This window comes from Neopelma chrysocephalum, unplaced genomic scaffold, assembly GCF_003984885.1.
Source record: "Neopelma chrysocephalum unplaced genomic scaffold, ASM398488v2 Primary Assembly neopelma1_77, whole genome shotgun sequence".
NCBI classification, from domain to species: domain Eukaryota; kingdom Metazoa; phylum Chordata; class Aves; order Passeriformes; family Pipridae; genus Neopelma; species Neopelma chrysocephalum.
The window spans coordinates 7,850,005-7,921,440 of record NW_020897738.1 but is presented as its reverse complement, the minus strand read 5'-3'; the positions used below and the strand labels follow the sequence as shown (position 1 = coordinate 7,921,440).

General features: G+C 43.4%; 2 protein-coding genes across 2 annotated transcripts; one reads left to right on the top strand and one right to left on the bottom strand.

Annotated features, from left to right (window-relative positions):
- Window positions 1-21,001: 21,001 nt before the first annotated feature.
- Window positions 21,002-36,990, top strand: LOC113970455. Its single transcript, XM_027689404.1, has 6 exons — window positions 21,002-21,957; window positions 27,708-27,759; window positions 27,860-27,962; window positions 29,185-29,348; window positions 33,133-33,369; window positions 33,946-36,990. Exons 1-6 carry the CDS (start codon window positions 21,077-21,079, stop codon window positions 34,672-34,674), a joined length of 2,166 nt encoding a protein of 721 aa, XP_027545205.1. The 5' UTR covers window positions 21,002-21,076; the 3' UTR covers window positions 34,675-36,990.
- A 2,445-nt stretch (window positions 36,991-39,435) lies between these two features.
- CHFR (checkpoint with forkhead and ring finger domains) lies at window positions 39,436-62,019 on the bottom strand. The gene is made up of 18 exons (XM_027689405.1): window positions 61,943-62,019; window positions 61,408-61,552; window positions 59,286-59,385; window positions 54,054-54,163; window positions 52,437-52,496; window positions 52,071-52,283; window positions 51,375-51,590; window positions 50,921-51,077; window positions 50,537-50,691; window positions 49,874-50,036; window positions 48,852-48,994; window positions 48,384-48,503; window positions 47,993-48,076; window positions 47,201-47,271; window positions 46,212-46,299; window positions 45,926-46,033; window positions 44,792-44,864; window positions 39,436-42,612 (listed from the first exon to the last, which is right to left on the bottom strand). Exons 2-18 carry the CDS (start codon window positions 61,538-61,540, stop codon window positions 42,570-42,572), a joined length of 2,037 nt encoding a protein of 678 aa, XP_027545206.1. The 5' UTR covers window positions 61,541-61,552; window positions 61,943-62,019; the 3' UTR covers window positions 39,436-42,569.
- Window positions 62,020-71,436: the final 9,417 nt, after the last annotated feature.

Genomic DNA, 71,436 nt, shown 5'->3' with positions numbered 1-71,436 from the left:
ATGGAACTAGAATTCAAGTCTTCAGAAATGGGCTTTGTTAAAGACTGCCTTAATATTTTATTTGCCTATAAATTTTATTTATATGTGTGAAACATTTTTACAGCATTCTACCTAAGCAATTTTTAGCATGTCTGTTCTAGCATGGAAAAGTATTTAAAGTGTTACTTTCCTGACTCATTTCTATAAACAGGGGAGACAGATCCAACTCTGGTGTATCTGATATAACAACATAGCTCAGAATGGATTTAAGCAACCTCTACTCTACCTAAGAGAAGGCTGGGAAAGCATAAAACGCCACATTGTGTAACCATAAGGTCTGCAGATGAGAGCTCTTGTGTACAGAGAGTAAACTAAGATTTAAGGCCTTGTAACTGAAAGTATCTTGCCAATGCCCTCCTCCTGTTTAAATCTGGATTCAGTTTGGTCACACCAGCTGTTTTGAAAAACAGAAACTGCTAAGAGCTGAATTAGTTTCTGTGGGACATTCCACAACAGTCTCCATGGGCAAGGAGGGTTACTTTTGGTATCAGGATGCCTTGCATATTTAGGGAAATTAATTCAGAAAGTTCTCTTCCCGTGTATCTGTGTGTGTTTGTGTCTTCCCATGTATCTGTGTATGTGTGTGTGTGTGTGGTAGAGAGAGAGTTGATGGAAATGACTGGGTTTTAGTGGTTTCAAGCTTAGCTTTCCCACAATAAATGATTTTTACTGCCAGTCTGGAAGCAGTAGGTTTCTGAATCTTTTTTTTTTTCCTGGAATTCCTCTCCCAGCCTGGGGCTACTGGTTAAGAAAGTGTTGCCATTACACACACAAGTCCTATCCACTAACTTCATAAATGTCACTATTTCACTGATATTTGGTGCTTTCTTCAGCATTTCAAGAGCCCTCAAAATGGCACAGTACAGTAGGTAACACTGGCCAGTCCTTGGAGTGACTTGCTAAAAGAACATGGAAACCTTGAATTTTTCAACAGGGAGCCCAACACAGAGAATGGGGTATTTACTTTCTTCAAGATGTCTCAATGACTGTGGAAGAGTCTTGGCCTTGTCTGTTCAGGGATGTGCACAGTTGTTGCACCTGCATCTCCCCTTCCTGACACGTGGTGGGAATGGGGTACAACTCTGATCTGGGCTGTGTGGCAACTCTGTGAGAGGTGGAGCTGTAGAGGGTGTAAGAGAGGGAATAAAGATTAGGCAGGAAGCAAAGTTCCTTTTGCCCTTCTGTCCTTTCTCGATCCTTCCAGTAATTCTATCACTGGTCTGCCTCCAGCTGCCTGGCATGGCTGTCTGATGGGCAAGGCACTGGGGGAAGACAGCTCACAGGCAAGATGTTCCCTGGGAGAGGCAGGAGAAGCCCTGGTTGCAGGCACCACTCACAAGCCTGGCTTTATACTATTACCTTCAGTGGGCAGTCAGACACTTTTTGGACCTAGTCTTCCACGCTGCCTGGTGTGGGAAGTTGTTCTAGCCCATACAGGGTCCTGCTGCCTGCTCACAGAGCGAGATCATACATATAATCCTCGCAAAATATATGGTTTGAAAGGGTCGTCAGCCTGAGCTGAAAATACTTATGAGCAGACTACTGTATGTCTGATCCTTAATTCTAGATGCTAAGTCATTGCTAATCCATAGTGATGAAGTGTGGTGTGGACAGGTCCTGCCAGCAAAGGGATGCTGGGATAAGGGATCAAAGACATACTGACAGAATTTGCTGGGCCAAGAACAGAGCAAACACAAACATGAGAAGTCAGCATACATTTGCATCTGTACCTCATGCTCAAGGTCTACAGCTTGGAATGGCAGCAGAGCCCTCACAGCAGCCTCTTTGCCTCCAAAGGATTACAGGTGCCTGCGCTCAGATGACCCTGGAAAGGAATCCAAATGACAGGGGTGTAAGATCCTTAAAAAGAGAGTTGCATTGCTAGACTTGGACTTGTTCTCTCTCATTCAGATATTCTTATATTATTATTCCAGTGCTGTCCAAGCAAAGATAAAAAAAACACTTTTTGAATACCCTTTTCTGCCAGCTAGTCCTTGACTTATGTCCTCAACAACTGTGCATCAACATAAGGAAACAGCAGATGGAATCTGATCGTTTACTTCTGTCACACTGAGCCTCATGTAGAAAAAAGTAGATTTCTTGTTTCAGGGATTTTTCAAAGCTTACCATACATTTATGGTGACATCGCCCTGAGATTTAACTGTGAGTGTTAAGAAAAGCAATGTGCCACAGTGCTGTGCTACAGAGACCAGACTGCCCTTCAGGCAGAAGTGTTCTGCTTAGAAAAACCCTCCTGCCAAAGATGCCAAGCGTCTTGGGTTTTGTGTTTATTCAGAACGGATATAATGTAGTTATATATTCTATGATATATGCTTTTTCTGTTGACAGCTAACTCAAAGAAATATTACCCAGGAGGAGTGAAATGTAAATTTGAACATGAGCAGTCACAGTAAATAACTGACAAGGTCAGAGCCCAGGAACACCATTTACACAGAATTAGCCCTGAAAAAAAGAAGGGTGAAATAAGAAGTGGCCACACAAAGAATTATTTGCATCTTCTGCTTTCAGTGCAAGAAGTATAAACAACCCAATTAAGCTATTGAGACATTCCTTCCGTGCCCTTCCACGGAAGGGCTATTTCTACATTAGCAGATGCAGATTTCCCAGGGAGCCAGTGAGGTCCCAGTGGGCAGAGAGCAGTCCTGGCCCTTCAGTCTCCCTCAGCCTTAGGCTAATCCTGTTGTTATGTTTTGTAGGTGTCCTACAAAGGAAAACAGGCACCTTCATCTCAGGAGCACTGCAAGGATTAGGTGGAGATGAGTTTCGCCTCTCTGGGAGTCAACCATGACTTCCTATAGACAGGACATCAAACCCATGGAGTAGGTGAATGGCCCTGGATTACACATGAGTGCCAGGGTACCTTCAACACAAAACTGCTGCCTCGGTGCCTGTGCCCAGCCTCTCCCACCTTCATTACAAAGTGTAAAATCAAGACGTTACTTCTGATTTACACAATGAAACGACAGTATGGAACGTCAAATACAAAGTACATCCATGCACTTATGAAAAAGAAAATTGTTTTCTTTGATGCCAGTTCTCCAACTTCATGTTTACTATATGCACCCACTTGGACACCACTGAAGGTGTTAGCCACTGTTTCCCATTGATTACGTTGTTGCCTGGCACTCACGGCAGGATGAGGTGTGAGTGGATGGGGTACAGGAGAGTGTCTCACCTGGAAAACCAGAAAGCTGCCTCAGAAATGAATGTTCCTTGCCCTCCCATGTTCTCTGGAGAGGTTAAATGCCTGCTGTACCCTTACTGCTAGTTTTTTGTGCAGCTCTTGCTCTTTGGGGTCCCGAGGATGCCCGGGAATGCTCCTTTTCTGTCCTTTGCTTCGTGCTCAGATGTAGCTGGGGTGATTTTTCCTCCTTGGAAAGACCCGAGCCGTTTTCCTATTTCGCATTCCTCTGACAGTTCACTCCCCTGACCGTGCTGCGGGGTCTGGCAGGTGACCGGAGCATCGGCTGGGTGCGCTGTCCAGGGCAGCTGCCCCCGCCGGTGCCGACACACCGGCCCCTCCATCTCCCACCGCACCGCAGGAGACGCTTCCCCCGCAGGAGCCCGCTCCCGACGGCTGCTCGGAGAGGCTGGGCTGCCTCCAGCCCGGCGCTTCCCGAGCCCGGAGAGGATGCACCCCGGGGCATCCCCACGGGGGGGGGCTCGGACCGGGCACCCCCCGCTCCCCTCCGGCCCCCGCCGAGCTCCGCGCCGCAGGTGACCCCCCGGGGGAGGGCAGGGGCCGGGGGAGGGGGCGAGGGGCGGGGAGGCCGCGCTCGGGGGGTCGTTGTCAGCGGCGCCCGCTCGGGGCACGGCTCGGCGCGGCAGCTCCGCTCGCTCGGCGCGGCGGCGGCGCGGCTCGGCTTGGCACGGCACGGCTCGGCTGGGCTTGGCACGGCACGGCTCGGCTTGGCACGGCACGGCTCGGGCACGGCCCGGCACGGCTCGGCACGGCTCGGCACGGCTCGCCATGCAACGGAGCGGCCCCGGCGCGGGGCTCGTCCTGGCGGCGGCCGCCGCGCTCTGCCTCGGCGGGGCGGGAGCCAAGGTAACCCCGCGGCACCGCCGGCACCGGCACCGGGCAGGGCAGGGCGGCCCCGGGAGCCCCGCCGGGAGGAGGGAAGGGACCGCGAGTCCCCGGGGGAGAGGGCTGCGGCGGAGCTGCCGGGAGTCGCGGGTGTGGGGGTGCTCCCGGGACGAAGGATGCGCCGCGGCCGCCGGGAGCGGGGATGCAGCGGGGCGGCCGGGCCGGGGGCGGCTGCGGGTCCCCCTGGGCCCCTGCCCCTCGGCGGCGGGGTTTGGGGTGTCGGGCTGGCCGGTGACTCGCCTCGGAGCCCGAAAGGCACCGGGAGACAGGATGCTCCGGGAGTGGGACTCCGGGTCGCCCTCCCCGCATCGATACAGCCGGACCCGAAATCCGCTGCAAGCCCCGTGGAAAGCGATAGAGCAGCGCCTACAGCCGAAATGAGAGCATCCCCCAAGGCACCCCGACCACGGCAGTGCCTGGCATGAGGAGTCCAAACAAACCACCTCGTGCTGTATTAGAGTCCCGCGCCCTCCGCTCTTGAGCACCTGGGCTGCAGTTCGGGGAGCAGGCAAACAGTGCCAGTGCCAGGTACAGCTCCCAGGGCAGGGATCCTGGCAGAGCTGGGTGAGCAGCGATGGAAAGGCAGACGAGGAAGCACAGAGCACCCCAAAAATAGGGGCAGCTACAGAGCAGATAGTCACTGAGCTTTAGGAAGGGTGAGCAGTCCTGGTCCTGCTGAAGTGAACTTTTCCTATGGACCCTGATAAGACCAAGGTTTGACGCTTGATTCTTATCAGATCTATAAAACACGAGCCACTACAGTATAAGAAAATTATACTCCATACATTTATGTCTTTTGTTACACATATATATATATATGCATATACATATATATATAAAGGCGTGGGGTTGCTTTCCCTGCTGAGAAACAGCATTATAATTCTGCCTGATAAACCAAATCCCTGCCACAGCACATACACACAGCAATGGCTGTGGTTGAAATGAAGATGTTTTATCTCACTCTGGTATCCTGGTGAAGACAGCTAATGATGAGAACTTAATTAAGCCACATTTCTGGCACTGAAATTCTAAGTATTAACTTTACCAAGATCTTTTGAATTGTATGGTTCTGGGGTTTTGTCTTTGGTTTCTCTTTTAAGTCAGAATTCAAATGCAGAACCTGCAAGCTTACCCTCATCCAGCTGCATACCTCTCTTATTAAACTACATAACTTCCTTGCTTCCCTGAATTATTGCATCCTTCCTGTGCTGTTTCTGTTCTAACTTTGCTTGTACAGTCATGAGGAGCAAGTACTGGCTGTGTGCTGTGCCTTTGGGCATGAGAGGCAATGGTGGGACACTGAATGCATCAGCAAGCTTGATTTTTCTTTTTTTTTTCCTGTGTTTTCTAGTCAACTTCTGCTTTTCTCTAACTCTGAAATCAAGAGTGTTTGATTTCCCACCAGGCAGTATCTGAACTAAAGTATTGACCAACAGCACTACAGAAAAGAAACTGCCTCCTTAATGAAGAAGCAGCAGCCTCCTGCCTGGTTTCCTGACTTGACTTCTTGCTGTGTCAATTATTCTTTTGATCACATGTTGTTTATAGGCTCTTAACACACGGGACAATTTCTTTGGCAGAATGAAACAAGCATTTTCTATTGCTTTTCTTCCTAAATGCGACAGTGAACTCTGTCTGTCCAAACAGACGTGTGTGTGCATCTCTTGCTCCCTGTTTTTGTTATTTTTTGGAGTAAGTTGCACTTGCTTTTCACTCATCAAGGACTGCACTATGCTGTGTAGGCTTCACTATTTTTATCTCTTTTGGCTACACTGATAGTGTTGCTATGCTAGTAAAAAAATACACATCCCACTCTAAGCTACTTGCTCAAATGTAGTTCAATTTAGCAGCTGAACAAAGGTATTCAAAGATTTATGAGAAATTATTTGTCTCCTGGCTTAGAGTGAACAATATAAAAACATAACAGAAACTCCCTTGGCAAGGGCAAAGTCTGCATGAGGTACAGGGAACTGATCTTTTCATCCAGGGAGGTGGTCTCTGCCAGTGGGAGCTGAGAAACTTTGGGATGCTGTGAGGCAGCGTGGATGTTTGAAACATGTTTTGTGGCAAACTAGAGCTCTGCCTGGAATCCTTCACCCAGCACTACAGCAATTTAAAAATAGGAGTTAGATCAAATGAAAGAAAATTTGAGGATAAGGTGAACGATGTTTCCTCCCGCGTGTCTGTATCAGATGATGGAACAAGATGTGCAGATAAGTGGCTTGTTTGTCCTGAAGGAAGAATGTAAGCCTGATGAAAGAGTAACACAGTCGAAATTATGTCTCTGTATGTCCATAAAATATTATCTGTTTAATCAAATCCCTGTGGAGGAGGTCGCTATGCCAGTGCCATCCTTCATCTGGTATTCTTCTGTTCACTTGCTGGCTTGAAGAAAAAAACAAGCCTGTCTTGTTCCTTTTAAGAGAAGAAATCTTAGCAATCCAAGACCCTCTAGTGAGAGTCCTAGTCCCGTTCCCAGCAAGAGCTATGGCAAAATTCCTGCTGGTTTCAGAGGAAGCAGGATCCTTCCCAAGATCAGTGAAAGATTAAAAAAAAATCAACTACTAAAATATGCACCTCAATTAGCAAAGAATGTGGCCTGATTAGTAAAGTGTATGAAATTTCAGCTATTAAATTCTACGGCCCTGATCAACAAAGCACGCTGCACAGTTGGCAATGTATCCAGAATCTCAACTGCTGTACTAGTCTCCTACCAGATCAACCAAGCATGCAGCTGAATCAGTAAATTATGCAACTGGAGCAGCAAAATATGCACTTCTGATTGGGGCGGGAGGACAGGGAACTTCTCAAATGTTTTCAATGGGCACACAATAGGTCTGCCGGTGGTCAGCCTCTGCCTTGAGGAAAGTGGAGGCAAAATCCCTGACTTCTACCAAGACTTTGCAGAAAATTGCTGGGTTGGAAAAGCGTGTTCCTCAAATGGCTTAGGGTGTTTGTTAGCAGCAGTCCCTTTCCTCACCAGATGTGCTGCACATCTGCTTCCAATCCCAGCTGCTGCCAGGTGTGGGGGTTATTTTAGCAACACTTCAATGGGATTTTTAGGTCCAGGTAGCTTTTGCTTTATTAGTCACTGTAAAGCACACCAGGCTGTATTTCTGTCTCGAGAAATTAAGCCAGTCAAGTCAAATAAGACACCTTCAAAGAACCTGACAGTTTTGTTGCAATGAGCTTAATAGTTATTAATCTGTTTGTGAAAGTACTTTGGGCTTGAGGAGCAGAGAAACGATAAGTCTTTCCTATTTTCTTTGTATCTTGACTAATTGCCATAGCTGCATCCTGTTGTGTTTACAGTGCATCTTGGCAGATCAGATGTTTACTGTGAGGACAGTTTGGATGTCTGGGCAATTTGGGGAGCAGCTATATTCCTATATTCTGAAGCAGTAGAGCTGTTTCTCCCTAGCTTCTGTTTATGAGCTTTAAAAATCCGGTCACAATATCTGGTTCCAATCTTCAGAATTTGTTTTTGCTTTAAATTATTATTATTTTTGCTTTCTACAGAAGAGCTACAGGTCGTCCTATTTTAATAAAGATGCAGTTTCAGGGTTTCTATAAACTGTTGGTTTGGGGTTTTTTTGTAATGTCTGGAATTAAACTATGTTACAGTGCTCAAGGAAGGCATGAGAATTGCTTTGTTTTATTGCACTTCTCACTTTAGCACCCAGGAGTCTGAAACATTATTTGAATCTAAGAAACATCTTGGTTGTTTTTTTTTTTCCTCCTGATTTTGGTTTGATTTTTTTTGTTGTTGTTTTTTGTTTTTTTTAATCCACTGCATTTGGTTCATAAAGCTGGCTTGCATTGAGCTTCTTATTTACCAAATTTCTGCCTCATTTCCAGGTCAGTTCAATGAATGATCCTATTTAGTTCTTTTTCCTGTTTAAAATATTTCCTACTGAGTCCAGAGCAGTGCCCTTAAAACATAATTGATTTGGGTCATTGAACCCTTATTTTTCATGCATGTTAGTTTACATCCCGCCACTGGTCTGACTGGTATTTAAATGAGAAAATTGCAGGCGGATTTCTTGTTGGGGCTAAAGTTCACGTGGAGTCCCTGGCAAAATAAGATCCTGGAGTACGTATCCCTGGAACTGGGCAATGATTTGTAACTTCTTTTTAATTCTGGGTCTGGCCAGAGTGTTGTAAATCTGGCGCTCCCTTGTTAGCTTCACGCTAAGCAGCAAGAATGTCCACAGTGTTTTAGTCCTGATAATTCTAATTACTGAAGCACTGAAGAAGCTGAAAGCTGAGAAGATGGACAAGGCTGGCCTCAAGTCCTGCACAGCACATGGGACACTTTCTTTTTAGAGCTGAACCGTAATTCCCTTGTTTGCCAAGGCCAGCAACAGAAGCAGAAGCCAAGGTAAGAGAAACAAGCCCATGGCAGAGGATTTCTGGAATGATGTGGGCAATCTTCCTGCAGAAGGAGCTGAAAGAGAGCAGTGCCTCTAGAGATGCCAGCCTTCCTTGGGGTGGAAACGCTGAAATAATTTATTTTTTTTTTTACTGTCTGTCAAATCCTGTTGCACTGGTAAAATATTCAGCTCTCTTTCTTCCTGCCTCCCTTTCCTCTTAAAAAAAGGAGCTCATGGCATATTTGGTACCAGAGAGTGGCTACCCAGCACTAGTGTAACTAGACCAGGTCTGGTAAAGCAACTCTACCCATTATACACTATTATTATTATGCACTGATATCTCAGGCCTGTAAACAATAAATATTCAACTTGGTGTTTAGATACTTCCTTGAGTATGGGGAGTACTAAATTAAAAAAAATATTCCTCTTGTACAAATTCATGGCAGGAGGAGGGTGGAGTAGGGATAGAGCACTGCACAGTCTTGCATTACTGTGCATTCCTCTTACAAGCTCTCACAGCAAATGGCCTTATGGTTCATTTTGAATATCCTTACATCATTCCCAATGAAAAGGAGGTTCCAATTTTGAGAGGAGCAAAGGCTAATTTGCCTATATTTCCTTTCTTGAATTGCTGGAGCCCTGCTGGAGCTCACAGAAGTCATCTGGGATTTCAGGAAAACTTAAATCAGGCCATTAAGTACTGCTGGTTTGGATCAGTAATGATATACATTGAGGACAACCTCTGTATTTTGGTTTGGGTGGAGCCCTTTCAGGGTAGGAGGGTTGGTAATACTTCCAGAGCACCTTTCATCAGAGGATTTCAGAGTTTCACAAATATCTAATTACAGAAACTATTAAACTCTGTTAAATCCTTGGTCCTGGGGGAGTACAGGCAGTACCATTATGCTCCAATGGAAAGCAGGGGTGGGTGGTGTTCAAAGTGGCAAAACAAAAGCAAAATTTTCACATGCAAGCCATAACCTGCTGCACTATCTCATTTCCATCCAGTATTTTATTCCTCTCATTTCTTTATATTAGCAGCCAGGTTTCACCACCAAACCAGCTACACAAAATGGGCTGGCAGGAGCCTCCATCCAGAACTCCCTCCAGCCCTGAGGAAGGACTTTCAGAAGTTCATCAGTCTCTTACTGATTTGTTTCTGTACTGTTTGGGTTTCTTTGTTAAGGAGTAGCAGGAGTGTAGATAGGGTCAGGTGCCAAGGATGACAACAAGGACAGAGTCCTGATTACAGGACATGTGGGATGAAATGCCTCTGGAAGTCCAGCCTGATCCAAATCCCAGAAAGTTGATTGCTCAGCCTCTCCAAGGAGGGTGTGCCTACTCTGTACTGTAGTTAATTTGGGGTTAGCAATGGGAGGTCTAATCCACTTGTTCTACCTAAATCCAACTCCCTCCTAGTTTTAGGTTAGTAAATAGTCCACTGTTTTGAGCGACTGGTTTTTCTTAAAGGAATTTTTTTTTCTGGATTTGACTGAAAACTTGGAGCCTTTACTGTCAGCATGGAGGCTTGAAGTGCAGGCTGCCCATGCCTTTGACTTCCTCCAGTGTCAGGGATCTGCATGGGTGGGCAGTTCAGGTGAATCTGAGACCTCACTATTTGAATACAAGGGCCCCAAGCAGTTGCTCATCAAGACTAACTTTAAATGCAAGCTTAGCAGGCTGAACACTTTGATTTGCCTCTAAAATCAACAGTAACTTATCCCAGGTTTCCTGGTTGAAACTTGAATGGGGAGGAAGAAAGGATGTCTGCAAAGCAGATTTATTTGGAAAAACAAACTGCTCACTGGTTGGGACCCTGTAACAACAAACCCAGGGCTCAGCTTTTCCTCTGTCTGCAGTATCTGTGATGTCTTTTTTCTGCTTTCCCCCAAAACTCCCTGCTGTGCCCTCATGCTCTCTCCTTATGTGTAGGCAATAAAGTAAAATTTACAAGCATCCTGCTCTCTGAAATCCTGGCAAAGGTGGAGTCTTGGAAATTTCCCTTTTCAGGGTGCACAAGGGGAGGCTAATCCTGCAAGAAGGAGGTGGAGGGAAGTGCTGCTGTTTGTGTACCATCCAAAACTAAGGATGAGTGCTCAGACCACAACAGGCTTCTGAAGGGCAGCCTCAGCTGCAGCAATGGCTCATTCAGAAGCCCAGTGAAAAGTATTGCAGGAAAGGGAGAGGGTTTTCCTTTCCTTGCATTTTAAGGGTCACTATCCGTGTCTTCTGCACAAGCCTTCTCACCTGCCAGTGACATTTAGTGACACAACAACCTGGCTCCCAAAGAGCTGGGATAACAGCTCTGCAGCAGGGCACTGACAGCACAGAATATTTGCAGGTTTGGGCTTTCACATGTGGAATGTTTCCTTCTCCATGTGTCTGTACAATAGACTTGCAACATGTGAAACATCTGAAGTGTCTGAGTGAAACAATAGGGTCGTGTAGCTGGAAATCCAAGCACAGAGAGCTTGCTCCTTTTGCCAGGCCAGTTTACATGTGTATGTGTGTGTTTTGTTTGCTTTTAAAGATCCAAATTTATTTCCCAGGAAGTGCCCAGCAAAATCTGCATGGGGTTGCTTTTCAGCCCTCCTTTCTCCTGTTTCTGGTACTTTCAAAACAGAACAAAGCAGTTTTGGGCACCTAAGCTGCACATGGATTTCATTATGTAAATCTCCCCCACACATTTGGGAGGTGATTATATATAAAGTTAATTTGGGAACATTAGTTTCACAGATTCCTATGGACATACTTAACTTGCTCAATGGACTTTTACACTGAACTCTACAAGCAAACTTTTACTGCAGGGCTATAGCTTTTGTTTTGTTATACCATCTGGCTACCAAGTAGTAGGAAACAATCTGACCATGTTTTCTACTCTTTAATTTGAGCTGCTTTAGCCTGTTCAATTTATAGAAAATAAAAACCAGATTGATCTTCTGGAAACTGCCTCATCACCCCTGTTAGTTCCCACCAACCCTAGAGTTTACTGTTAATTTCTCTATGGTGTGTTGAGTACACTTTGTTAATGAGAACTTGCTCTAGTGGAGAAAAGACCTATGTGACCTATTAAAGCCCTGAAGCAAATGGCCATGGCATCTTGAACTCTTCATTACACTGCCTTACTTTTATTTACGGTGGTCCCATCATATTCATGATTATTTGCCTGAGGAGACACTCTAAATGATGCCTTTGTTTCTCTTTCTAAGGCTTTACATTTTTTTGTATGTTTGAATGAGGGTATTTTCTGAAAAAGGAACCCAACAAACTAGAACATGGATAACAGCTTTGTATAGATGTAGGATCTTATTTGGTATGGCATCTTGCATCTTTGTTGGAGAATCTCTATTTGTCTGCTGAGTGTCCAGCCACAAGAGCTAGCTCTTTTTTTTTTTCCTGCAAGGATTAGTCTGAAAAGTCTACAAGAAAAGGCTGGTTGTTGTTGTTGGGAATTCCAGCACTCCCTGGTGGATGTTATGTTAAATATGTTGCATGCTTCCTTGGCCATAAAAGCTAATACTGGGATGAAAGGGGAATGCCAGTGTTCAGCCTGCCCTCACAATGACAGGACTCACATGCATCTATTGCATGAGCACAGCACAATAAATTCGTGAGACACTTATGAGAGGTTTCTGCTCAAAATAGTTTGACTTTGTGGGTGTAATAGTCACAGTCCCCAAGGCAGCACTGCCTAGTCAAGTGGGTCTTTCCAAGCACTAGATTTGCATATTTTATGTAGATTTTTAAAATCATTTGATAGAAAAACAGTCTGGCTTTTGTCCCTTTCAGAACCAAGGTGAGAAGAAGGAAATGAATATTGTAATGTGGGACTGTAGTGAAAGATGGAGAAGAGTTCAGAATGAGACCTTGGTTTCTAGTAAAAGCACCTGAATTGAAAGAAAAAATGTCCTGTGCCTTAGCCTAGGCCTCTTCCAGAGCATTTCTATCTGGTTTTCACATTTGTACCAACACTTACTCACTTCATAAGCATATCTGCACCTTGGCATGCAACAGCTACTGGGCAATCAGGGAATGCCAGGCTTACTGCTGTGGTGGTAACTTCAAACTGGGAAAGCAATAGGTAGCAAATGCACCCATAAACTGCCAAGCCCAGAGAAAAACTATTCATCATAAGCATTTCTAGCCCTGAGGATCTGAATCACAGAAAGAACTGAATAAGGAGAGAGAACTCTGCTTGGCAAGACTTACACAGCTGCAACTTGTAGGACATCTTGTAGGTAAATCCAACTCCATCTTAATTAAAGAAATGAAAGGGGAGAACTAAAAGTGCTGCCTATTTATGATATGGGGGAAAGAACTAGCATGGGTTTATTCTCTTTTCAATGTTCTGAGGCTTTACCTCTGAGGTTTTAGGTAGCTGAGTTAGCAGTGAGCCTCCTGCAGTCCCACCTTTGCTGAAAGGAGAGGACATATTCTTTCAGGGGGCTGTTAAGACCATCTCAATTTCTCTGAAGTTCCCTCTGCAGGAAACAACTCTGGCTTCTGCCTGCAGAGGAGCCAAATCAGCCAGTAAAACCTTGCACCAGAGCTGGGTGATCTTTGTCTTACAGAGGAATCTGGCATCAGGTACTCATAAGTCTGTGGCTACTGCACAAAATTCTGCCCACTGCTCATAAGTGCAGTGTAGGTTGGCATCTCTGACCTGCTCAGGGTGGAAGGAACCTGCTGTTCCTGCTCACCTGAGCCTCCCCAAAGCAGAAGAGCACTCGCCTGCCTTTCCTCTGGGTGCTCCGAAGGCACCCACAGAATGTCAACGTATGCCTGGAGTGCCTGTACTGCTGCTCATGCTATGGAAAGCTGGGCTGTTCCACGGGTGATTGTTTGGGAAACAGCCCCTGCTTGTGTCGCCGGGAACAAGCATTTTTTTGTTGTTTGGGAACGAGCATCTCTGGAGTTAAATGAGGAGGGCTGTTGTTCTCCACGGAGGCTGGAGAGCGTCGCTGTGCCTGGTGGAGTGCCCGTGTTTGTTTTTTTTGTGATTTCCCTCTTCTCCACCTCCCGTTCTCAGGGAGGATCAAGGAGGAGGGATGGTGACCTCATGGTGCAGTTATGCAATCTGCCAGAGCCAGGTATCAAAACACAGTGCAGCTGTGGGGCTGGGACCTCGCTGGGGCTGGGGGCCCTGGCCTCCTGGCTCTAATGAGATCACTGACCTTCTCCTGCCACTTCTCCTGCAGCTGCTTTGATTCCCAGGGATTTGTTGTGGCCATGCCTGCCTAACGGTCTGGCAAGCTGCCCCGGGGAATGCTGCAGCCACAGGCAGGCACTGGGAAGTGGCCCCGGAGACCCAGAGCAGGTGAGGATATCCTGAGCCCTGCCAGCCTCTCCCCATCCTAACAGAGCTTATTTGCCTTCCTCCAAGGGTTTGCAAACATTACTGCCCTCCCCGATTATTCTTTTTTTCACAGGGAGCGAGGAGAATGTTGCCTGTTCTCCAGTGAAATAAAGCAGTGCCTGCCCAGCAATCTGGTTGTGATGTTTGAGCCCAGGGCTCAGCTGCAGCCCAGCCACATGTGGGAAGAATAAGAGAGAATAGCATGTCTGCAGTCTGAGGCATATTTGGGCCTCCAAGTCCTCAAGTCTCATTCAGACTTTACATTCTTTGCTCTAATTGCTGAACTGCATTCCTATTTCCCTCCTCTACTCTTCTAACTGTATTTTTGTTTTCCTTATCTCCTGCAGTAACAAGCTTTCACAGTCCCCTTCCTACCTGCATATTTGTTCTCTTCAAATGTCCTGCAAATCACGAAAAAGAATAGAAGAGTTGGAGATAAGTGTGAAAACAGGGCCCCATGAAGCTGCCTAGTGTGTGCCAAGAAGGAATATAAGACAAGTCGGTTTCCTGGAAATGGAATTTACAGACTGGAAATGTCACATCCAGGATCACTTTCATGTGGTGGAACTTCTCCTGCCCACCACTGAAATAACAGAGCATCTGTTCAAAAATGTGGGTTTGGGGTTGCTTAAATCCAGCAGGTTGCACTCACTCCAATAAGTGTTAGATCCTTGTTTAAAAACAGGAGTGCAGATGCTCTGGTACCATAAATGTACTAAAAGCAAATGTCTGCTTGGCCCAGCCTGAGAGTCCCACACTGAACCTGTTCAGAGCTTGTTTGTGTGAATGACTCAGGGAGTGAGGAGAGCACAGGAGTGTGGGCAGGGAGGTGGGTTTGTGTTGGGACAGGGATATTGGGAGGGCAGGGGAGAGCCCTCAGCAAGCAGGATGCTCTCAGAAGTGATGGGAACTCTTTTGAGATAAATCTGAAAATCACATTGAAGGCTGAAAAAGAGGAGGCAGGGAAAATTCCCTCCTAATAACTAAGCAAAGTGTCAGCAATTTTTGTTACACTGTCAATCCCATGTCTGATCTGCTGCTACTTTCACTCATCCAGAGATACTTGAAGAGTTGCCCTAATACAGCACAGGAGACTGTCCTTTTGCTCATTCCTCATGCTTTGCAGCAAAGGCAATTTGGCAAAGAGGGAAATGGTGATTCCAAGGCATTTCCAGGAATTCTTGTACCGCCAGGTGGAAAAAATAGGTTAGATGTGCTGCAGCTGGATTTGGTTCGTGCTAATGAAAGAAAATAAACCTTGCACACAAAGATGAGCTGGAAATGCAAAATTAAATATAGCAGTAATTTTCTGAAGTCTCTGATTAACCTTGTCCTCTGCTTGGAAAAAGTCCTACCGGCTTTGATCTCTAGATCAGTGGGCTGGTGAAGTAAATGTGGTCACTTCTTAAACCAACAGACTGGAGTTTTCTGTCTTACTCTTGGGATAGTGTTTCCTGAGATCCTGGATTTGACAAGCATCCAAAAAGCTCAGACTTCCCTAACATGGAAATTCCGTGAGAGGAGAACTTGGGGCTTGTGCTGGGAACCACAAGAATTGTATTTCTGGTGGCTTTGCAGCCAGTTCCAGCCATGTCAGCAAGTCAAGACTTTTATCTCTATTATGTTTTTCCCCTGTAAGCTGGGGTTGTGGAATGAAAACGTTCCCTTTTTCCTTCTCATTTTCTTTCTAAAACCCTAAGTTTGGCATTTTCTTTCTGCTCTGGCTGAATGTTTGGGCCACTTCATATTTCATCCAGGTGGCTGGCTCTGTTCAAATGTCCTCAGGAGTCCGAGGGATTTTAACTTGGAATGAACCTCCCATGTTTGGAGGGAAGAAGGGGGCAGTGCTGAGATGCCTCCCTGTGTTTTGAGCAAAGATGTTGGTGTAGCCAGGGCTTTATAGAGGTCCCTGGGGCAGAATAAACGTGCAGGAGCTGGTGAGGCACCTCAAAGCACTGCCAGCTCTTTGAAGGAAGCACACCTGTGTTCATGGAAGATGTTTTTAATTTTGGAGGGGTGAGAGATCCCAAACAATTTTCATCCCACTGATGCTCCAGTGAGCTCAGATCGTTAAATTTAATCATCCAGGCTGAACAATCTTGGATTCTAAGACTGCATCCATCTCTGTGCAGGAACTCATTGCATACCCCTGGGACAAGATAAGGCTACTGTGGAATGGCCAGACCCTGCCTGCAGTCCTGTTTTGGCACCAGGCAGCTGCAGTGGATTTTGATTTTTAAATTAAGCAAAAAAAAATCTTCCTGCTGAGGGGTTCTTTTTTTTTTTTATGTAGTGGGGCTATTTTACCAGAAGGGACAAAACATAAAATAATTACCGTCAAAATCACAGGATCATTACCAGGTATTTTGACTTCAGAGTGATTTTTCTTAGGGGCCTAAGGTCTGCATGAAGAAATTCTATCCTCACCTCCACTCATTACTCTAATATTAAATTTTTCTGGTACAGACTTGAGCAAAGACCAAAAAGTCCTTTAAGTTGGATAGGGAGTTAATACATGTCTGTTCCTGAAAGGACTAATAAATGCAGCACTTCTTAAATATTCAGTCAGTTTGAAATAGTGGATTATTCCTTCTCTCATTTCTAAAAAGAAGTGGAAGTGACATTTTTAAATCTGCCTGAAACTTGAGATACATGTGAGAAATGCACAGAAGTTGAGATGTGCACAAAGCATTAATGAGGGCAAAGTGGCTTATGAACTTTGCACATCATTTCCTTGCAAGCCTGCAACTGGGTCTCTCTATTAGGTGTGTGTGGCTTGGCCCCTGAGGGTGTCTTGGAAATCCAGTGGCTCAGCTGTGTGTCTCCAGTTTCCTCTGCTGAGCTTTCACTCTGACTCTGGGTGTGCACCACAAGAACTTGCTGTTTCTTGGGTATTTTATAAAAGAACACAAGCTACATTGGACAGGTCCCAAGCCAGAGAATCTGAGGTTATGCTCATAGAGGAATATCAAATATCAAGACAGGATGTCCTCCTTCCCCTTCTTTGAAATAAATACACTTAAAAAATAAGCAGTCTTTGGGATGCAAGAGAGATGTGTCCCCTAAGATGTGGAAAACAGCAGCTCCTCATAACCAGCATTAGCATGAACAAAGAAAATGTACACTACCTTTTTGAGCTTCAGTGAAGAGCTTGGTTCTGTGTGTGCCCCTGGTCATAACTAAATTATTCTCATAGACAGTGGGATTCCTTTAGAATGTGTTGACTCCCTGAAAATGCTCCTACAGGAATAATGCAGGTGCTCCAGAGCTCCATTTGTAGGTGTTGTGTGAGTGGAGAGCAGAGTTAGGGGTTATATTACCCTCAGATGATGACAACCACTCTTCCCTGTGCACATACTTGATTGGGCCTTATAATAAACACCCACCTGGCCAAAACAATAATTCTCCATTTTCTGCATGGAAATTCTGCTTTTCATCAGGGCCTCCTGCTCAAAGAGCTCTTTGATGTACAGTGTCCAGTGGGAAGAAATGACAGAGTAAGAAAAACTCCCAGGCTCTCTACAACTGCATCATACATGGGTTTGCTGCAAACACACGCTTCAGGGGGCAGCAGAGCATTCTTACCACCACCCACTGCCAGAATCATCCATGAGGGACTGGCACAAGGTCATCCTTGTACTCCTTAGCCCTGTGTTTCCTGGTGTAGGGGCCTTATAACTCCTTATATATGTGTATCTTAATGGCACAGCTCAAAGCTGATGCCAACATCAAGCACTCGTTTCTAGAGAGTCCAAACACCATCACAGGAGGAGGTAAGTGCAGGACAATGCCCATGTTTTAGTAAAACAGATTTAAGCTGCTGAGTGGGCTGTGCAGTGTGAAAAGGGGAAATACAACATCTTGGCTTGTTCTGAAACAGCCAAACACTGTGTCAGTGGCCAAGCAGCAACAGTTGAGATCTGAGTTCCTTCTAAACCTACTAAATGCTGTTCCCCATTACCCTAATTCAGAAGACAGGTAGGATGTGTCTGACCGTGATGGGCTGGAGGTTCAGTTCAACACAACTCTGGGAAACATTTGGGACTCCTGGCCAGAGAGGGAAGAACTTAAAAGCAGATGAACAGGACCAGTAATCTGGTCCTCCCTGCTCGTAATTGACCTAATTGGTGTGGGCATATATCAAGTGTTGTTTTTAAAAAGACAAAACCTATCATTTGCAAAGATTAAAAACGTGCCAAAGTTTTTGCGTGCCTCTGTCAAAAGCACACGAGTCTGTAACTTGCTGCAGAAGGGAACATCTGTGTCTAATTGGTGAAACTCAGGGCTCATAATGGATGATTCAAATGAACTAAACCATTTTGTCAGTCATTCAGTTGTGGATTATAAATTAATCAGAAATTCTTCCCCCTCCCCTCCCCTCAGATCTGTCTTGCATTTCCTGTCCCTTGTGGTTTGGTTTTTTCCCTTATCTCAGAGCAAGTCTTGAATCTTTTTGGTCTCACAAGCCGTAATAAATGAACAATTCCCTCACTGCCATGACCTTTCAGCCGTAATTCTGGAATTCACACACAGCAATTCCCCCTGTGCCTGGGTTTGGGGTTCCACTCGATATCGTGGCCAGCACAGCTCACTGGGGAACAAGGGACACCCGAGTTTGGGCACATCCAAGGAGCCTTGGATTCAGAGTGTGCAGGATATTTCCCTTCAAACTGTGACAGATTCAAGTGAAAGTGGAGGCAGGAAAGGGAGCCTGTCCCGAGGGCAGGGGAGGGATTTGCGGGGGGGATGCACTCACCCATTGAGCACTTTGGTGATTGATCCCACAGGACCCGCTGATCCAACGCTTCTGGGGGTTAACAAAGTCTTCTGGTAGCAGAGGTGGGGCTGTGAACACCTCCCAGCCCCTTCTCAGAGCCTGAAAAGAGGCAACTAGATCAGTTCACATATTCCTCAAAATAAAATCTCTTGATCACTGCTAATTTAAAGAGGCTTGAGCCAATCTGTGACCCTCCCACAGCCAGGGGCACCACCCTGGGACAGCAGCAGTGCTGGTGCACACTCTGGCTCCAAAACTGGGCACATATTTTAGTTGAAAAGTTAGTTGTTTACTGTTTCTTGCTACCCAAATATATTATTTTAAAGTGAGCTCAAAAGATTAACGTGGAACAGAGGGAAGACTGCACTGATGTGCTGGGATGGAGGGAAGGAATAAAAGAGAAGTCACAGAAAATCCCTTTTTCCTTCTTCCAAGTGTAGGAGCCACCCTCTCCCTGAGGAAAGAGGAGCATATTCACTGAAAACCAGCCAGTTTTCTGTAAAATCCAAGTGGCAACGAATGTATCTGTAATTCTGATCTGAATTAGTAAATGGATCTAAATGTTAGGATCTGTAGCCTCTCAAATTGACATAAAGTTTTGCTATTTTCACCTGGATTTTCACCATGAATTAACTAATCCAGACTAAGCCCCAAAATTTTACCTCCTGGAGAAAAGGTCACTAAATTTCTATTAATTTATTTTTGTATTGTGTGCTGTGGGACTCCTAAGGCATTAAACAGAGAATAATATGTACGTGGCAGATGAATGTGGTTTCTTTTCCACTTGAGACTTCAAGCCACAGTTCAGCCCAGGTGCCTTAAATGAGAAGCCTGTAGATTATTCCACTATAATTAACATAAGCTTTGATTTAAATGACATTTTTACAAATCAAATAGTGGATTTCAAGTTGAATGCAGAACACAATTTCCAGGCACATTGCTGTTTTGGTCCTTTGCCGTGGCCATCCTGCATCCATCCTGAAATCCCTCAGAATATGAGCAGCACCTGCTGGAAAACAAAGGTTGTGCCTCTCAGAACAGGTCTGGCTTTTTGTTTCTATTTAGGGGCTTCTAACATTTGGCATTGCATTTTTTTTATTTCCATTTCAATATGAGCCAAGGGGAGGGACCAAGAGGAAAAAAATCTGGAGTATTTTGATCTTTGTGGCTTTATATGGATTTCACAAGCTTCGTTTGTTCTACTGCCAAGCTTCCTTTGTGTTTAAATAGATAACAGACCAAGACAACTAATCATTTCCAATAAAAAGCCACACCAAACCCAAAGCATTCCCTTTCTTTTCCAATTAATTCTTGTAAACCCATGCTCCTAGACAGGGTCTTGTGACCTAAGCACTTAGGATTTTTTTTTTTCCCCCTCCTTTTCCAAAAAAATTGCCCGAGGCACAGTCAGGGCTCTGTGCTCTGCAAATTTATGAAAGGAGCTTGGAAAAAGGCTCTGAGAGCATCTTTGGGAGAAGGCAGTTGTAAATATGATGTGCAAAAGCAGCCTCGTGTGCCTTTAGAGAAGCAGCAGCGTGGGGGTTTGTGCCACCATTCATGGACTTCCTTCCTCTTTGGAGGCTGAAAGGCTATTTCTGGAGAACGAAGGAATAGCAAATTTCCCCTGGAACTGTGGCTGTGTTCTGTAAAATGCATGTTGATTGCTGGTTTACTAGAGAGCTGTTATCTGCTATCACTATTTCGAGAGGCGTTGAATTTGAAGGAGAGAAAAACCATCCAAAAAAATCAAAACCACCCGGATTTTACCGCTTATTGAAGCAAAAAAGGCTGAATGTTCTTGAAACAGAAGATGAGTTGGTTGGATGAATCATGGGCAATCATCAATGCAAAGGTTCTTTTTTACATTAACATGGTTTTCTAGTGAAAATAACACAGAGCTCGAGCTGCTGTGGTAACACATTTTTTCTTTAGCTTCTTAAGATTTTTGTCACACAACCAAATGTTTAGAGCAACACATTTGTGTGGTCAAAAAGTTGTATATTTGCCAACGGCAGAAATGATCAGTAGTAGGAAGTGAGAATTATGTGAATTACTTATGTGGGTTATGTTTCTGTGGAGGCTGACCATTCAATACACACTTCCACAGTCTCTAAGAGTGGCTTTCCATATTAGACACGTTAGATTGATGCTGCACAAAAGTAGGAGTTAGACTTGCACAAGCTGAATGAACTTCCCTGTCTTATCTCTGAAGGGAAGGAAAAGAGCAGGACCTTCCAGAGGTCCAGCAGACTGCATCCTGTGTATAATCTCTGGCAATCTCTAAGATGATCTGTTTTATTTCCCAGGTGTATTACTCCTGTGGTGCAGTGGTGCAATCCATGGAAAGAGGCCTGATTTTATCCCCAGGTTTCCCAAACAACTACTACCCAGGGATACACTGCGTTTGGCAGTTTTTCATTCCCATGAGGACCCACCTCATCCTGGAAATTTTTGACTTTGACATTTTTGAGAGCTCTGGTGACACTCCAACCCCCTGGGATGGCTTTTCAGCCCCTGCTACAACAGGAGACAGCGACACACCTTCTCTGGAGGAAAACCTGGACTTTGCTCTCCATACTACAAAACCCTCTCTCCAGACCTGGATGTCAAAGGCAGCTCAGAATCTGAGCAGCACCAGAGATGAGTCAAAGGACCTTGCTGGTCACTTGGGTGAACTGCCAGGAATCACCTCGAAGAAAGACGAAGCCAAACAAGCGGCTGAAGAAAAGCAGTCGAAGCAGATGAAGGAGCCCAAAGTGATCCCCAAGGCTCAAGCAGAGGAGCTGCCATTCCCAGTGGCTGGCAGTGCCACAGTGCAGATGGAAAATACCAGTGGCCTGGAAGCAGGAGATGATTTGGAAGGGAAAATCTTGCTTGCCCACCTCGCTGCTGCTAGTGAGAGAGATGAAGTTCCAGCAGAGAGTTGGACCCTTCCCTCAACAGCACTGCCCGTGGAAACCTCCTCCAGCCCCCAGCCAGCCGTGGATATCTGTCCCCACGATGTGCTCTACGTTTCTGATCTCATCACATTTTCCTCTCGCTTCTGTGGACCAAATTCCCCTTTAAACAAGACCATGGTCTTTGGTTCCTCCCTGGAAATGGTTGAGGTGATCATGGAGCTGATCACCACCACGGACCGGGGCCGAGGCTTCGCGATGCTCTTCGAGTACAGGAACATCACAGAGCCCAACGCTGTGGATGCTGTGAGGCAGGAGAGGAAGGAGAACATGATGCTGCTGGCCATTGTAACAGGGATCGTGGTCTTTGCACTTGCTTTGCTCTCTGCCCTCTGCATAGTTTGCAGGTAAGGTGATTAATGTCAGAGCCTTTGAAGCCTGTGATACAACCCACAGGGAAATGACCAGAAAACAGTCGTGTTTCCTCTGCTCTGCTGATGTTTGCTGTCCCTCAAATGCAGTGAAGTGTGTGGGTACAGAGGAGGTCAGTGCCAGTCACTGCTCCTGCCCCAGGCTCCTCAGTTTTCTTTCCTATTTCTAAAGCTCCTGTACCTCAAATTTATTTTCTTTTTCCAGCAGAAATACCTGAAAGGTCGGGACCTTCCTGAACATTCTTTCATTTCAGTGGCAGTGGTGCCTTTGAACCTCAGTTTTGGGACAATAACTGGCCAATGAACAAAAGCAGAACAGAAAGATCATCCTTCCCTGAGTCTCCCAAGCAGGCTGAGCTGACAGGCACTGCATCTTTTCCCAGAGATCCCAGTTTGACTCTAACTAACCATCACTAACACTCTGCAGAAAAGTAAATAATAGCCAAAGTATTACCACTTAGAATTAGATTAAAAATTGTTTGCCAGTCTGTAGCATATTTTATCCAAGAGCCTGTGCAGACATTGTAACTCCAATGCATTCAGTGTGCTCAGAAGTCATCTGCACACCCCTGTGATGCTGGGGAGGGGCTGAGAGCCACGCCAAAGTGCCTCTCATTGTTCCCAAATGGGATCCAAAATGACACAGTCAAGGGATCTGATGGCCAGGCTGGGTTGCTGATTTCCAGGTCCTGGTGCTAACTAGTTAAGTGGCTAAAACCAGACAGTTACAAAAGCATACCTCTCCAGTCAACTGCTTTTATTTCATATGTTTCTCTCCTCTATATTTATCCAAAAAACACTTCTCCGCCCCCCAGCATATGTTTGCATTTTTCTTTCTAACTCCCTAGTGAAAACATTTTTGTAGAAACAGTGATTTATTTCTTTTTTTTCTTCCAACAAATGCAAAACAGAGACCGAGCTCCCCAGGTTTTTGTCAAAATAAACAGCATCTTTCCAATGTTTCGGTTTCAATGAAAACATCGGGTAACCTGAAGCAAACCCTGTCCCTTGCAGGGTGGTGGCTGGGCACTGGGAATAACCTTCATTTCCCAGAGCCAGCAGGTAACTGGCCTGTCTTCCCTCTTCCTGCATCCCCTGCCTCATCCACTGTGCATCCTCCAACTCAAAAGTCTCAGGATTGCCCAGACACTCCTGGTCACTGAGGGTGGTTTGATAGAGGAACTTGGTTTTCCTGGTCCTTGTGGGGGCTGCATTTCTAGCTCTGGCTGAATAAATTAAAAATATGGGCCATCCCACTGGGTATCAGAGAACACAGTGGTGAAACTTAAATATAATCTCTCTTGCTGTATGTATAGAAATTCCTGCCTTCAGAGTCCGAGCTCTTCATAGTTGTAAGAGTTAAACTTGCATGTGTTACATCTAACTAACCTTTTTCCTTTTTTAAAGAGCTTGCAGAACACTAATTTAGACCACAATTTTTTTGCTAGCTCTAAAGGAAAACGTCTGGTGGAAAATGTCTTCCAGATACCAAATGCTTTATTTTTATACCCTTGCCAATCTTCAAAAGAGACAGAAACAGTCTCCCTTCACTATGGCAGCAGTCTGGGCTGATACACATGTTGAGTAGGCTGTTCTTGCTCCAACACCCCTATTTAATTTCACTGTAACCATCCATGAAGCAGAGGATTATTCAAACCGAAAAGAACATGGACAGTCTGAGGTTCCACTGGCTGAGGTTCACTCTGCACAGCCTGCTTATAAAGTCAGGCCGTGCTGCTCACATTCACAGTTTGGCTTTTTGCTTGTCAGATGTTTACAAAATAATGTTCTGCTCTTGCTGACCAACAGAGAAAAAAAGTGCACATGATTTCAGCCCCAGACACAAATGTTTGTGTGTTCTGGGAACACATCCTACCAAGAGCCCTATGGCACAGGATCAGGATTAGACTCACTTCTTTTAACACTGGTGTTTATGTCTTTTCATTGCTCTACAACTCTTTTTTATTTTTTAATTTTTTTTACAAGAAGATATCTATACCTCACTCAGCTATTGACTGGACATAAATAGAGATTATCCCTACTCCTTTAGCCTCTTGAAAGGGCATTTACTATCCCAGCTGCCTGAATTCCCTGCGTGCTGTTCCAGAAAGGTCTTGATTATAACACTGTATTTCTTGTCAGACTTAAAGCATTTAAGTGAGAGCTGACCCAGGTGGAAGCAGTGCCGTGACCTGTGCTGAGTTACCTCACTGCTATTGCACTGGAAGAGTCTTTTTTTTCCTCTTTGCTGTGCTCACTGCTTTGAGGATTTTGGTCTCTGGCCCCAGAACCACTGGCAGTGTTTGGAGCTTGCCTACCCCTCCCAGCTGTGGGTTTCTAATGCAGCTCAGAATAAGACTGCAGAGACCACTGAGCACATCTAAACTTCTCTTAGACTGAGCCCATCAAGCTCTGGTTTGTGCTTCTTGCCCCGAGAAATCAGGTGTCAAACGTGTATCAGCCACAGCCTGTCCTCACTGCAGGAAATGTCAGGGTGGCAAGGGGTGGGCAGAGGGAGGAAATGACAATGTTTTAACAGGACAGCACGACCAGAACTGGCACCAGCTCCCTGAGGCACAGTGACACTCATCCTGGCCAGGCTGTGCCATTGCAGAGGATGCCAACAGTAACCTTGAAGCTCTTGGCCTTGTAAACTCGCCTTCCACTTTCTTTTCTCTTCATACTTGATTTGTTCCTCTGCTACCAGGTTTAGCTGTTGATTTTTTTCCCCCCCATTTCTATCTGCTGCTCTTGCTCAGCTAAAAGTAGCAGGCTCTGCCTTGCCAGGAGTAGAAATGGCCTGGGATGGGCTTGGCATCCCCTGCCCCTCCAATGCACCAAGTCATCAGCAGTATCTGCTCGGGCTCATTGCATTCAGCCAGGGCAAAGCTCTCTGGGGAAACTCCAAGTCTCTGCCACACTGCAGCTTTTGTTTGCTACTTGGGGAAGGAATGAAAGCTTCAGTTGTTAGTTGGCCAATAATTCTAATTACTTTTGGCCATGAGGCCTGGCTCGAGTAATGGGGTGTTTTTTATTTTCTTTCCCAAGCCCCCAGAACAACAGATATGTCCACCTTATTTAGTTCCAATCCTGTCCCATGCAGTCAAACTTTTGCTCTACGGTTGCAACCCATGGATTGCAACTGCACTTTACATCTGCACAGCCTGGCAAGGACCTGTTCCCCATCACAGCCCTACGGGGACAGGGATGTGATGAAACCATCGCGTGCTGCCCTCTCTGCCCACACAGGCTGCCCTGCCAGTCACTGCCTGCCAGCCCTGGCACCTGGGGATGAGAATGTGCCTTTGTCATGGAATGCCCTCCCAGAGAATCCTCAGCACTTCTGGGCTAAAAGCAGACCTTTCCTCTGCCATGCTCGTGTTGGGCACAGTGCAGACACCCCTTCCTGCCTGCTGGAGCTGCATCCTCTGCTTCTGTCCTCTACACATCAGACTGATTTACTGAGACACCTCTGACAGCCAGACCTGTCTGGAGCTGTCTGCTGGGGAGCACAGGGCAATTTTCACAAAGCTTCCAACAGACTTAATTTTTTTTTTTAATTTTTTTTTTTGTTAACTCAAGAATTTTGAAGCAACTTTTTTTTTTTTAATTACATTTTCTTTTAAATTATAGAAACTGGTCTGTTTTCACATTGGCTGTTTTATATTCATGAGCTGTGCACTGATCCAAATCTCTGGTCTCCTTGGTGGAGAGGTCCTCAGTGCTGCAGTCCAGCTGGAGAATGAGCTAAAGAAACATTAAGGTCTCCAGCCCTGCAAACTAGAGCATGTCTGTGTTGGTTTTTAGCAGTAAATCCAACTGTTCAGTGAAAATCAGACTCTCAATACCCAAAGCGTGATGAGGGAAGAAAAATTAAAACAGTGTTATTTCAGCCAGTTGCCATTTTTCAATCCTGATTTAAACTTTGTGAAGAACAGGACTCTCTCTTATTCTACCATACTCACACAGGAAACATCTTTGCTGGGGGCACCTTACTCTCCCTTTGGTTCATGCTGCCAAACTGCAGTGTGGTTTTCAGGTTAGTTATGGTGTCTGCTAAATTTATAAAGGAAAAAAGCCAAAAGAATGGGAGGTATTTCAGTTTCTTAAGGCAGAACTTGCCCGGTCTATCCATAGTTTCAATTTTTCTATGGGTTTTGACAGGGAAGAGCTGAGAGGAGAGGAAGATAATAAAAAAAAATACTGCCATGTGGACAAACAGGGGAATTATACAGAGTTCTCCCACCATCTATGTGAATACCTTGACCACCACACTAATTCATTTTTTTGGGGTATGCTTGGCCAGGTCACTCCTGCTGAAATGATTCTGGTGCCCAAAAAGAGCTTCTGGGGTGTGTGTGTGTATTGAATATTGACATACACATTTTCTAGTCTGAAATATTTGCTATGTTGTTTGATCTTGCTTGATAAGGCAACACTAATCCCAACTGGAAGCCTTTCCCTGCTCCCCCTTCCTGAATCAGTGCATTAAAGAAGAGCCTTCCCTGCTTCAGCCTCGAGTTTCCCTGAGAAGCCCAAGCAGTGGCTGTGCCTCCTGGAGTAACAGCTATCTGCCTGGATCTCCTCTGGATTAAATTCCCAAGTGCCAACTTGCTCTCCTCTTTTTTCTGTAGTCCCCTCTGTATTCACCAGGAATACCATATGGGTTTTTTCTCCCTCAATTCACTTGTCAGTCAATGAGCATTTTTTAAGAGATCCAATGACACGGTGAGGGAATGAAACCCATCATGCCCGAGTTGGAGCAGACACTGGCTCACAGCCAACCTCCTTAGGTGGTCCCTGAGCCCCTATTCTTACAAACAAACAGCAATGAAATGGTGACTGAAAACTCAACATCTTGGCTTCAACTCATAACTACCAAAAACACTTGCATGGAGGAGATTAAGTGCCTTAAACCAACCCCCACAACAAGAAGCACAACAGCCAGCAGCACAGATAGTAGGGACAACAGTAACACTGGTTGCATCCCACCTGGTCAGTGCCTTAATGCTCCCATGTGTCCACTGTCCCATGGAGAACCACTGAACACAAAGGCAAAATATACTTGCCTCAGTCATTATAACATTCATTAATCCCAGTGGTATCTTTAAATCTTATCCATCCAAAAGTTAATGACACTAGTTGTTTCATAATCTCAAAATGTGAAAAAATGGTTGAGAACACTCATGTGCCTCCCTTCAGCCAAGGGGCACATTCACCCCACAGTGATCTGCCTCTTAGTGAAAGGGTCACACGAATGAGCAGCATCTGATGCTCTCTGCTTGCTAAAAATAGCCCAGCAGGCAGAATTAGCTCTGCAGATGAAATGTTCTGTCTGAGGGGATCAGAGGGATGTCACTGCCCAGGCCCAGGCAGGATCTCAGCCCCTGTTCCGTCGCTGATGGGGAAGAGCAGCTGGCGGGGGGAGCCTGGTGGGACTTGGCAGAGGTCTGAACTCTGTTCCTGCTTTTGCAGTGATCACGGGAAGAAGATGACAGGTTCTTCTCTTCTTCAGCTGGCTTCCCACCACACGAGCATATAATTTTCTCCCCCTGTTTGCAGGCCTTGCTGCCTTGGTCTTGGCAAGTATTTTGGCTGCTCCTGCAGGTGGGAGAGCTCACAACCTGCCGGGTTCCCCTCGCGGGATAAGCACAGCCGAGACCTTCCCCTCGGACCTTTAACTCACTTGTGGGCTTGTTGTTGTTGTCGCTGTCTCTCCTTTTCAGGCAGAGAACGTGCCCCAAAAGGAGCTCATCCCAGGCATGCAGTGACCAGGAGGTTAGTGCTAATGGCTTCAGCAATTTCTGTTTCTCTCTTTCATATTGGCTGTTGCACTGTTTGTCTGACGATGTTTACTGGGGCGTGTTCTGAGTTGTAGAACAGGATCCAGAACTCCACTGTCGATATCAATGAGCTCCAGCTGGTGGTGCCAAGCCGGGAGAATGAAAACAACAACCACTCTGTGAGCCGGGAGCAGGCGGGTAAGCGCGGGGCAGCGGCGGGGCAGGGCAGGGCACCCGGAGCCCTGGGCCAGTTAATCACACAGTTCCTTCCTTGCAATCCTCCTCTCTGTCTTGCCCGTGCACAGCTGGAGAGCTGCTCCACAGCAGAAAGCCTCTGTTGTGGGGACTCTCCCTCCTCCCTGGGAGGGTGATTCCCCCTGGCAAGGAGCACACACAAGCACAGCTCCAGCGTGCTGCCAACACAAGCTGTGACAGCACATGGCACTGCAGAGACACTGGGTTAGCAGAGCAAAGAAGTTGGGTTCAGGCTGCTACAGATCCATGAATTGTGGAACAGTTTCACCTGCCCTGTGCCCGACCTTGTCCAGAAAGGATTGGTTTTACAGTGCTCAGAGGGGCTCTGCTCAGCTCCAGCTCCTGGAGCTCACTGTTTCTGTGGGTCTACGTGGAACTGCTTTGGGTGACATCTTCCTCACCGTGGGTTTCCAGAGCAGAGCACCCCAGCCCAGCTGCAGACAATGGCACTTGCTGCAATTCTGAGTCACAACACGTGAACTGTGCCAGTGCCCCTCGTGGCTGGGGGAGGCCAACAGGGAGCAACTTCATGCCCTGCTGTGACCCACCACCAGTGTTCCCATGAACTATCAGCCACTAGGCACACAGCTCTCACAAGGGTATCCTGATAAACAGCTAATTCTGTGCTCCCAGCCATGACAGTTTCCCAACTCCTTTGGAAAAGTCACCGAGGAGGTTGTGACCAGAGTTCTCCTATCCTTGACCAGATGACAGGCCCTGGGGACACCTGCACACACTCTGTGCCAGTCCCTGGAGCATCAGGCTGCCTGCAGGAGCAGCATCACTAGGGTTTAACCAAAAAGCACAGCCCCCAGTATTAGCAGGGATGAGTAAATACAAATAAATAATGAGTTGAGAAGGCTGCGAGTTTCTTGTTTTTAAACACAACCTTGTTTGTGTTTAATACAAAGGATTTCAGTTTACCTCTATCGTTATTAGAAAGCAGACCCAAGGGTGTTCCTCCTCTCCTCTTTTGTTTTTAAAAGCTTGCAGTTTCAAGAGAACAAACTGTTGGCTTGAATTTTGTTCTGGCTGGTGTGACAGGCAGCCAAAGCCTGCTCTAGACTGCCTGGGGAGGGAGGGAGGAGGGTTTGCCATGGGGGAGTTGGAAGCAGATGTTTTGGACTCTTGCAAGCAGCCTGTATTGATTTTCCTCCTTTGTCAGTCCCTTCCTGCAGGGGCAGCACAGAACGGTCTCCTCAGGACACTGACCCAGACGTGCCCTCCTCCATCTCCGCCGTGACCACCGAGACCGGCAGTGATGAAGTGTTCATCATTTCTGCCGGGCCTGGGGCCAGTGGGCTGAGCTTCACCACCTACAGGATACAGGTGGGAGAGCTCTCTAGCAAGCCACAGCATGTCCCTCTCGGACAGCACCTGTCATATCTGTCCATGTACAACTACCACCCACTTTCTAAGCAGGGCAGTGGCTGAGCCAGACAGTTCTCCCAACCTTCAAACTGAGCTGCCATCGAATGATGTGGGGATCCCCCAAACCAGTGTCTTCCCAATTTTGGGAAGAGTAAGTACAGAAGTCTACCTTGAATCTGATAGCCAATAATACAGATGTCTGCTGACAGGCAGTAGAACCAGCCCTCTGAAATATGTTAGTTGGCAAAGATGATGTTCCATTAAAAATATCACCTGTAGCAGCTTAAAGACCTGGGAGTCAGACCTGCTCCTGCCCACCACCCCCAAGAGATCAGGGAAGGTACTTGGCTCCTCAGCTTGGCAGAAAGTTAACTGTCTCACCAGGCTGATGTGAAAATTAACAGTGTAGGCTCCAAAAAAATCAAGTGCTTCAAGTGGAAGCACTGGAGCCCTTTCAAATTCAGGCAGAAACCTGAATCAATTCAGCAGGTTCTTATTTTAGCCCTTTCCCCTGCACTCCTGGTCCTTTATCTGTTTAGGAACAGATGATGGCTCGGAAGCCTCAGGTCTGGCTGTCACCTCTTCAGCCTTGAGTGAGTGCAGACGGGGCACATCCATTACAAGTGTGTGCTAAAGCCTTTCCCAGGTCAATGTTCTCTTCTCCAGTGCCCTCTCTTTTTCCCACAAGAGGATAAACAAGCAGCACAAGGAACTCACATGCCCAGGACAGTCTGTGTAATACTTCTGTCACAGTTTACAAAACAAAAGCATTCTGTATCCCCGCACTTGATTAGGAAGTTGGCCAGGAGGCCACACTGGTCAGGATTTTCCTACCCTGGTGTAAGACACGTGCTGAGCTTTTCCTCCAGTTGGCCACACTGACTAACAGGAAGAGAGAAAGAAGGGAAAACAGCTCTGGTGCCTTCCCTTGCCTAAACATTGCCTTCTGTGGAGCAGGGCACCGTGAGCTGTACCCAAACTGGGCACCCTTGGGCACCTGAACTCTCTGGTCCTTCTTTCCAGGCCAGAGAGCTTCACCTGGAGGCAGTCACATACACACACACACCTTCTAGGCAGAGGGGAAACCCTCTTTCCTGCCTCTGTTCCCCACTCTAGTCAGGAGGGCTTATAATCCCCATTTCTATTCTGCCATCACTTCTGCAAGCATCCTCAGAGGAGATTTATATTTAAAAAAAAATAAAATGAAAGAGTTAGTGCTAGAAGAGCAAAGGTAAGCCAAGAATAAAAGTGACTTGCCTCATTATTAACTCAGGAGGCGTCTCCTCCTCGGTGATGTCCATGCTGCACACAGATGAGTCCATACTCCCAACCAAATCCCCCAACAAGCAGCAAAACAGCCCAGGAAGCACGGCAGGGCCTCTTTAAAAGCCCTGGGTCTCTCCCCACAGCTGAAGATTATCATCTCCAGGGGGGTGGAAATCAAGCACAGCTGGCTAATTACAGACCTGCCATCATTGGGCCACTCCATACTCGGGGTTCCTGGATGTTAAACATGTTCACAGTTTGATTTTTAAACGTGTATTTTTAGGGTGTAAAATGCAGCTGGGCAGGCAGCCCCTGAGCCCTGCAGAGGGGATGGTGCAGAGCTTTGGTGGCCCAGCACTAGGGAAGTGGGATGAGTTACCCGCTGGAGCAGAGCCCGTTTCCTGGCAGGGATCCTCCTGCAGTTATCCTCTGTGAAAAGATGTGTGAAATCCTGAGCCTTCACGGCGCAGAAAATAACACCAGCAGACTCACCTCACCCCAAATGCTCCGCTAGACAAAGCCAGATATAAGGAGCTTTCATTAAACAAATTATCCCAATCTTTTCAGTGAGAAATGGTGTCTGGCTGCTTGGCCCTGTGCCACCCAGCAAGTGTGAGCCCTGCTCTGCTGGGCCTGAGCCAGTGATGAACCAGCTCCTGCTTTTCAGCTCCCGAAACCTACTGGAAGACACCAGTCCCCTGTTAGGAGGGAAGAGCTGGGAGAGCAAACGTGTCCCTGTGTGTGACTAGTGAGAGGAAACGGGGCAGGATGGCTTTTGGGTGGCTCCTCCAGGAGATCACGGCTCCATAAATCCCATTTGTTTCAAGGCATCATTCAGCCTTTGGCCAACCTGTAACCACGACCTCTGACTTCTGATCAGACATTGCCATTTTCAGATGCAAAGGTCTGAGTAAAGAGAACGATGGTGGAGGTTTAAGAAACATTTTTTTCCCGAAACATTTTCCAAAATGTAGGAAATACATTATTCATCTTCACAGTTACTTCCAGTATATCTGTCTCAAAACCAGTGGCTAATTTTTACATCAATTTGGAGGTATTTATAGTAATATTAGAATAATAAATCCCAAGACAGCCTGAAGGGGCTTCTGAGGAGAAGACAGCTGGCTTATAAATTTATAAATAAAGATTGTTGCTTTAACCAAATCTGAGACCAGGAGCTTAATATTGAAACAAACTCATCCAGAGCCTGATGCCTCTCCTGGCTTCCTACTGAGTTTTTTTTCTACTGTAGTAGCTCATTTCTTGCCTCTCTGCCCATCCATTTCCAATACGACATTTTCACTAAATAGTTTCTTTGATTTGCTGAAACTTGAAAGATTCAGTTTCTCAGAAATAACAAATGACAAGTTTCTGGTTTCTCAGGACTTTTAAATCCAGGACAGTGGGGGATTTATTTCAGACCCTTTTTAATGACTGTGTAAACTTTGGGAATGTGGATTTGGCATTCTTCTCATGACAACCATATCTGCACAGCTGAAAATTAAAAATATGTACAGAGTTGTGTAACAGGAGGCTTATATAAATAACAGGTGAAGTATTAGTGAGAATGAAAGGAAATGAATAGGACTGTCAGGGATTCTTTAACTTTAAACCCATATCAATATTAAGGACAAAAATTGTGATTTTAAATGCAACATCAGAACTTATAAAGCATGGAAGAGATCTTTGTCTATAGTTCATTCCCATGTCTGATCAGCTCTGCTTATGCACAGGGCTGGTGACAACATTTAATGTGGTCTCACCTTCTGATGATGCCAATTTTACCCCTGTCTGGATGTCTTGTTCTACTGCTAAAGCACATTTTCCACCTGAAGAGCACTTTTTATGCAAAATGAAAATCTCCTTGGCTCCAATCCAGTCCTTGTGCTTCTTGTTCCATTCACCACAGACACTGAGAACAGATTATTCCCTTTCTCTTTATTTTTAATTATTTTTCTTAATTCTTCCCTTACACAGAATAAAGAGCACTACTTCAGCCTTTTCTCTTGAATTGTGCATTTTTCAGACTCCTGATTCTCTTGCTTCTTGCTTCTGGATTTCTTTCAGCAGCCCCCATCCCCCCTGAGGTTTCATTTCCCCAGACAGGCACACCTGGAGCCTCCCAAGAGCCAAGCTCAGCGGAAGAATCACGTTTCACACAGAGAATTTTACTATTCTGACCTGTCATATATCTCCAGCAAAATTAAGCTGTGGGTATTTCATGTGTTTGGTTAGTGAGAGCGGTATGATTGCTTATACAACCGAAATTTCCCAGTGTTAAAGCAAGGTAAAACCTTCCTCTGGGGAAGGCAGCAAACTTCAGGCTGGAAGAGCAAGGAGGAGAAGTTGCACTCCTGTGTCCCCTGAGAACGACTGAATAACTCAGCCTCTTTCACCAACAGCATATTCTTTTTTAAGTGTTTTAAAAATATCTTGATGAAAGATGCTGTAAACGATCTTTTATTACTCTTTTCAGGACAAGAACCTGAAGAGAAGCGTGACCAGCCCGGGCTCGGTGTGTGAGTGGCTGAGCTCCAACCCCGCAGGAGCTGCTGAGAAGGAGAAGGTGCAGCTGGAACATCCCTGTCCCCGGCAGCGCACGTGGAGCGCCCGCACCTTCCACGACCTCCTGGCCCCCCTCCCGCAGCTGCAGAAGAAATGGTGCAGCTGGACCACCACCAACAGCCCCTTCACCAAGCTGGTCGACAGCGGCGTGAGTCCTGCGGGGAGGGGAGGGTGGGATGGGCAGAGCTGCACCCCAGGACTGCTGCTGCTGCCAGGACACGTTCTCCCCTTGGCCACTGCTTTGCCTCTCCCTCCTGCAGCCCCACACATTTCAGTCCCTCTTCCTCGATGGATGGGAAATCCTTTTGCCCAACTGTAATTTAGCCAGGCTTTCCCGAAAACGTGTTTTCCAGCAGTCAGCACCTGGTTAAGAAATTTTCCCCAGTCCTGAAAAAAAACACTAAAAAAATGCCTTCGGGCAAGATCATCTCCTCGAGTGTTCTGATATGTGCCTTCTCCCCTGGTTATGCCTTAAACTTAGTATAATTGATGTATTATTATTGCACTGCAAGAGCCCGTAGGTGTGGGAGGGATATCTGGGTCTCACTGACTGTAACCATCAAACCAACAGCTTGTTAGAAAGCTAATAGAGGATGTGTCTTCCTTTTTGAGGTAATAACATAGTTTTTTGCCAAAGAATGCATCTTACCTCTAACATAACCGGGAATTTTAACTTTTAATTCCCTTGGGATCAAAGTTTCTAATTTTGTGTTGTTTTGTGCAGGGTTTTTCTACAGCTGCAAGGTCCCAAGGTGTCCCAACCAGAAAGGTAATCTCAGCCACTGAGATAGAGGGAGCATCAGAGACCATTTACTCTGATTCATCTGCCAGTAATGCCTCCTACCCCCTCACTCAGTCTGCACAAAGGCAGCGGAAGCTCACCTCCTGCAATTTGAAGAAATCCAGATTTGGGAACCCTTATTTTGGATTTTTAGCCAGTTCCCCTGACAGCAAACCTGTGAGGTCCTTGGATCCCTCAAGACATCTTGGGGCAGCATCTCCAGTTAACAGCCAAAGCCCCAAAAACCTTCTAGAGAGCTCCAACCCACTGAAAATCAACTTGGTCAACGGTTCAAAAACAAAGGAGCTCCTGGTAGAAACAGATAAAAACAAACCTGTTTTTGTTATTTCTGAAGAAGGGGATGATCAGCAGCCTCTGGTCCTCGCAGAGCATCTCAGTCAGTGTGGAGATCTGTCAGAGCAAAGTCCTGGGTATGAGGTGCCAGACAAACAGCCCGTGGCTCTGACTGTGGAGGGGAACAGTTCCACTGGTTTCACATCAAACCTTCCCCTTTGGGCAAAATCTCCTGCTTTGTACAAAGGTCACACGAAGGCCCCCGGCTCCTCCAGGGACCAGCAGAGCTCAGCAGGTGTAGGTGCCACCACTACTGAGACCTCACAGAACTGTGACAGCCCAGCTGCTCCCACACTATGCCAAGCTTCAGTCCAGTGATGCCCTTGGAAAGACTGGAACATCAGTTCACCAAAACACAGGGAACAGGGACTTGACCAGAGCAGAAGCTGTGCCAAGTAGTTGAGTGGGGCTTTGTTAAGAGCAGCCTTTACTGGGACTGAGATTATGAGGGTACAGACCACAGCACAGCACAAATGCCATCGTCCCTTAGGCTCACTAACCTCCTCTCTCTTCTTTTGCATGAAATTTTGAAGTGGTTTGTACAAGAAAGCATCCTCTGAAAAGGCACTTCAGGCTGCAGAAACCCTTATCTGGAGTAGGAATGAGAGTCATCTGGGATGGTCACACCGTGGTTTATATCTGAAATGTGAATCAGTCCCCTGTCCCTGTGGTGTCACTTGAGTCTTTCTGTTGGGAGCTCTGAGTTAACTTAGCTCTGCCTGTACAATCCAAGCCTTGCCAAGCCAAGGGTAAGAATTCAGTCGTGCATGTTTGCATACAGTTTTGTAAACTTAATTTTAAGCATTTCATAACTTCTGCACTCTAGCACAAAGCTTACCAAGCATTAGCATCTCTATTCTCAAAGACCATGATTAGCTCAAATCCTAACTCTTTAGAGGAGTGTACAGAGCTGAGCAACCCAACACCAGATGCTTGTTCTATAAAAGTCTGATGTAGCTTTATCTTTGTTAGGTCTACATAGGCTTAGAACACCTCAGTCCACTACATTAAGTGACTCCTCATGGCAACAGGAGCATGTGTACAAAAACACTGAAATACTAGGAATAGTCTTCAGCATCCAACCCTTGGATATTTGCAGCTGCTCTGATCCTACATCCACCAGCTATTTATTGCTGGTAATGCACATGGACTGCAGAACTATTTCCCTTCCTTTAGCAGGCAAGACTTAAAAGACAAAATTAAGTGGGGCAAACTTCGAGTGCTTTCTTTGGAAATTAACTCCTCAGTGGCTGTGCCTCCCTGAGTACAAAGCCAGGGCATTCAATGGAACACTGAACCAAAGGGAAGCCTGCTAGTCTCATTGCCTTTAATAACCCCATCAGTATTTTAATTGCCTCCTGGTGATATTTTCCTATCTCTGCAAGACTCCTGCATATTTGGCCCACAATTTAGAATTATTTTGCTTTCTTAAATGAAAAAAATTCCCTCTGAAGCTGCATTTTGCAGCTGACACAGCATATTATTTTAAAGCAACAGTATGTCATAAAACAGGTGTCAGAAGGAAATCTCCCACACAAGTCTTCCCCTGCATTGGCCACAGTGTGCACCCAGTTATTTTAATCCTTCTGTGCGAAGGCATTAAGACTGATTCCTGAAATATTTAACTGAATTATTTATGATTTCACCTGCTATTACAGCTTCCATTTGCCACCTATTAATGTCTAAGATATGCAGCACAAGTAGATTTTGCCTTATATTTTGTGTGTGTGTTTACATGTCTACATAGACATAGAAGCCTCGCAGCAGTGGAAGCAAAAACACATGTGCCCTTTAGCAGTTGACTCAAAACATGAACAGCAAACAAATCTCTGCATCTATTACTACCAGACTGTGTTGAGTAGTTTTGAAGTGCAGAAGTCTGGCTCCAGGTTGGTTGCTTCTTTTTTGTGGGGTATTTTTTTGTTGTTTAAATTAATGCTACTTGATTCAAAGGGAAGAGTTAATATATTTATGATTTTAAAAAATATTTAGAAGTCTTCAGCGCTCTAACAATAACTCCCACTGCATTAAATTCATACACATTGTAATTCAGAGTCGATGTTCTGTTACTTATTACATTTCTAAAGATTGAAGTACTAAAATCTACTTTTAACAAGTCCTTGTGTTCAGTTATTGACAATAGTTACATTTGAAGGGCTGGAAAAAAGTGGCTTTTTCAATAAAAGCATGTTTAACTATTAATTTGCACGGTGTAACAACACTTACTTTGTTTATTTTGCTGAAAGGCTGAGTTGCCTGGGCAGTGGCTCAGGGCAGAGGTGCCTCGGGTTGGTACCCTGGGACAGCAGCAATGGGACGAGCACAGGAGCAAACCCTCGAGGATTAGACCTTTCTCAGCTTCTCCTCAGTAACTGAGCCAGATTTCAGAGGAGCTGGTTGTTTACACTGACCTCCCCTCCTACCTGTTGTGCAACCAAAGAGCAGATTTGGCTAAGCAGGTGCAGGTTCTGCCAGGGGGGTTCTGGGGGAGTTGGCTTTCCTTTCATATCCTGCTTGTCTGAACCCTGTGTGCCCCTTCCACCCCTGCAGCAGCACAGGGCCAACTACAGAGACATCAGACTGGGCACTGTCCACAGAGCCCTCCTCCTGATGAATATGCAATATTGATGAATATTGCAATATGCTGCCTGTTCTCAGAACTGACGGGGCTGATTTACCAACCGTTCCAAGGTGATGCCTCCTGGCACCAGAAGATGCTGCAGGTACCCAGAGACACCCCCCTGCCAGGTCAGCCCTGGAGAGCCCCCAGGGGAGACTCCAGTCCCTACTTGCCTTTTGAAGTTTGGGTTTTTTTTTCTTTGGCAGATCACAACTGCTGAAGAGGTAGGTGGGTTTTATTTTGAACCTCCAAAGAATGTATAATATATTTTCTTCCTCTTACAGCTCAAGCAACCGTTTTGAAACTCTCATGTTTTTCTCCCCCACCCAGGAACACAAACGGCTTCCACCCAAACTCTTCAAGAAAGTCACAGTGCAGAGTTAAGACATTCTGAAAGTGGAATAAAGTGCTCTAATACTCTCAGCTGTAAATATTGACTGGGATTAGTTTTTAAATAGTATTACTGATGGCATTTGTTTTGTTCCTGACAGCTATTATTACTTTGGAGAGCTCTGCTGCCACTTGCAATGACAGAAATCCTCCTCCCTCCTGCAGGGGCTCAGGTTCAGTTTGAGCTCTGTGCAGGGCAGTCAGTTTGCTGTGCCATTCTGCATCTTGTAACCAAGCAGCAAATGGGATAAACATGCTGAGCACTCACTGAAGAGGAGGAAAATCATTTCAGTCACAACTGCACGGGGACAAAATGTCACAAAAATGTTATGGAGCTCACAAAGAGAAGTATTCTTTTCAGCAAAACTGTGTTTGAATAGTGTTCACCTTTTTTTTTTTTAAATTATTATTTTGGAATGTGCTAGGCAATCCCCCCAGATAATGTGTTAGGTAGATTAAACAGGACAAAAATATGCAGGCATTCCCTATGTTTTCATTTTTCAAACAGAGTTTCAAAATAAAACCTTGAAGTTCTGCAGGCTGACAAGAATCCTGTGTGCCAGGCTCCTTACTGTCAGGTACTTAAAATGGTTGGGAAATGGAGGCTCAAAGGGCAAACAATCCAGTGGATTTAGCATGCAGGTAATACATCCTAACCTGGAGGATTCAGAGCAGCATTCAGCAAGAAAAATCCACTTATAACTTATTAGCGAAACATGAACTGAGGTTTCCTTTCAGAAAATTAACTTTGCTTTAAGAGCAGTTGCTTACAAAGCTTTCTACTCAAAACTCCTTTGGTTTTTTTTTTCTCATGAGGGCAGCACATGGGCACTAACAAAACACATTTGACTCAAACAGTCCAGTCAGTCGATTTTATTCTAAACAATTAAAGATTAATTTGGATTGCAAGGAAAAAAAGAAAGTTAAGTCCTAAGCCAACACTTACCTAATGAAAGCAAGTGAAACTCAGCAGCACTGAAAAGGATACCCAACAGAGACCAAATATAGCTTCAACATATATTCATGGTCTGTCTAGAAATGTCTTTGATGTTAAACCTCATATGGCACACTTAGCATTTTTTATAATTCATTTCCTATGGAAACTAATGAGCTTAAGGGTGAAATTACCTCATTGAAAGTCAAAATGGAAGTGTGAAGAAAAGAGGGATGACCTGGAAAGCAGATTTAGAAGCAATCTTTGCATATTAAGCATTGCTGTGGGAAATAGTATAATTAGTTTCCTTCAGAAGTTATTCCTTGGAATTGTGTAAGTGGTATTTCAGCTCCCAAACATCATGCAGAAAGAATGTTAGACAAAATAGGTGGAAAAAATGCAAAATCCCCACACGTTCAAGAGATCCTTTTCCTACCTTCCAGTGACTGTTGATGTACTTTTAAGAGGGCAGACTGTACAAAATAAGGCCCCTTTCCAGCAGAAAGTTCTAAGGGGCCACAGGAAACCTGATTTTCAGAGCATAATTTGGAATTAAGCATTCTCTTCCCAAATTCCTACGTCCTTTTGCTTGAATCAACTTATGTCCCTCAGCTCTTGCTGCAGGCTGAGCCATCTGCCCTCCACAGCCCTCAAACTAAAGTAGTTACAGGTCATTTGCTGATCTAATGGAGTATAAAACATTTAAACCCACCAGTGGAAGTGCAGGACAAGCCAAAACTACCAGTTTTCAGGTCTATCAGCTTGACTTCATGGTGCACAGAACAGCACAGTGTTCTCACTTTTATGTTACTTGAGTTTCATTTAAATTTAGTCTGAAGAACAAATGACTGCTGGTCCAAGAGCAGTAACACAGGTTAGCTACAAACATTAAATGGTTTCCAGCTTCAAGTATGGGAATGGCAGCAGCACAAAAATCCTGGGATGCTGAACTGCAATTTGAAGCTTAACAACCCTGGCATCAGTCTTCCACCTCAGATACAACAGGGTGCAGACAAGTCCTCCTATTTACTCAGCAAGGGAAAAGTTCTATTCAGAAAAGGTTCTATTAACAATAAACATTTGAAACCTTATAATTTACACAAATTAGATCATTGCAAAGATGAACACAATATGACAATCATTTCCTCTAGCCTGCTGTTAAGTCAACAGTGGTATAATGCTTGTCACTTCAGAGTTTATGGTGTTGCAAGAAATTAAAATAGCATCTACTTTTTAAGAAGCAGCAAACCTTTTTATTTGTTGGCATCTTGAAGCCATCTTAATTTTGCTTATTCATTATAAACCCTGCAGAGACGACTGATGACCCTTTGCAATATCATGTGACACAAACTCCTGTAATCTTCAGTAACTACAAGTTCAGGGATGATATTCTCTTGTAAAACCCCAGCATTCAAATAACCAACATGCTCATGACCAGGCATTAGCAAGTGCTGCCTACATCCATTTCTGTGGGGAGGGGACATGACACAAGAGAAACAGAGACAGACAACTTTTTTTTTTTTTTAATTAATAAGTTCTTAGTTCAGGAAAAAAATAAATCACAAAAGAGAACTGGAAGAACTACTCTCCACCTTCTTTATAAAAGAACTTCCTCAAAGAGAGAGACTATATATACCTTGTTCACCACTATGTCAAATCCTATCATAAGCACCTCGGTTTCCACATCTATTCTACCACATTTCATGCTCAGCTTCCAAACATCTCTTATAAAGGAGGTGGGGATGTGCTTTAGACAGGTTAAAAATATGCTGCACCTTTACAGTATTTAAACAATTACACCAAGCATAGTTCATACATTTATCACATTAACTATCACCTGGTAAACATACATTTGAAAAGGTCTAATGTAGAGTATGTAATACCCATGACAGATACTCTTACTTACTTAAGAGCATATAAAGATCAGGATTTATTCACCCTCCCTATCTGCAAGTTAATTTCTGATCTCTTCCTGGTACAATATAAATGAGAAAAAAAAATAAAAGAATCCCTTCATTCCATTGCACTACCGCAACCCTAAATGCATAGAAAGGCAGATTAATGACCTGTGACAGGGAAAAGGAAGAGGGGTTTATAAAAGGAATCTGAAGAGCATCTACTGCACAGGTAGTTTAGATGTTAAGCACAAGTTCTGTTGATTGGTTTTTCCCCCCAGTTTTTTTTTCTCACAGTCACACAAAACACCCCTGTACAAACACAACTGGAGTAAGTGCAAGGCAGGTTGTACATTGTACTGCAGACACATTACTCTGCACCAACAAAGAAACTTCAGCACAAGAGGCCTGAACACCAGAACAGGGACAAGCCCATGCTGAAAGCCCATCTGGGGTGTGGGAGTGGTGAATGGGAATGCAAAGCACATTTCTGCATATAATGTGCAAAGGCTTGATCTCCACAACTGCACTCAATTTGCTACATGCACAGCCAGAGATGAAAATGAGATCAAAACCAGCTGGGAATGGTTGTCCTGAGAAGATACAATAACCATTAAAAAATCTAAACATAAAATACAAATATAGAAGCAACAGATCATTGTTAATAATACTAAAAGACAGAAACACACTTGTTGTTGTTAAAAGAAGTTTCAAGTAATATTCCAGATCCAACTTCAATCCTACTCACAGGAGAAAATGCCCAGAGATTAGGAAAAGAAGTCCACACCAAAGTGTATTTTAATAGCATACAGGCATGGTCAACAGACCCATCCTTGCAACAGCTATCTTAAAAAATAAAAATCTAAACAGAAAGACATCATTCTAATTAGCATTCATATTAACATGTGCATTGCTGGAAATAGTTGTTTAATTCACTGCAACCAGTAGACACGATGTGCTGCATCGTTTGTGCTCCATTATATCACAAGATATCGTGTGTGCACCTTTTAACACCCAAGTATAAATCCTGCTCCTAAAGTAAGGCATACTCAAAAACAACATGGTATCTACAGAGGTAACTTGGTATGCTTTCTTCTCATTCTGCTTCACTCTTCTAGGTGTGATGTAAAAGGAAAAATTGGTCCCAGTTGAGGCTCGTCAACATTGTAAATCAGATTATGATGAAACAGGTTAGATCATATCAATTTGGGGGGAGGAGGGGGATTTTTCTTATTTTTAATGACACTTGGGACATCTCCTGAATGAGCTCTGCAGAAGGCATGAAAAAAAAATATCTACATTTATTATGTCAGTGACACCAGTGTTCCCCTTCATCATCCCTATCTCCATCCCTACCCAGAAATGCCTCCATATTGCTACAATTTGTCCAAACTGACTTGTTTTGTGTAAGATCGCTCCTCCCAGTAAAGCTGCTATATTCTGTTTTAAATTATAGCTTTTTCTACATTTTCACCAGTGTATGCATGCTAGAGAACAGCTGCATTGCAGAGGTACATATTTAGCACACGGTATCAAAGCAAAAAAGAAATACAAAAAAAAGGAACCAGTGTGTCCTACTGGCTGCTCTATGTCAAAAGCACTGTTTGGTCTTCTGATATAAAACAATACAGAAGTAATAGTAGCAGAAGTCTGTTCTGCTTCAAGTATTACCCCAACTTTAAACGTGATTTTCAAACTTTTGTGCAATTCTTTTCGTAATTTCATGTGAATAAAAACATCAACATGTCTAAACTAAGAAAAGAAACTGTCCTACTTCCCCTGTAACACTGCACATATGGTAGAAGCTTTAAGTTGAAACAGCTGTTTAATGGATGGATTTTTTGGAATGAGCATTCATGTGGTTTCCAGCCCAAATGCAATGGGGTAGCAACGAAAGATCAGACTACCACAAAATGCAGCTACAAATATCCACTGACAATTTCCTTCTTAAATATTAATGGCTCTTGAAATACCCATCAGATACTTTTACAAAACTTCTCTATTTTTAAGTCTAACGATTTTCCTTAGTTTCTCCACAAGTAGTGCAAATACACTCCTTATTCTTAGGTCATCCCAAGATATGGCTGGGTTTTGTGTGGGTGATTTCTGTTTGTGTTCTTCACTGAAGTGACACAGGGACACTGTAGTCATGAGGATGGAATGCAATGCCTGCTGGACTATCTTGGGGGAAAAAAAAAATCTACCTTATTCATGTACAGCTGTAAAATTCTACAAATTAAAAATTTCACATCAGACTACCTGATGCAAAAATCATTGATTCCCTGCTATGGGGGAACTGAGAAGATCCCCTGAAACCTTAAACTGCACAAACAGTGTAACAGGTTTTTGTCCCCCTTCTACAGACTACAGGTATTCAGTTCTTGAATCGTGTTTGCTCACAAATGTGATTGAATTTCCTGAAAATAAAATAAAAACAAGTATTAAAATGTAACAAAAGTTCTCAGAAGTCAGGCAACAAAAGCAAGTCATCATCTTTCATGGGATATTTTAAATGTTAAACAGTTTAAAGCAGAACATTCACACACTAAAATACCTGTTTTTCAGAACCTGTTCATGTTGTACTCCACTACCATGTTATGTGTAACAGGATTTTCAACATCTCTCGTGCCCAACCCTTGTTAGTTTTCTTGTGCACACAAAAACCCTGTTATTAAACATTCCCCTATACTTCTGCATACTTAAACCCAGAAGGCAACTGAAACAGGAGTTGGTGAGTTAATTTTCCCCTGCAAGATATTAGCAATTTTTAGCAGACAGCATTACACCAGTCACTAAGAACTGGCATTAACCAGGCTGAGGATACATTTCAACACAAATGCCTTCTCTCAATGGCTTAGAATCTTCTGGAAAGAAAAAGTTTTTCTCAGCCTGTATTATGTAAGTTTTATGGGAATGGCAAGCCTGTCTTCAGGGATTAAACAGATAACACAGTTTCTGTACAAGGCACTTCTTCCCAATTTTCAAAAACCTCTCACTGTTCATTCTTTGTTTTTCTCTGACTTGGGGTTTTGTGTCCCCTGACACACCAGTAAAACAGAAGTGGGGTGCTGAGTGTGTGTGTACCTGGGGAGGAGATGATGCAAAGGGGACCACGAATTTTCCTCCTCTTGCTGAATTAGATCAAAGATGACAAAAACCATGCTGACATAACGAAACTACTCAGCAAAACAGTTTAGCTCAATTAAAAAAAACTTAACTGGGTATTTAGGAGTAGTATGACGACTATTTGCTTTTGTGGTATTTAGGAACTAAGAGCAGCAGCCAGTAAAGTTCTAGGAACAGCTGATGCTTGAAAGAAAAGATAAATTAAAAAAAAGAGAAGAAAAAAAGGAAAGAAAAACCCTGAGTCATTTCTATTCTAGATGAAATTATCCCCCACAATATGACCAAAGACGCACGGTGAGTACTTTGATATTGAATTAACTCTAACATTTCAAAACAGAATCTCCTCTGGGAACACAGACAGTCCTGTAATGTGAAGTTACAGATAGCTGTGGTACTTCAAATTACATCTGCAGCTTAAATCCAAAATTATTTTTGAAAGCTATCTGGTAAAACCCTCTGAATTTGTAAGAGACTGCCGATGAATATTTTACAAGTCTGCCTTATGATCTGCTTGCCTGAGATGTACAGACTGGTTATTTTCAACCCACAGTACCTGAAATATTAAAGGAATTATGCTAAGTGTGTATGTACATTGCAACATTAGAAAGATGTTGCAGAATCTACTATTCATTAGGGCAACTTCTCAATAAGGGATAATTGCTCCTCTATCTTAAATTGCACTGAGCATTTAGAGAATTATTCATAAAGCAAGAAGGATTTTTCAACCCTCCCTGGAACCAGTTGGCTCCTAGGTAGAAAATTTTTGTTTTGGTTTTAGGAGTCTTTAATATTTGTCATTCCACATGTGCATCTTTTCATCAGAATAAAACTGCATTGGTCACCAGTGGCCTTGATTTTTTCTAAATCAAGAAGCTTGATTTATTTTGGAAAAACATTTCTCATAAGTGACCAGATACCAGGATCCAAGTGCCCTGGATTAAAACCCTTGAAAAGCAAAGGGTTAATCTCTCTTCAGGCTCAGTATTTCATTTTCAACACATGCCAGATCCCTTGGGTCAGGGTTGTAAGACCTAGAAACTCCTCCAAAACCAGGAACTGCTTAGGAACCTGCTGTGGCTCATGTAACATGTTCCAAGCTTCTCTTGCTTCTCTTGTTGCTAATTATTCCCACCAATTTATCCCTTCAATGTAAGCTGCACTTCACTAAAAAGAGGCACTCCTTCCACTCCAGTGGGTGGAAAAATAGACCCAAGAAGTGTCAGCAATGGGTTACATCAACTTACAAGTGCTGGCAGTGCCCTTCTGACGTGCACAAAGGGCTCATTTCAAAGCTGTGCTAAAAACAAAAATGACAACAAAATCCCCAAAGCTCCCCCAGTTCTGCCTTATGCTGCAACAGTGTTACTCACACAATCCCTGGCACCTCAAAGGTTGCTTTTTGGGTTGTTCTTAGTGTTGTTTTTTTTTTTAAAGAAACACAAACCAAACTCAGTGCAGTGTGTGACTTACATGGCATGATGTGCTTTGACCTGAGTTCGACAGTTGCGCCCCCAGTAGCAATCGGGACGGGACGTGACAGTCACTGCAGGGAGAGCAAATGAAATGCTACATTTACTAAAAAAAATCATTAATAAGGTGATCTATATTATTAAGCCACTGCTAATGGAGGTTACAAGGCAAGATTGGCATAGAACACCTGTACAACTATATTGGTTCACCTTACTGGGAACAAAGCAAACACTCTGTGAGGGACAAAAAACTAATTTTGAATATTAAACTCATGCAGACTTGTGATGAAAGGATTTGGTTCTCGGTGCTGTCAACTGAAGTTTTACCACTAAGTTTAAGAGAGACTGACTTGACAGTTTAAGACACTGGGCATTTGTCTAGATATACTTCCATACAAGAGAAAAATTATTAATTTCGGTAGAGTTTGTTGCTTTCCCCCTAGTTTCACATACAACTCAGCTGTCCAGCAGGTCATTATCCTAAACTGAAAAGCAACACTAAGGAGAAACCAGGTTGTTGCTCATTCTGCACAGCAGCAGAAGCAGAGTTCTCAACAGCTGAAGACAGGGAAGCTGTTGTTAACAACAGGAACTACATGGACAAAAGTAATACTTGAAAGCAAACTGTTGGAATGGTTTCTGTTCCAAATGATTTAGGTCTGAAGGAGGTACAGCTGGCTGCATGCTATTTTATACTAAAACTGTAAATGCAAACAGATCTAGAATTAGTTAATGAAAGCATTCTTGTTCCTAGTTGAGAGCTGGTAAAATGTGGAATTGTTCAAGAGGTGCATCATTTTATATATTTAAATGGGAAAATAAATTCAATTACAGCAACTGGTTCCTGTTGACTATATCCTGGATTTTACTGAATTCCTCTTTTTGCTCTGCAGATACACTTACTCTACAGGTGAGAAATCATACTGAAAGAAAAGGTTCCATTCAGGAGTCTGACAACAACTACACACAAGTTTAGCAGCTGACAAGTAAAGCAATCAGCAGGAGATATTAGCCCTGCAAGGAGATTTGCACTGGGCCACATGAAAGGGCCAAGAGAACACGGACAAAAACATAAAACTGATGTTACTTAACTTTAAGTGACTTTTCCCCCCTTACTGTGCAAAACAATCCCCACCTGGCAGTTCAGCAGCAGGAATATTCTGCCTGTACTGGTAGGCGAGTTCTCGGAAGCTGCGAAGGCCACAACAGTAGCAAAGCACTGTGTTCCCAGTAATCCTGTAATCTGGGGGCAAAAACCAGTTTGTGCAGAGTGTCAGTGCAAGGCTTGAGAAATCAGACTGAACTGAAGAGGCTGGACAGCACCTGCCATGCACACAGAAGTCCAAACCTCCTGGTAACGTTACACTAGAGTTATGTACAGACAAGGGGTTACACACGTGCAAAGTGAACACAGCACATACCTGACAACATAAAAACTCCTCTTTGAAGAGCTAAGAGGCTTTCGTTTAACATGTTTTTCCATGTCAGACCCCTGGATGCCAGGTAATCCTGAAAAGAGCAACTTCAGTGCTTACTCTAGAAAAACCTTCAACCTTAAAGAGCAACCAAGCCATTTATTCTCAAATATTTCCACATCTAGATCTAACCAGGTGTTCAAAATGGGTTGATGCTGATTACAAGTAGATATTAAATATATTTAACTTAATTATCAAGATACTTTCAGACCACCAATAAAACCTTCTACTACATTTTTTTTTTCAGGAACAACCCCCACTTTTGCCAGAAGTTTGCAAATAGATTCACGTCAGTCACACTTTCCTTTACCCCAAATCAAGATTTCACACAGCTTACATAACTTAGGTAACCCTGCTATGGTATAAGCAAAATCTTTTCCATGCAACTTAGCATGAAATTTTGTCTGGGACAGAATGTTTAACAAGCCTTGCTTTGCTGACGTATTTTTAGTGAATTGTTTTTCTCTTAACTAATATTTTGGATGTTACACCTTAGACTTTAGAAACTAGCTTCCCCAACAATAACAACCAGACATATCTAGACTCTACAGTGTGCCTACCAGTCATTTAAACTCAAATTCAGAACTAGGTCTAGAATTTTGGCCTTCTTGGAACCTGTCAGGCATACACATTGGAGAAAATAAACACCAGGATTCCAGGGAAGTGATTTTTGCTGTTGTTAATTGATGCCCTCTTACACAGACAGGTATGATAGAGACACTCCAAGGTACTTCCAAAGCAGACACAGCAAACTGTAACTTTGCTCCAGCTGATCACTTGGGGCTCATTTAATCTGCCTTTTAGAACCAGGTTCTGCAGGTGACACAATGCTGCCACTGCAACTGTTGGGCAGCACAACACTTTCATTTCATCAGTGAGTACATCTTAAACCTTGTACATTTGTTATTATCACACACAAAGATTTTTAAACTTACCTTTAGGATATCTGACTCGTAGTGGTTGTTATTTAGGACTCCATCTAAACACTTATCACCAAGATTTATTTCTAATTAGAAAAAGAAGAAGAAAAGTTACTATTTCTTCCCCCACCCCCGTGGCCCTCACACATTTTTTGAAGGTTCTTCTATTGTCTGAAATAATGTGCACAGGCTCACGTGAGCACCAAGCACATGAGTACATTCAACATTTGCTAAAGCACATGATATGTAACTTCCATTGGCAAAGACAAGACATTGATATTTTACAATTTCAACTTTAGTCCACAAACACTACAACTACATTGCATAAACTAACAGTGCTACTAAAGCATATTCCATTAGCCTCAAGTTGCAGCCAAACCATTCCAACTGTTCCAATGTATTTCTGGAAAAAATGTCTAAAACTTTAAGTTTTAGAAGTCTGCATGTTTAAGAGGGCAAGGCTCTTTTCTAATCAGTGAACATCAGATGTTCAGTGCTCCTGCACTGATTTGCATGATTCACTTCCTAGGCTGAAATAAACCATATTTTTAATATGGAAAAGCATTGTGCTTAACAAGTGTAGTTTCTAAGCCCAATCTGGTATGAAGACACAAAGTTAAACCCTCTGAGTTAGGACACATACCACTTGAATTTTTTGTGTTTGTGGTGTGAGGACACAGCTCTTGTTTCTTTTTGCAAGACTGTGCTACAAATTAATGTATATTTCTTAAATTACCTAAAATTCAAGACAGACAGACATTATTGCAAAGTGAGCAGGCTCATAAGAAACAGATTATTCCACAATACCACAGAATGGTGCCAAACAGCCAAAACATGCCATCCGAGTGCAGCCCCAGTACAAGTGACAGAAGGGTTGCAGACAGACTGTACCTGTAAAATAACAAAGAAAATCTCTGTAAGGACCTCCACACAACAAAACTCAACAGTTACTGTTCTTATAAATCAATAACAACAGAGCCCTGATAAACTTGGCTTAAAAAAGGTCCAACTTTCTCATTTAAAATACATTCTATAGAGGAATAAAATTCTACAAAAGAAGATTCTTTTACTCTGTCTCTACAGGAGTTCAGATCTAGAAAACTCATATAAAAAACAGTCTTCAAAGTAAATTTAATAAAAAGTAAGGAGAGAGTTGTGTAGCCAAGATTTAAAACAATAAGATGAAAAATGTACACACATTGCTGAGGAGCAACATGAGGATTCTGCTCCCGCTCTGCTCTGCGGTCAGGCATGGGCTGGAAGCAGCAGGTGCATATTACATGACTTCCTTGAGCAGGACACACATATTCCTGGACAGCTAGAGGGGTTCAAAAGGGAAAAAAAAGATAGACTGAACAAGGTACACAACTGCAATCTGGACTAGGAGTCTTAGTGAATATTAACAACATAAAAATCTCAAAACTAGAGTCAAATGTCATCATATTTGCAAGGACACTGGTGTGATGGGGTTACTCTCAGTACCACGAGAGTGACCTTGATTAGTTCATAACTTAGTACAGTGTTATAACACAGCTCATTGCTCAGTTCAGGGGAGTTGGAGACAATCAGGCTCCCTTCCAACCCAACCCATTCTGTGATTCTGTAACAGCTGTATGAGCTGTAGTGTTTCAGTCCCACACTCCTGGGATGGTGTCGTGACACTGACCTGCAGGGAAGTTGGCAGATGTTGATGGTGCATCCCCCAGTGCCTGCATCCCTCCTGCCTCTGTCTCCTGGCCTGTGCCAGGCAGGGTTGGAACAGAGTGTCTTCGATACCCTGGGCACTGCCTGCACACTATATATGGTTGACTGAAAGAACAAAATAAAGTCACAGGAATCACACTGAACAAACACAAATACAACTCACATCTGTATTCTAGACAAGGGTGGTCAGACTCTCAAAGTATAAATTTGTAACTTCCTCATTCAGTAACAGATGGAAGTTTACATAACTCAGGACCTCACAGCTGTGAAGACTGCTGCAGTTGGACAGATAAAAATTTGGGGGTTTATAGTAGCAGTTTTAAAAAGGAGGGGGGGAGGAAAAAGCATGCAATGTGACTGAAAGTGAGATGAACAATAGACAGAGGTACAAAGCTGGAATAATTATCTACATGAAGAATTCTTCTGTTCCCCTCCAGACATTGAGCAAAAAGTGTTTGCTGCTGGAAACGAAGAGGAGATATTTTGGTACTTGGGAATCTCCATCAGCTGCCTCAGTACCTTGCACCCAGTGAAAGCAGCACTCCAGACACATAAAAAAGTACAACCATTGCAGCTGCACTCACAGGGTATGGACTGCTTTACCTCCTGACAAGATCTTAGCCAGAAACCTGTCTTCTCTACAGCAACAGCCAATTTGTAAGTGGAAAAGGTAATTTCACGTATCTCACACGAAGCTGTTGCACAGTTCAGGATAGAACTGTTGGTCACAAACTGAATCTTGCTGAACTTCTAGGAAGTTCTAATTTTAATTTAATTTTTTTTTTTGACTGCTCAAGGTTCAGTAGGATGCCCAGTAGAACTGCCAAGATAATTACTGCTAAGAATGAGCTTACCTGAAAATAAAAAACTCAGATTCATTCTGACAGTGATCACGGGAACACTACCAGCAATAACAGCTCAGTCTGTGGGCTTATCCAAACATAAGTAAATCTAATTCAGAGCACAACCTAAGAGCAGACATACCTGATATCTGAAGATTCACTATCTACATCTGACAATTCCAATAAGTCTTCAGAACTTCCCTCCTCGTCTGAAAAAGACCTGCGCACCTTGGGCTGCAACATGTCTTGGGTAATTTTGTTCCTGGCGTCCATGCTGCGAACATCGTCCTCATTGCGACACTTATCTGGCACCAGAACCAAACCCACACTTCAACAGAAAAGAACACCTCACATCCTTTACCTGCACCCTACTTTGTTAACACAGCTCTGGTTACTGTGTTTCCATCTCCATAAAACTTGGTTTTGTATTACGGAGTTTTAGAAGATCTTGGTTAAACTCCCCTCTCTGTTAATGAAATGTACTATCAGTTTTGTTTTCAAGAGGCCATGATCGAAGTTAATCACAAGAAGGACATCAGATACTTCTGAAAAATATACTTGAACGTGGATTTAATTAAGTAACAAATTAAAATGAAGAATTCTTAGATACTCAACTATAGTATTCTATCACCTTCCCTGAGTCATTATGTCATGTTAACTACACTTGTTTTCCTACAACCATGTCAGAGAAAACAGCAGAGTGATAAAACACACAGGTATTGTACAGACAAGTGTGAGCATGGATCAGTTATTCAGCTCTTGTGTGAAATACAAGGGATTCTGCTACACACACTGTTCAACTTGCCTGGATGCTGAATCAGATAAGCTTCAACCAAGTTGTTCAATATGTGATTTTTACAAATACGTTCCACCGGACAACGACAAGTTGGACATAGGGAAGATCTTTCCATCCACCCTGAGTAGCAGGCAGCACAAAAAGTATGCATACAGGGCTGCAAGCTGGAAAACAAACAAATGGAGTCAAAACATTAACATTTCATTTCTTCAGATCCATTCCTAACACTCAAAAAAACCTGTTTAGCATTGATTTGACTGTATAGATGAGGTGGGGGAAAGGGGACTCAGAAGAGCTTGTGAAAATGCTCATTATCCTGACCTCCTCAAACAGTTGTCACTGAATTTCGGGCATTATTACCACATGATTACAGCTTTTGTCACTCTTACATACCTTACACAGTCATGCAGCAGTTCTTGGCAGATAATGCAAGTTAATGTTTCTTCCATCTTATCTGGTTTCACATTTGATGTTTTTGCATCTTCAGAGCCAATTTTAATTATACATTCACTTGGGGGTGCTGGTGAAAGATCTGGACAAGTGTCTTCATCTACAAAGACAGAAGATTCCACAGGATATAGTTTTTGAAGCTTTTATAACTTATTTTTATTCAAGTGCTTAAAAAAAGACCTGAAAGATATACATTGATTCACTGTTCACTGGCAATGGTCCCACTAGAGGTTCTTGCTTTATACACAACAGCTTCTGCTACTGAAGACATTATTTTCACTGGACCAGAAACCAAGTCAGTAAGAAGCAAGAAACAAACTGAAGGACTGATGACAGCTGTTCTAATTCAGTTTGGAGGGGGTGGGAGTTGGGTTGCACAATACTGAAGTATACTTGCCTCCTTTTAGTTTCTTCTTTGCAGGTTCCAAACCCTCCTCCTCCCTTGTTCTTTGAGAATCTGATTCTGCTTCTTCTTTGTCAGTGATTTCTGAAGGGATTGCAGAAGTTTCAACATTCATATCCAGCTTTTCGTGTTTGTTGTGCAGTGCTCTTACACTCCCAGATTCTGAGATGGAGAAAGCAGGGACAGGAGTGACAACTGGGGATTGTGAGCCTATAAAATAACAATAGAAACATGGACATGGCTTAATACCAATACAGGACACGTGAAACCAGAAGGTACTCAAACCCTGATGAGGCACATGCATCAATCCAAACATCTCAACAGGAAAAAGGGCAGCAGAAAAGCAATGTCTGCATAACTTACTAAATGCATTCTGAACCAATCTGACTAATTGCAAGACATGGGGAGAAACAACCTATTAGTTGTGTAACCCTACTTAAAATCCCCACTCCTTTTTAAATTGTATTTATTCTTAGGACTCACAATTGCTTTACTCATCCATTAGGATTTACCCCTGCCTGCTCATAGAGAGAAAGTTAAAATGCACTTATCCACCTGGTATTTTCACTAGAACCTTACAAAGCAAATGCTGAAGACCCAGAGAGAAGTAATAGATCATTCCATCAAAATTCAAAACTGGAGTAACAGTTGATGGGATATCAAACTTTAAGTACTTGACACAATTCTTACCAGATGTAGATGGATTATCCTGCTGAACAGATGCAGACTCAATAAGAGAGGTAGAAGAAGCATTAAAGAGGTCAGATGTAGAAGTAGATGGCTGTGGTTCCTCAAAGCAAGACTGAGTAGCTGACTGTGATGAGGTAATTGGGGTCTCATCATTACTTCTTCCTGTACTTGAGGTATCTTTGGTCACATGGCATTGGTTTTCTACATTAACTTCTACAGTTGGAAGGGGGGAAAGGAAAGAAAAATATCTGTGTGACAGTCACCATATCATGCCTTCAAAATTCCAAGGAATCAAACTCTCTCAAGAGGGTTACATTAGTCATTGGAGCTTAACTCCTCTTCATGGATCTTGAATTACTTCCTTACCTACTGGTTCTTGAGTTGCATCACCTTTTGTGTTTAAGGATTCATAAAGATAAGCAACATCTGAAAGAGATAAAATAACATTTATCACAATCTTTAAACAAAAATTTGCTAACCCCCACATAAACAACTCACATAAACAACTTCTATTCACAAGTGGCTGCTTCCCCAAAGTGTCTGACAATGGAAGAGGCAAATGAGGGGTCACCTCAACAGCACCATGTTAATACTCCTACTTAGGAGGCAATTAGGAGCAGCACAGCAAGATCTTTTCTTCTCAGGAAACCAGGCAGAGCAGCTTTTGTGTGATGTTTAACTTGTGCCAGCCATGGAACCAGAGGCTTAATCATTTCTTAAACCTAAAATCTGCTCTGTGTCTGAACAAACTGTATTTTTACTCATACTGAATCAAAGTTCTTCGAAGCAGCTCGTTATTTCTGACCTCTCTTCTCAACTTCTTCAATCAGTATTATTTCATTTCTTTGTGAGATACATCAACTCAAAACTACAGATTAGGACATGCCATAAGTTTCACCCAGAAACTAATTTAGAATCTATCAATAAAATTAACTCCATCATATCCTTTTCTTCTCCATCTTACTTCATATCGTTCCAAAGATTCCCCTAACTTGCTACTTTTTGCATCTCCAACCACCTCCAAGCAAGAGAGACTCTCTTAGTTTGCAGCAACCCCTTTTACTAATCAAAAGTTAAGAATATTGTCTCCTTCACAACTACTCAGAACGGCCAAATAGGCACATCAAATCTGAATTCTTCTCTGTCTTCGAAGATGAAAAAGCAAAACCGGAGGTTTGGTAATTCAAATACTTGTTAACCCACACAGAAATCAGTGATTCACTTCATTAAAAGGGCCTGGAAAATCACCTGAGTGATTTCATCTAAGTAGCATCAAGTGCAATAGTGCCAACTTAGGAAAGATCTGTGAGATAAACAAGCCATACAGACAGAAAAATACAGCTTAGCACTGCTTCATGTAACATTTGCATCAGACAGCACAAATCTGTCTGATCTGCCTATATATAAATTAACAGCAACTTCATAAAGGAAGTATTTCAGTGGTATGGATGTATCTAGAATATTTTTCCAGGTTTACTAATTCTACTTACAGTGTAGGGCTTTCCCCACCTCCCCTGGGGCTATTTTGCCTCTTCCCTCTTTGAAACAAAAAAACCCAAATCACACACATAACCTCCCCAAAAAAACCCAAAAAACCACACACAAAACAAAAAGCTTTTGCAGCCTTTCCTTCTGGTGCCAAAAATTGCTTCAGTGGGATATATAAAGTATCACTAAGTACCCCAGCAATTTGACTTCTAAAAGAAGCACTGGACATGTGATCAGAACCTCATTAGTTACCACTCCATGCATTAGTTATACCAAAACTACTTCTAGGCACATTTCAATTTCAGACAGTTGGTCAGACTTGTCTCTGTAAAAATTGGCACATCTATGACCTCTTCTCTAGAGAATTGTTTTTAAACATTAGCAAATTATTTCTCTTATAATTGAGTAATTCTATTTTAATTACACTGATATTTCTTTTCTCTCATGACTCAAAAGAAAATGACTCAGTATACCATTTAACAAATATTCACTTACTGTTCTCTGGCTCATTTTTTCTGTAAACAACATAGATCACATCCCCAGTCTGTAATGGGTATGTCTGCTTCTTAACCACTTTCTGTTTATTAATTACTGTTCCATTAGTACTGTAAAGATAAAGAAAAGATAACAGCATAAATGTTTCCGTAATTACACGGGAGAAGGAAGGGAAAACATGAGATACTTTTAAAGAAGAAAAACTACTGGCTACCCCCCAAAAAGTAAGTGGATTAAAAAAAAAAAAAAGAGTCCAGAAACAAAAAAATTCTCCCCAAGACAGAAATGCAGAGCTACTGAAACTTCAAAGCTCATTTTCAGCTACTGGTAAAGAGGTGATAGTTGACAGACAAAAGACCCCTGATATTTGGCCAACGTCTCAAAACAATTACAGGATTGTTTCTGTACAATAGTCTCCACCCTTTAAGTATAAAACCCTAAGGGGCAATAGGAGTTCTATTCAAAAAATTCTGGGCTATGTTTTCCAATTAATGCTGGGAATCTCCTAAGACATCCTGTGGCAAAGGAACTTTTCCTGTGCAGTTAGGGATGCTATGCAGCATTGTTTTGTCTCCCCTCTTCCTTCAAATAGTGAAAAAACTAAAATTCTGAGGTTACTTGGACTGTTTGCAACTCAAAACTGAGAAGTCGGTAAGGTGGAAAAAAGTTATGCATATTGAAAGATGAGTTGGAATTAATTATTTTGATACTAATAAAAAAACCCCAAAAACTTGTAGAAGAAATTAAACTGGGGAAGAGGAAAATGCAGAGCATGGACGATTATTTTCTTTATCTCCTTTACTGTGGGTGATGTTGTATACACAAGCTACTAATGTTTTATAACCAAGTCATTCAAGTACTGAATAATTCCAGTTCGCTTGCAACAAGCCTCCTTCAGGGCTGCAGCACTTTCGAGTTTCAGACTTCAGCCATTCGAAATCTCGGCAAGTGGTCCCAAATATAAACGAACAGAAATATCTGCTTTTCCCCCTCGGCAGAGCTGCAGCACGAAATAACAGCAAACCTGTGCTGCCACCTCCTGGAGGCACCACCTGTGCCCAGGACACGGCACTGCCTCTCTGGACAGGGATGCTTATTTAGAAATAAGTGTCTTCCCTTCTCATTGTTTCTTCTTTTAAGAAGCAAACTGGAAAATTCTCTTCTCATTCAGCAACGTGAGCAGAGAAAGGAAACTAGAACTTTGTATTGCTGACTGTTTTTTGGACACAGAGTCAAAATCATGACATTAAAAAGCAAAGGGGAAGCAAGGCCTTTTGAATCACTGCCACAAGTCTTGACCTGGGTATTAGTTCTTGGCATTACTGCTGCAATTGCTTTCACCATCCACTGTCTTTCACTATCTACCTGGTTGCATCAACTAATCCAACATAAATGATCACAAAAAAAAATTAAAAAATGCTATTTTAAACATCAAGAAACAAACAAAAATCTTTGGGTCATATTGGTATTTGCTCTATTAAAAAAACTTCGAGCTTCTCCCACAGGCAAGAAAACTATTTTAAGGTTGTCTTTTAACCTCAGGCACACAGATGTTGACTTGCCTGAAAGACATGAGGAGCAAAGAACCAGCAGAGCAGAGAAATCACTAAATGAATACCAAAGTTTAGCAATTAAGAGGAAAAAAGAATTTTAGCCAGTCTGTTAGAAACTACACTCATTTTTAATTTCACATTGATGGAAGTGATAATATTTTAAAAAGCTTATGTTGAAGTGAAGATTGTGCCTCCTTCAGTCATCAAAGAAGCAGCAAAGCTTTACACCAACCCCTAGAACCTGTCAGAGGTCCTTTAACAAAACTAGGAAACATCAAATCTGACCTCCTTTCCAGAAGGCACAACAAAGCATGAATCTCCCATATGCCCTAAGAGTTCTAGACCTTCTTTTGTAATCAGACAGCTAAACTCAAGTAACAAGACTTGTCTCTTACTGAGGTTTAGCTTCTACAGGCAATTCCTAGCCCAAATATTTCACTAAGCACAGGGGAAATATGTCACAATGATCTATTTCATGAAATCTCTCTGTCATGACTGCAAAGTTCCAAGATGGTTATGGGGGACAATAACTCAAGTAAGGTATTCTTGGAAAAAGAAAAGAATAAAACCCCAAAACACCACACATCTAGTGACCACTCAGGCTTGGTTTCACAAAGCAAGCTGCAGAAATAACTACCCAACACCCTGCCCATCCAACTGACTACAAACAGGCAAATGTTTTCAGTTCTGCATTACACAGACTCCAGTGAGAGCTGCCTAATGAATTACTTGGCACACACGGACCCAAATGAAGTAGGAACAAATTGATATCACCTAACACAGAAAACCATAAGCTTTTCTTCATTACATTAGCCAACTGAATCAGCTGTATTTATAGCTCAGCCAATAATCAAAGGGGAAAAAATTATCCAACTGCACCAGATAATTATATTGGCTTTTCATTTCCAGTTTCAGGCTTTAGCATGGGGCTTTTAACAGATATGGTGACATTTCAGATTAATGTTGTGGGTATTTTTCAGCCAGACACACATGATAAATTGTGACATTTGCACATTCCTCTGATGTTTCAAATTAAGGTTCCCATAAAATAAGTAGAAACTACAATGAGAATCCCAAATATGAAGGCCATTCATTAGGAATTAATATTGAATTGAGGCCAACTGGCTGTACAATTTTTCAGGAGGAGATGAAAAACAGCACTATCAGATATAAATCGTCTGGGCTGTGAAACAATGTCACAAAAGGTCCCAATGTCACTTTTCTAAAGAGTGGAAGAAAAAAAAAAAGTCTGGCCTTGACTCAATTGCAATGTGGTTGATGACTCTACAGTTTCATTAATGAACCATAAATTCCCTTTACTTCCCAATCCCAACTGCTGTGCAGAATTGATGGGAACACTCAGAACAGGCTCACCTTTGAAGTAGGTGAATTACCTGTGTGTTGCAAGACACCTTGGTATCCTTCCAAGAAAAATGCCAGTCTGTTACTTTTTAATAATTACTACCATCCAGGAAAAGATTGTGATTTATGTTAAAGCGTCTGGGTTAATAGTTTCAATAGTTATCAGCTATTTAAATGTATATTATCCTGAACACACTGTAAACTTAAATGAGTTTTGAAGTCTTTTAAGGGGCAGAATCCTGTCTGTACTGTAATTTTCCATTCTTTTAACACTCATGGAAATAGTTTTGACTGGTAGGGTGAGAAGAATTTAGTAGCAGAAAGGACACCAACTGCAGATCAACCTCCAATTTATCCACAGAAAGGAAATATCAGCCTTGGGTAAACAGTTTTCTGTTCTGAAACATCACTTACTACTTACAATCTTTAAAAAAAATTCCTAGAAGATAAAAAGACGAGGTCTTTAAAAATAAATTACATTAGTTGCCTTCAAAATTTCTTTTTCAAAATGGAGAATCTTACAACTGCTTCTACTTGGGGCAAGCCAACTGCTGCCTCCACTGTGTTAGGTCAGCTTGTATAATTTGTTTTCTTTCAAGAAGAATAAAGCAACTAGTGCATGGTTTGGAAAATAAAGCAGAAACATATCCCAAAAAAAGGGCGAGTCTGGGAGTATTTTATTGCACTATTTGCTAACTCTTGGCTTTTGTTACTTCCAAACTTCTACTTGCTCAACAATTTTGAGTTCTCTACACACTTTCCTTCACCTGAAAATTTATGGTAATTCTTTCCAAAGTAGATTCAAGAACTCACTATGCTAACAGGGAGACAGAAACCAACGCTGCCTGTCTACATATATCTGATTATACTCTCTGGGTTAGCTACAGTACAGAAACAAAGTCCACTCAGTCCCACTGTCCCACACCAGCTGCCTCCTTCAGTGCATTCCTCTTCACCAGAAAAATCTGAGCTTGACCACAGCAATGTTTCCAAACTGTTTTCCACTTCAGAGGAGAAAAAGCTGACATTGCAGTGTTTTTCTGGGACTCTGGGCATCTGTATTGCCAACCCAAACATTCAAAAATCATCTTCTTTCAGCCTGCTTGATTTTTTGGAACTCATCTGTTATTTGGCACAAACATGGCAAGACCCAGAAGAGCCTTGTGCAGGTTTGGTTTCTTGATTCAGCAAATGGCAGCAACACTTCACACCAACTCCCAGGAGGCAGAACACAGGATCTTACTCCTCTCTGTTGGATGTACAGAGGTGTAGCAGGCACCAGCAGCTCCCTGGCAGAACTCCATGGGTGCAGCCTTTCTGCTACACTAGCTGGTAACAAGCCTCACCTTTTCATGAATATATCACAGAAAATTAACTTTAATTTGGCTTTGTTAGTTTTCTGCTAGCTGCACTTTCTGCCTCAGGGGGTGGGTAGGGAAAAAAAAAAGTAGGCAGGAATGTTTCTGCATTATGCACAAGTTATTTACCTTGTTTTATCCTAATGTTGGTCTAAACCAATTCTGCCACGGACACTTTCTCAAGCTTAGATTTACAGCTACACTCTTAGACTGTCATGATAGCCAATATGGCTTGATTTGTTGCTTGAAACATCTTGAAATTTAGGATTGTATTGAAGAATGACAATTATAAGCCATTTCCTAGATATCCCAGCTAGGTCTTGTATTTTTCCCAAAAATTTAGCATTCTGTCCCACACCTTCTTAGAGTATAATCCCTCCAGGAATCTATCCAGGATATCCTGGACATACCTGTAGCTACAACCTTGAAGAGGAGAGGAAATCCACCCTCATCAAGTTTGTGGATGACAAGAAAGCAGGGGCAGGGCTGGGCTGCCCCCAGGGGCACTTTGGCCAGAGGAATGGGCTGATGGGAATGTCATGGCATTCCACACAGACACACTCCAAGTCCTGCACCTGGGACAGAAGAACCACATGCAGGTGAGAGACTGCCCAGAGAGGGCTCCTGGTGGATCTTATGACTAAGCACAAGATCTCACCCCCTGGACTTCTGCCTAGGCTTAAGTCAGCAGCCTGCCCTGGCAGGGGTGAAGGCCTACAGCACACTGGGCTGGATCAACAGCAGTGCAGGCTGAAACTCCAGCAAAGCAGTTATTATTCCCCTTTACTTGGAATTCATTAGTCAACATCTAAATATCACATCTAGTTTTGGGTTGCCTGGTACAAGGAAGGTCTTGATAAATTCGACCAAGTCCAGCTATTGATGCTTCGAGCAACAAACAAGATTTTTCTTCACAGACTAAAAGGAAGACAAGATTAGAAGTTCACAGAAGAACCAACCTTGTATCTTCCAATGACACTCGACCAGATTCTTCATCCACTATGATTTTACAGTGATCTCCAGACACCAACTTGTTGCCAGGGAAAGATAAGTCACAACCTTAAAAAGAAAGGAGATTTTCCAGTGTGCTTAAAAATACACATTACACAGTCAGATCAGCATTCTACATGGCTATAAATGCAACACAAACTGACTCATGTACATCTGCAATAGTTCAAAACTTCTACTGTCACATAGACAGCAACACAGTCTACTGTGTGGTACAGGAATACAAATGGTGAGATAGACCCATGTGCTGATATAAACTTATTTCAAACTTTTGAAGATGTCTCAGTTCCCTTCCCCCCCCAGTTGTAGCCCTCACAGATGGAAAACAAATTATAATAACTCTGTTCCAGACTTGTACAGAAATAAACTCACAAACATTGGAAGTGTTCAATCCAAATCCTAGAGGCACACATGGCAGAGCACTCAGCTCTTTTTCCACATCATTGTGATACTGTTTCACTGGATTTAACTTCTGTTTCATTCTGGTATACTGGGGGGAGTAGTAGGAACCAAGAGCTGATAAATGGAAAAGTATCACTTTCCTATCTTACAGCCTTTTCCTTTTGTTTGTGTTTAAATAGGAAAATTTTCCTCATTGCTGTTGACAACACTATTATGTTAATAAAGCTGAAGAGAATCTCAAATCCAGGACTAAGATTTACAGATACACAGGAGAAGTGCCATGACAATGTTGATGTGACAGAAACCTTCCTATCTATGACTCCAGGGCTCTGACCAAATCTCTTTTTACCTCACTTTACCACTGAATGTTCAAGGCCACACTCAATTTTCCCACTGATCTCTCTCACAAATTACTCAAAGCACTTGCTTACACAAGAACTACAATTAACAACCATGGTCCAGAAGGAAAGCAGCTGCCACCACAGGTGCAGGTGATGGTTCAACACCAGTTTACTCATAATATTCAAGGAAGAAGCAACAACTACTGTTCCCACACAACTTGTGATGCTGGGAAACCCACTGAGAGCAAGCAGATTAAATTTGGTTCAGGAGCATGCCATCATTTCCATTCTATTTTATAGAGTTAGACTGTCACATGGCAGCAGAAGGACAAAGTGCTCTAAACAAGCACTTCTAATGCTCCTGAAGATTTTATAAGCAGTACTTCTGACCCAAAATCTGTAACCATTCATTTTATGAATCCATTAGCTAATAGTTACAAAAGCAAAAGAAAATTTAAAAATTAATCTTTTTTTTTCTGCAAGATCACTCTCAACTAGACATCAATTTGAAGAATTTACCAACAGCTTAATGATAAGCAATCTCAATATCTATCACCAAATGTGAATTGGCAAAACGTTTTTCATACAATACACTATCTGAACTTCTAACAGAGCTACAGCATCAGGTGTTTGTTCAAGACTATTTACAGGATGTGACTGATCAGCCAAATTGCTTGAACTGATAAAACAGGAAAAAGAAAATTACTCCCGTCAGGGCAGAGTAAAAAACTTAAAGCACTTCAATGATTGTTGCATATAAGTAAGCACGAAATCCTTTAAAATAAAGGCACGCAGTAAAAGCCTTAGACTCTGGGAATAAAGCTTTCAAATCCACTCTCACAGAAACTTTCAGTACTTGTTGGCAGTCTTTATATGGCCAAGAAGAATTAAGGGCTTTTATGTGGGTGTTTTCTTTTCTGTGAAGCAGAAGCATTTTGCATTGCAGTTCCAACTTATTTTAACCACAGAAACGAAATGAGAACGTAAACAGGGCTGGTGCACAGAAACTCTCCTGAATCAACAACCATTTTTCCTTATTTGTACAAAGTGCCACAGCCAACCAACCTAAAAGGCATATTCACTTTCAAACGTGCCCGTGTCCCAAGGTAGTGAAAAAGGAAAGGTCGGCATGAAACTACTTCTTCACAGAACCAAGAAAAACTACTTCACACAACCAAGAAGTAAATTAGGAATATGGGATGGCCTGGCAAGCACCTCCAAGAGCTGAAAGCACCAAACCCGGCCAGTTTCAGAGCACCTTCCTGTGTTTTAAAGGCCAGGAAGGGGGGTATCCCTGCTGTCTCCCGAACACCTCTCTTCCCTGTCCCACCTTTCTTCCTCCCGATGGTCCATTCCCTTTTCAGCAGCAGGACGTGCGGCTCTGCCCCCTCAGCGCCCAGCCGGGTCAGCTTCCCCCAGGGCTGCGGCTGCTGGCTCTGCTCGCCTCCTTCCGACCGCTCCATTTGGATTCACATCTGACAAAAACACAAACAAAGCCAACCCACGCCCCACCATCACGCAGCGCCCGGGGAGGGCTCGGGGAGGGGCCGGGGCAGCCCCCGGGGGTGCGGGGCAGCGGCGCGGGGGGCCCGGCCCCTGTCCGGCCGCTTCCTTTTGTGCGGGGCCGCAAATCCTTCCCTCCCTCCCCTCGGCCCCCCGCAGCCAGCCCACCGCCTTCCCTGCGCCCCCACCCCGCAGGGCCGCTCCCCGCCCGGGGGGGGGAGCGAGCTGAGGCGGCTCCGTCTGTCTGCCCGTCCGTCCGTCCGTCCGTCCGCTCCCTCCCCCGCGCGGGCAGGGGCGATGCCCGGGGGCGCGGCGCCCCCGCTCCGTCCCCGCTCCCTCCCCGTTCCCGTCCCCGCTCTCACTCCAGCGCCGGGCCCGGGCGGCTCCTGTCAACAGACGGCGCCCCATCAGCTGATGCGCGCGGGGCGGGGCCAGCGCGACCATTGGCCAGCGCGCCCGGGAGGGGCGGGTCTTCCGCCGCCCACCACCGAGCCGCGCCGGCCGGAGCGGCCCCGCTTCCGGTGAGGCCGCGCCGCGCCGCCCCCCATAGAGGAAAGCGGGCCCGCCGAGGGGCTGAGGCGGCGGTGACGCCCCGGCGGACATGTTGGGTGAGGGCAGGCTCGCAGGCGGGACAAGGCGCTCGCCGCCATCTTTGCTGCGGGCGCGTGGATTCCTTCACAGAGGGTGGTGTGTGCCGGCTGTCCCCCGACAGCGGGGTCACATATCACCACGTGCAGCAAATTTAGTTCAGATCCTCGATGTTGAAGAGTTATTAGTTTGCCAGCAGCGGCTACACTAAAGGAACGTACTTAGTGTTCCAGGGACGGGCTTTAGAAAGCAAGATCCCCCTGAGGCGGGATCAGTGCCCGCTGATGGGGTTCACGCACGGACAGCCCCAGTTTCACTCAGGGGGCTCTTCCAAACCCAAACCTGCCCTTACTGCGGAAAACAGCAGGTGACAGAGCATTCTGCACCTTGTCACTTTACTCTTTGTTGCCCCATCAACCGCCTCATTTCAACATCCCCATCCTCATCTACAGTAGTTGGAAAGTAGCTTTGAAAAGACCCAAAAGAGCAAGAAAACCACCCAAACCAGCAAAAACACCCACAGAAACAAAAGAGGTCCTTTCCGCTTTGTGTAAAACACTATCACCCACTACTACCCACTTATTGATCTGCTTGTTTCTCTGTATTGGTTTGGGGTTTTTTCCGTGGGACATTTGTATGACATCTACCATCATTTTTTAGGCGAATTAGTGCTCCGCATAAAGTGGCTCCTTAACCAAACAAATTGTGATCCTTTTGCACACTATCACTAGCAACATTCCAGTTGTGAATTCCTTTATCGTGTTCATCTGAAGGCCTCAAACAGTGTTATCAAATATATCCCTCATCAAAAGAGAGGAGGAAGGGTCCGAGCCCTCCTGGATGTCCTTGCTGGTTGCTGGTTCTCTTCTTAATTAGTTACCTAACGTACAGAGGAAGTGAACCCTTTTTTCCCCCTTCACCCAAATGATTTTGAAGTCTGGATTAAATGAGAAGACAGAAGACATGAAAAGGGAAACAGAATACTGAAAACAAAACCATTTGCAATTCTTGGCATTCATACTCCTACTTGGTTCACAGATTTTGGTTTTACCTTAACCTTTCCTGGAAGCCCTGTAGATCCCCTCAGCCAAGCAAATCTCACAGTAACTCCAGGCTGTGCAAGAGAGCTGCACGGCACCACCTGATAAAGCAAAATTATTCGAATACAGCAGTGTTTGGGTCTGCAGTTTTAACTGATATCTCAGTTAATATAACAGTATTCCTCAGTTCTCAATTGCATGGGCCTCAGGTCAGGAAAAAAAAAGTAGGCAGACATGTAAGTCAAAATTGATACACGTTCTTAAGAGCTGTGTGTTATTGACCTTAGCCTATAACTCTTCCCTTAGTAACAATACTGTGAAAAAATGGTTCTTTGAGACCTAACTGTCTGCATTCCTCCAAAAGAATTTGTCTGTAAAATACCCTGCTTGCTTTCAACTTTGTCCTCACTGAGGAATTGTGCCTTTTATACATTCGAGGAGAGGCACATCAGTGGAAGTTACAATCACTCAAAAGCATTGTCATGGTGCTTCATTTTTATTACTGCTCACAGTGACTGGTAATTGTTATCTCTGAGTGGCAGAGGAAAATACCAGCACATGGGAGATGCAACTAACAGCCCAACAACCGAATCTTTTGTGTAAACTGTAGCATTAGCTAAGGGAGGAAGTTGTTTTGTTATATTGTGGCATTGAGAAAACGTATTTTCCGAATATTCCTGCCAAGAGATCCCTCTGCAATCGTACCAAGGAATTACTGCACCTCGGTGATAGCACAGAGCAAGCGAACGATTGGTCCAGCTCCTGCAGCTCTCCCACAGTATCCATGTAAAAAGACAGCAAGTGAAACATACAGCCAGCTTAACGAGTCCTGTGTGGATAGGAGACTCAATTAAAATTAAATTATACAACAAATTAGGTTTTAAATGCTGCGCTGCTTAGCCAGCCAGACAAATAATAATTAGAGATGTACTGATCTGCTGCTGTGTGCAGTTGACTGCTGTAACTGCTCTCCATGTGCACTCACCACTCTTCCCTCCCAGAGCAGGGTAGTTTTGTACCACATTCCAAGAAATCCATCCCTCACCAGGCCCATTTTGTACTTGTCACCCTCCTGAGCTGGGCAGAATGTGCAGGATCTCTTTCTGGAGAACATCTTTCCCATCTGTTCCCTCAGTTTAATATTTCTTTAGCAATATACCTCCCCCTCTTCTTTGTTTCTAGAATCCAGGTCACTCTAGATGGAATTAGTTTTCAGGTTCTGAATTGTGTAGGTATACATATATTAGATTCAGGAGAAATAAAAGCTACAAATATTATTTCTTTTTATAGTGATACACATACTAGCAGTTTGAAAATACTCCACCATAGATAGATGGACACGAGCCAGAAACTGTCACCTCTGATACTGGTTCTAGCAAAAGAAATTTAGGATTCCTTATAAAGAACAACATTAAAATCAATTCAGTTTAAAAGGACCTGAAGGCAGCTACCCAAATCCTACAGTACATTTTCAAATGTATTTGTATTATAGAGAACATTCAGAAAGACTGATACTATTTAATTTTCTCCTCAATTTTTCTTCACCTCTGGAGAAAGTCATATTAAATTCTTAATATCAGATCTGGCAAAAGCAACTTGGAAAACATGTTTTATGATTAAACTAATAATTATGTGTCATGCATGGAAAATAAAGTATTTAAAACCATCCTAAGCCAGCAAGAAGAGTGTTATCAAACAGCCATCTTCAGCTGTGGTTTCTGACTGCTGGCTGCTTGTCTGTGGGTAAGGAAAAACAACTTTGTAGTGCAAAAGAAAACATAGCAAGGACAGCCTTTTACTCAAGCATTTTTCCAAATACTGATAGCCCAGTCCAGCAGATATTCTATGTTCCTGCCATGCTGTAAATGAGAACACACCAGTAACATGAAGGTTTTCCAAATCAGGCAGCCAGCCCTAGATTTCTTCCTTATCATGTGGTAGAGAAAGGAAAACAGCCAGAGATGTCACGTGAGGAGGAAACAAGAGAAGGGTCATTTATGTCCTTTTTTTTTTTATGCTGTTAATCCAGACATCCATTACAGGCCACTGCCAGTGTTTGGGAAATTTTTGGACTGGGGGAAAGCAGCATGTTCCTGTGTCATGACTCTCCATATCAGTCCACTGCAAAGCCTCAGAATTACCCGTGGGTTACAAGGTTAAGCAGCAGTGAGTTTAAGTACCTCAAAAGGAAGAGCTCCCTGGGAATTCAGAGGACCTTCGAGGAAAACAAACCAAAGTGACACACCAAAATCATGCCCATGGGAGCTGATGGGACAATGCAGTTCCCAGGAAGAAGTTCCTTTCAACAGGATCACGGCTGAGCTTTGTTGCTGGGGGAGGAAAAATGAGGAGAGGCTGCTCTGTGCCCAGCTGGCAAACACAGATCAAAAGTAATGCCATTATTGTTCACATTTCCCAGGTTAGCTTCACTGGATGCAGCACATTCCCAGTTGTTTTTTGAAACCACTTTGCATCCAGGTCTTTCCCAGAGAGAGCTAATGATAATAATTTAAAAGAAACCTTGTTGACATTAGTTTTTAGAAATCACTAACATCCAACTATTTTGTTATGTTCAAATGGAATTTTAAAGCAGTATAAATACACCTTTTGGCATTATTTACATCCTTCTTTTCTTGCAGCCTGGAGGGAGAAAGCAGTTTAAATTTTTGCCTTTGGCACTTTTTGCTTTCCAAAGATCAAACTCTGCAGGTAGCTTGCAAGCCCAGCAGATGGTCTTCTCTGTCTAATAAAGAGAGCAATTCCACTTGATTACCAAAATGGAAGTATTTCTAATAGCCTTAGGTTTTCCAGGACATGGATTTGTTTTGTTTTGTAGATGCAGGTACAGCCCTACAGTAAGGTCTTTCCCCATCTTACCTGGCATGAGCCCACCCCAGCCACGAGCATAAGGATGTGTACTGATTCTCATATTTCTTGGACCACATTCAAACAGATCTCTTTAATGGTTTTTCCTTTCATTTATAGGTGACATTCCAAGTTCTCTTTTTGATCATTGAATTCATGATGCTAAAGAAATCCTCCAGCACTTCCCCAGTCAGCCTTAGAATGACATGTTTAGTCTGAGGAAGAAAAAAAAAATTGCATATATTATCTCAGGACGAAAAACTGCCTACAGAAAAATTACATTAATATTTCTGCAAAGATTCTATAGAAAATTGGGGAAATTTACAGTCTAGTTAAAGAATCGATTGCATCAAAGGGGATTTTTAAAATATTTCCTTCCTTTGAGTGTTTTGAAACATACTTCCTCCAGGGGGTGCCAGGTTAACACCACTGGAAAATAAAAATGTGTAAATTATCCACGCCAAGGACAGAACTGTCCATCCTGTCCATTCCCCTGGAGCTCGTGAGGGATGCACCCCTCCAGTCTGGGCCAAAGGCACCAATCCAGGGTGACATTTCTCAGCTGTTCACCTGTGGAACTCTCCTGAAGTCAGAAACAGTGCTGACTGGTCCTGCAGTTAATGTCACACCCATGCTCTGCTGAGTTGGACTGGACACAGCCCCTGGAAAAGAGCTTTAAGAGTGGCTGTGTGGAGAAATGCATCCATCTCAGCCTCTGAAAGACAGAGACTCTGGGGAGGGAAGGAGTAACAAATGCAGTGACAGCTGTATGGAACTAACTTCAACCAGCTTAAGGGTAGAAGTAACCAGAGTAAGGGCAGAAACCTGGACACGAGAACTGAAATGACATAAAAGCTGAAGAAAACCCGGTCAGGAGTGTCAGCAGGTTTTCTGTAGGTCTGCAGGGAATGTCAGCCCCGAGTAGGATGTCTGCAAATGTCATTAGAGCAGAGGAGAAGTTTCACTGGCTCAGAAAATAGAGGTCTGTCCCTTAAAACAGAGACTTTGCTTTGAACAAGTGACACTTTACTCTTAGGGAAATCAATTTAATCACTGTTTCCAGACAAAGGAGCAAGAGAAAAAGAAAATGTTGAGAAGTAATATAAAAATATCTATACCTTTTCCACGTTTCAATGCTCATGTTTTTCTTTTATCTACACAGCAGCTAAAATAATCACAGTCAAGCTATTCTGGATCCTTCAGAAATACTACTGAAAGAGTGCCTGGTTATCTTCCACTTGACAGTAAAATCTCCACTGGATAATTATTTAAGTAGAAAACTTCTGTAAGACTCCAATAGGAAAAGACAAAATCTTTACTATGTACGTAATTTGTCGTCTCATTCCAAAAGACAAGTTTACTTTTCCTACTTGGAGATTAGCAAGGACAGCCAATGCTTGCAGTGAAAACCAACATAATAAACCTGTAACATCATATTAGTGTGGACATTGACAGAATGGAAAAAGGGTCTGAATATTATATTAATCCATTATTAGGGTGATCTCAGCCCCAGGGCTGTCAGTTAACACTGTACTGAGATGTGGAAGAGATGCTCATTATCCCGAAAAAATCACCTCTCAGAATTCTCAGCTGCATAGAACAGTGGAGCTCCACTGCAGCCCCTGAGCAGCAACTTCACATCAGCTAAAAATGTGATCACTTGTCTGGGCTCTGAATTGCTGTGGAAGCACAATGAGTTCAGAAACCAAAACCTTGAACACTGGGAGTGATTTCTGTGACCACGTAGGGAGCAATGGGCTCCAGAGGGAAGGCTCTCCCAGTTGTGCCCATGGAGAGTAGGTGCTGAAAAATTTCAGCATTTTTGGGGAAAGGAGAGCACACTTTGGTGGAGTTCAGGTGCAACTCAGCCATCCAAGTGCTCTGCCTTGCAGATCCCCTCTCAGCTGAACATCTTGGCAATGCATTGTGTGTTTGCTACTCAACAACCCCGGGAAATGCTGTCCCTGGTACATGGGAGACAAATATCCTTCAAGCTGAGTGTGCAGAAAGGGAATTTAGAGGCAGAAAAGGCAAATAAAGGAAGTGAGAATGAAAGGCAACCAAAGGAAATGGGCTGAGTACAGTTCCTCCTCCCAAGCTGTTGAAGCAGGTATTTAAATCACAGCCTGGTAGCAGGCTGAGCAACACACAGTCAAGATGTTTGATGCGATTAATTTTTATTTTACATATTGCACAGTGTAATGATCTGTAAATTGACTGGTGTAGGCAATGAACCAGAGACAAGCAGATAAGAATTAGATATCACCTGCAGTACATACCTGGAAGCCTAGTAATTGATTTTGTAAATGATAACATGCCCTAAATTGCATCATCTTCAGACTAGACACTGGGATTAGTGGAACATTTTACCTTGTTCCTTGCTTTCTCTCGATGCCATATTCTAGAGATGCATCAATATTTTTGTTTTGCATTACCTTTGTAGATGCAGGCTTGCACACTAACCTGGTTGATGCTGAACTGTCTCCTGAGAAAGGGAAGAGCCTGTCTTCTACACCCTGTGCAAAAACAAAAGGTCCCATAAAACCTTGCCTGGATTATTATTGGCAGGGAGTCAGATCCGTCAGCCCTGAGGGATGTGGCAACAATTTTTATTTTTTATTTGATTTGTTAAAAATCCCTGCTGTGGATATTAAGAGGAAATCGGCCATAATTCAGGAGCAGTAGTTCTGATGGACACTGAAATGGAAGGTTTCATATTAAAGCCTTAGGAGGCCAAAAAGAAAATTGGAAATCTGGAGGTATTGGCTGATGGGCACTATACTTTCATTATAGAGAACACCAAGCTCTATAAACCTCTTGGCGGGAGGGATAAAGGCAGAATCAAAACAGTGACCTTGAGATCAGTGTCAGGCTGGAGAATGGCAGGTTTACAACAGGGGCCACATAAAGGAGAGGAAGAGAAAGCACAAGCCAAGACATCATCTTCAACTTGGACCTCGTTCTGGGCACTCCTGGTCAAAAAATGTCCACATTTATAGCTTCTTTCAGTAAACCAAAACAGATACATAATGTTTTCTTTCCATCCATGCAACTGGAACTCTTAACTTGGTTCTCTTTGCTTTGCATCTTCGCTGCTGCATTATTTTCTCCTCTGCCTTTGTCACTTGATGCCTTGCCCCATTCCTTTCCCTAGCCAGTGCCCTGCTTTGACCAGATCCCTTTCTATTGACGTCCCTCTTTTGATTCACCATTCTCCAGTGCAGCAAGGAAAAAGCTATTGGATTCATTTCCAAGACCTGTTTTGACCCGTGTCTATTCCAGCCTATAATTCTAATTAACGTTTAGGAGTCAAAGCTCGCCTCTTCCTAATCACATTGCCAGCCTGTATCACCTCTTTGTTACATTTCCTCACATTTCCTTCTAAGCCTGACCTCAGTCTAAAGAAATCACATTGTAGACCCTTATTTGGGTTAGGCTTTGAGGAGCCAAAAGGCATATATCATTTGCTAGTTAACCCTGGAGGCAACTGGCTATGATTTATGGGGGTGTTGGAACACCCACAGCTCAGCATCCAAAGCCTCTGAGAGCACAGGACAACGTGGGTGTTGGCTCAGCATCACCATGTGCTTTTTTCATATGTGAACACTGGTTACTTAAACACCCTGCATTCAGGTCTGACAGACTGTAAAGCACTGGAAGTCACAATATCCCCAAAACATTGCTCTTGATGTCTCTCATTTTATGGCATTCTCATCTTTTATAGCAGTGTATGCATGGAGAAGTAATGGTTCAAGAGCTCACCTAAATCATTGGTTTCCAGTTTATGGTCTGCAGGGCCTGGCAAGCCCATGAAAAAACTTCTAAAGAGTCTGCAAAAAAGTGATTGAGAAAAAGAAAATTCGTATGTGCCAGACAGCAATCTACATATGTGAAATTCCTAAAGGAGTCTGCGCTACTGCTGGAAATTTTTTTAGGGGTCCACAAATCAAAAAAGGTTGAAAAACCACTGACCTAAATCTTCTCCTGCAACAGCAAATGGCCTAGAACTGCAGCAATATGAGAACTTGGCACTAAGAAATAGCATGACAGCTCAGCAGCACAAAACCTCTGCAACTTCTCACAGATGGAAGTGGAAGCAAACAGGACAGACATGTATCTCTTTTGCTTTTGTAAGTGTTTGTTCAGGGATTAGTGTTAAAACAGACACAGAGAATAAAAAGGGCAGCCCATCTGAATGCTAACTAAGTAATCTTGACCACAGATTACTGTATGCAACCAATCTGGAGATGGATGTATTCCTTATACAGATTGGTCATTTCAAAGGCCAAACTTTCACTAATTTAAAAAAAAAAAGAATCAGACAAGGACAATCCCTATTAAGGCACCATGTAGTTATTTCAGGAGGGTCTCTGGAAATAAGCTTGTTTCTGTGCTAATTTTTCTTCTGGCAGAACCAATTCAATCTTGGCCTTTACAAGCTGGTCTTTTACATTTGCTTCAAAATTGGATTTGGGCCTCTGGAGATATCTGATGTCAGCCTTCCTAATGTAGTGTCAACACGAAGACACAAAGAGATAAAAAGTCAGTTGCACTTAGAGATTCCTTTTGCCAGGGTCTAATCTGGATTTTTCACTCTCTTTCACTTTTGCACTCTGGATCGCTGCATCTTCGTGTCGTGAGTCACATTAAGCAAGAGGGCAAGAGTGTGCTTAGCCAACCTCCTTGGTTTATAGGCAGGGTCACTAACACAGCTGGAACACATACTTATGCTTCATGATATCACCTCATAAAACGATCACATAGCAGACAAATTTTAAGTGCATATTTGAAAAGCAGAAACTCAGGGGTCAGGGTGGTGCAGACTGGAGGAAGGGTAAATGCAGGCTACAATGAGAAATAATGAGACTCCCTTTGCTGGAGGAAATGGTCAAACACTAGCATTTCAATAGGAGAGGTCAAACCATTTCATCCAATACAGGATGTCATTCCCTGCAGACCAAGTTAATACAACCCATAACAACTGTACTCTGCACCACACTTTTTAAATATGACATCCAAACTGTGGGTTACTCCCCACAAAGACTTATATTATCCCTCCTGCCTCCCTCCCTGGCCCAGCATGCAGTCTGTGCTCATCTGGATCGTATGAACTAACCTACTAAAAATGGGACACAAAGGAAAAAGAGCAAGAACAGAGAATATCTCAAAGATATTAAGGAGAACTGTGTAGGCACACAGCTCAGGACTTTCATAACACTCACAGAGAACGACTGAATTACGATTCCTTGGACAACCTGAGTTCTGGACTTCCCTCACACATATGTGACTTTGCAACAACAATGGTTGTGTCATTCCTTAGGGCAATAATATACATTATTTATAGACTATGAGTTGATCATTTT

What these genes read in the sequence shown, in the direction of transcription:
- LOC113970455 (XM_027689404.1), top strand. Translation starts at nt 21,077, where the DNA reads ATGAGGACCCACCTCATCCTGGAAATTTTTGACTTTGACATTTTTGAG. An exon ending in TCACCACCTACAGGATACAG is followed by an intron (nt 29,349 to 33,132) that starts GTGGGAGAGCTC and finishes TACTCTTTTCAG; the next exon opens with GACAAGAACCTGAAGAGAAG. An exon ending in CCAAGCTGGTCGACAGCGGC is followed by an intron (nt 33,370 to 33,945) that starts GTGAGTCCTGCG and finishes TGTTTTGTGCAG; the next exon opens with GGTTTTTCTACAGCTGCAAG.
- CHFR (XM_027689405.1), bottom strand. Translation starts at nt 61,540, where the DNA reads ATGGAGCGGTCGGAAGGAGGCGAGCAGAGCCAGCAGCCGCAGCCCTGG. An exon ending in AAAGAAGAAACTAAAAGGAG is followed by an intron (nt 51,078 to 51,374) that starts GCAAGTATACTT and finishes CTGTCTTTGTAG; the next exon opens with ATGAAGACACTTGTCCAGAT. An exon ending in TCATGTTGCTCCTCAGCAAT is followed by an intron (nt 48,077 to 48,383) that starts GTGTGTACATTT and finishes GTTATTTTACAG; the next exon opens with GTACAGTCTGTCTGCAACCC.